This window comes from Rhineura floridana, chromosome 3 (assembly GCF_030035675.1).
Source record: "Rhineura floridana isolate rRhiFlo1 chromosome 3, rRhiFlo1.hap2, whole genome shotgun sequence".
Lineage (NCBI taxonomy): Eukaryota > Metazoa > Chordata > Lepidosauria > Squamata > Rhineuridae > Rhineura > Rhineura floridana.
The window spans coordinates 36,526,517-36,598,605 of NC_084482.1; the positions used below are offsets into that span (position 1 = coordinate 36,526,517).

General features: G+C 42.2%; 1 protein-coding gene across 4 annotated transcripts; it reads left to right on the forward strand.

Moving 5' to 3' along the window:
* The first annotated feature begins 8,723 nt into the window (after nucleotides 1–8,723).
* On the forward strand, nucleotides 8,724–38,301 carry PCTP (phosphatidylcholine transfer protein). 4 transcript variants are annotated; one of them, XM_061621762.1, is made up of 6 exons: nucleotides 8,724–9,246; nucleotides 30,852–30,969; nucleotides 35,570–35,649; nucleotides 35,959–36,130; nucleotides 37,219–37,286; nucleotides 38,069–38,301. In XM_061621762.1, the coding sequence occupies exons 1-6, from the start codon at nucleotides 8,923–8,925 to the stop codon at nucleotides 38,129–38,131; spliced, it is 825 nt and encodes a 274-aa protein (XP_061477746.1). In that variant the 5' UTR covers nucleotides 8,724–8,922; the 3' UTR covers nucleotides 38,132–38,301. The 4 variants fall into 4 exon arrangements, with proteins under 4 accessions (XP_061477746.1, XP_061477749.1, XP_061477748.1 ...); XM_061621765.1 differs by lacking the exon at nucleotides 8,724–9,246 and adding an exon at nucleotides 9,413–9,550; XM_061621764.1 differs by lacking the exon at nucleotides 8,724–9,246 and adding an exon at nucleotides 9,559–9,710.
* Nucleotides 38,302–72,089: the final 33,788 nt, after the last annotated feature.

Genomic DNA, 72,089 nt, shown 5'->3' on the forward strand with positions numbered 1-72,089 from the left:
TAACCTCTTGAGCAACACCAAAATAAATTTGATCCATCATCTATCTCTGTGGTTCCCAACCCCCCCCCGCCCCCCGGGACAACTTGAAAATGATTGAGAGTCTTGGTGGACCACTTAATGATTTTTCTGGTGGTCACAGCAAATGTAATGTGCTGTGCTAGACAATATGGTTTTAACTGTATTTTTACAGACACACTGCAGACCACCCGAATGAAGCTGGCAGATTACTGGTGGTCCACAGACCACAGTTTGAGAACCCCAATCTATGTCAGAGAGCTTCAAAATATCCAATTTTCAGCCTTTTCTCCTAGAACTTTGAGTCTCCAGCTCCTCACCATTGTTGCCCCTTCCTCTGGACACATTCTGCTTTGTCCATATCTTTCTTAAACTGCAATGCAGTTCCAACATATGTACATCAATGCACATATTATGTTAGGTTGATAACAGCCTCTGTTCCCTATCTGCAATATGAGGATTATAATAATAATGGCTTACCTTCCAGAGACTGTGGGACATACAGGTAGAAATCCATACTCAGTAATAAAGCTCACCTTGGGCCATTACGTCTCAGTCCAGGGTTGTTGTGAGGGTCATACCTGTGGCCACTTGAGCTCCTTAGAGGAAAGGTTTGATCTAAATGTAATAAATACGTAAATGAGTATGTGTGATTGTGAAGGGCCTTACACACTTGGAATGCCCTAGATAACATGACAGGTTATGCTGGAAGGAGTAAACAGATTTATTTCCCACTGCGCGGCTGGGTAGAATACCACTTGCATGTTTTCCCTTTTAACATAACTTCTTCTAATAGCAAACGCAGGTGGTGAGTGGTGGCAGAAATGGAGCTTTCAAGGAAGAGAAGGCAACCATCAGTATTATGCTTTTCTCAGTGCAGGGAGGGTACCCATGCACTGTAGTTCAATATTTTGCACATCTGCAGAATCAGAAAAATCTTTGGTGCTCTTCAGAACCCTGCAGTACAGATAAGTAGAGATGCTTGTTCAACTCAGTCCCCTTGCTGATCCTGGCTCTTCATGAATAACACCGAGTATAATTAAATACTGTAACAATATCTCAGAAGTGGATCAGCCAGGTACCAGTACTAGCTGTTGCAGGATACACAACTGGCTTACAACTTAGGAAAAGATGTCTTGTTCTTCTCTGTGCTTCTGGTAATAGACTGTCTTCTCGACAAGTGCAATGGCTCAGTTTCTATAGGGCAGAAAGCTGTGGACAAATGTGCAGGGAAATATAGGTAGTCCCATAACTTTGCTGATATACCTCAGCCTTTTGGTGGCTTCCTGGAGTTAGACTACTAGGCTACATGTTTTTAATTCTCACCCAGAGAATAAGATGTTTTACTGCTGACCAGAAATACCCCCCGCCCTCATTTCACTGTTCCATTTGCTGATTGCAAAAATGGAGAGATCCAAAATTGGTGAATGGAATGTGTGAACAAATATGGGCTTTATCAATAATGGTGCTTCTCTATGTGACTAGAGTCATTGTTTTTATTTTCCACAATCCTGCAGGAATGATGCCACATCACTGTCAGCCACACAGAGGAGTGGGGTCCTAAAAGATGATGGTCAACTTCCCCTCACTAAATTGCAAGCCAAGACTATTTTGGAGGTTCTTGGACAAGGCATTGGACCCCATTAATTTGGAAGACGTGGAGCATGCAACCCAGGGATGGCTCCTGACCTTCTTTGGTACTCTGGGCGAAAATAAGAACCATGGGGCTCTTGGGGCAATGCTTTCTTCAGGCCTGCTCCTACTATTAGGTGGAGTGAGGCCTTTTCAGGCAGTGGATTCTGTTAGCCAGACTAGCAAGGAAGTTTTGGAGGACAGAGCTGTGTGTGACACGCAGCCCGCTTTGCACCCTGTAAACTTATCTGCTTGCTCCCAGGTGCAGTGGAGGATGCTGTCCTATCATCACAAGTGTTGAAGTAAGATTCAGCAGCCCATCCAGTCAGCTTCTGTGCATGCAATAATAGGGGGGGGGGAGGTGCCATTTTATCCTTCACCTCTTAATAAAATGTCTTGGGCCAGCCCTGAGGCTCTTTACCAGGCTTGAGGCCTCTGTCAGCTGCCTAATTATGATCCTCTCTGGAGCTGACCCCACATGCTATGTGCTTTCCAGTGCAACGGCTCCAAATAAAATGTATTCAGCACCTTTGCAGCAGCTGGACTCAAGCACAGAGAAAGAGGAACCATGACTTCTGTTGGTCAAAATGGTTGGGCAAATCCTCATGGCAACATGCGTGAAAGGGAAAAGTGTTCGCTTTTCCGTAAGTAGTATAGGATGTTCAGAGTGGGAAATTCCCAGCAGGGACCAGCAGGCAGAATAAAAAGGTCTGTGTGAAAGCAAGGAGCAAGTCTTTAATTTCTCAATACGCCGTCTGCCAGATCCAATAAAGCCAGTGCCTGAGTTTAATAAACTCCCTCTTCTTATTAAGAAAACAAGGTCTCTTTTCCTGGGGTCCAAGGATAGGGTGTAACTTTTCATAATTATGATTTGTTTTGAGTAACCGTGCTTTGTGAGAATGCCAAAAGAAAAGACCCTTTGAAACCTCAAATTTCTAATTGTGCAGACATAAAGACATTGGAACCATGCAGCTGACACTGGATTTAGAAGGCAGCTTCAATTTTTTTAAAACACGTTTAATTTTTTATGAAATAAAACCTTGTAAAAGAATATCACTCCAGAGTTCACTCCACATCAGTTATACAAAATAAGCCTTGAGAGTAGGGCCAAATCAAATTGAGGCCCCTGCTGAGGTGTAATTATGTAGGTATTAGAGGGCTGCAGATGTAGCTAGTTAGTTCAAACCAGCATTCAGATCCCACTCTCAGACTTTACCTCTTTCTTTGACTTTTCCTGCTTCAGTTATTTCCTATTGTTTATGGCAGGGATGGAGAACATGTAGACATCCTTGATGGTCTACACTTCCCATAATCCCTGACCATTGACTATGATGGCTGGGGCTAATGGGAGTTAGAGTCTAGCCACATCTGGAGGGCCACAGGGTCCTCATCCCTGGTCTATGAACTCTAAAGCCACTATAGCTTCTACTTTTCTTCATTTACAACCCTACCCTGTTCCAAGCCTATGTATAAAGTCTTAAAACAACAACAACCCAGTCCTCCTTTCTTCTTATGTATTTAAGATTTATATCCCACTTTTTTATTATCAAAGTGGCCCCATGTCTCCTTCTTTCTTCAGCTCCTTGCTTTCTTCACACTTACAGTGCCTTGCAAAAGTGATCAGTCCCTGACCAATGCTCTCATATTACTGAATTACAAATGGTACATTGTAATTTTGTTCAGTATGATATTTTATTTTGAAACAAAGTGTCGGAAGGATTTTGGCCCATTCTTCTAGGCAGATTTACTCCAGGTCATTCAGGTTGGTGGGACTTCGCTTGTGGACCACAATTTTCAGAGTGCCATAGATTCTCAATGAGATTGAGATCAAGACTTTGACTGGGCCACTGTATGACATTCACCTTTTTGTTCTTGAGCCACTCCAATGTTGCTTTGGCCTTATGCTTGGGATCATGAACAGTGAATTCACTAATAGGCAAAAAACCTTGCGGTTTAAGAACGTACCTATAATCCACAGCTATTTCTATCAAACTTTAAAAAGCAGGGAAATTGGGCAGCTCTAGTGAATGCACCAGGGGAGCAGGAGACCTGACCTCCTCTGAGATATTGGACTGCCTTACAAATTTGTCAAAATGCAAACACAGTTTGAGTTGGTCTTTCACAGTCCAATCCACTTGCTGTGTAGCTTGGAAGGATTTGGTAACATGTGCCTCTGAGCATATGGTGAGTGGTGGCAACACCTGCCATCTCCAAAGATAATTGTATTTTTGTATGTTTGTTGGTGTTCTTCTTACTTTGCTTCTTTCCTTTCTTACTAATGTTTCTACAAAGAATCTCAACAAGAAAATTTTATTTCTCTCATTATTCATCCTAGAAATCTGTGTCAATTTTTTTCAATTAATTTCAAAGCCTTTTATTGGTCAATGTCATATGATGGTGACAAATTTGTAGGGCAGTACAATATCTCAGAGAGGAGATCAGGTTTCCTAAGCGATTCCTTCTGCTCAAGATGGAAAAAGACTTTAACATCCACACTCCATCTATTAGGCTTCTCTCCATCTATGATCCTGGCGTTAGGCTACTCCAAATATTGCCCAAAGAATTTTCGACATTGAGCTGCAAACTCATTTAACCCGAGCTGCAGATTCTTCCTGCTCTGGCCTTAGATATAATACGCAACCATTCGCTCCGGCCCGCTATCTGTCTACTCTGACAATTCCTAAATTTAGATTGGCGTTTACTCTCGCAAAACTTAACATACTACCCTCTGCACTTTTGGAGGGTAGATTTAAGAAAATGCCACTAGCTACACGGGTATGTCCCTGCGACAACAGCACAGTGGAGTCGGTCGAACATGTTCTACTCCAATGCCCATTTTACCGAGACTCCCGAATTGCTTTAATCGCGCCTCTTCTACTAGAAATTAGTAGTATTGCTGAGCCAAGTTTCCCATCTGTGCACTTGGTGTCTTTTTCCTAGGTGTAGAACTTTGCATTTATCCCTGTTGAATATCATTCTGTTGTTTTCAGCCCAATGCTCCAGCCTATCAAGATCCCTTTGAATTTAGTTTGTCTTCCAAGGTATTAGTTATCCCTCCCAATTTTGTATCATCTGCAAATTTGATAAGCATTCCCTGTACCTCCTCATCCAAGTCATTAATAAAAATGTTGAAGAGCACTGGGCCCAGCACCTTGCCCTGGGGTACCCAGTTTAAAAAGGAACCATTGGTTACTCTGAGTACGATTCTGTAGCCAACTGTGCATCTACCTCATATTTGTTCCATCCAGCCCACATTTAGCTAGCTTGTTAATCAGAATATCATGGGGCACTTTGTCAAAAGCTTTGCTGAAGTTGAGATATATTATGTCCATAGCATTCCCACAGTCTACCAGGAAGGTTACCCAATCAAAAAATGAGTTTAGTCTGGCAGCATTTGTTCTTGATAAATCCATGATGGCTTCTAGTAATCACTGCATTTTTTCCAAGGTGCTTACAGACTGACCGATTTATAATCTGCTTCACAATTTTCCCAGGGATCGATGCCAGGCTGACTGGTCTGTAGTTCCCAGATTCCTCCTTTTTGCCCTTTCTGAAGATTAGGACAACATGTGCCCTCCTGTAGTCATCTGGCACTTCACCCATCCTCCACAATTTTGCAAAGATAATAGACAGTGGTTCTGAAAGTTCTTAAGCCAGTTCGATCAATACTCTAGGATGCAGTTCAATGGTCCCTGGAGATTTGGACATGTTTGAATTGATTAGATATTCCTTGACCATTTCTCCATCAATCTCAAGCTGCAATCCTGCCCCTTCAATTTCACGTTTGCCAGGAGGGTCATAGCCCCTCTTTTGGGAGAAGTCTGGCCCAAAGCAGGAATTGAGCACTTCTGCCTTTTCTTTGTCATCCGTTATTTTGCCATCCTCATTGAGTAGCTGTACCATTTCTTTTCTCTGCCTTTTACTATGGATGTACCTGAAGAAAGCTTTTTTGTTGCTTTTGGCATCTCTCGCTAACCTCAGCTCATTCTCAGCTTTAGCCTTCCTGACACCATCCCTGCAGTTCCGTGCTACCTGTCTGATTCCATGCTACCTGTCTGATTACCTACACTGGGAGATGAACAGTGAGAATGTGACCCTGATTATTCTTCTGAACTTCTCAAGGGTGTTTAATTCCATCAACCATGGTTATCCTTTTGGATAACCTGGCTGTGATTACTATTACCATTATTTATATCACACCTTTCGGGGTAGAAATCCTTCCAAGGAGAGTTACATGTAACATCAATGAACATTCATTCATACTCACTCACAGACAGACAGACAGACAGACAGAGAGCGCAAGTCATGACAGCTAGCCTGGGTCGGGGGAGAAGGGAGGAGGAAGAAGCCCAGCTGAAGCAGGCTGTGGTGACTGCCCTTCCTGATCTCCTTTCCTTCTCACTGGGACTGGGAGGCACTATACTGCAGTGGCTTCAGTTATTCCTGTCAGGTCAACTTCCAGATGTTCGTGCTAGGAGACTGCAGTTCCACCTCATGGCCTTTGAACTACAGGCTGTCACAAATTTCCATCTTGTTTCCCATGCATTTTTTAACATCTGCATCAGAGATGGGGAAACTGTAGCCTTCCAGATGTTGTTGCACTCCAACTCCCGTAATCCCTGACCACTGACCATGCAGGCTGGGGCTAATGGATGAACATTACTATGTGAGGTTATCTGGGATAATGTAAGTTTTCAAACAAAGGCAACCTACACACAGCACCAATTGGGTGGCATTTGTTATGTCATGAACCCACCTCCCCCTTCCCACAACATTTTGCAACTTTTAAAAATGAGGGGTTTTTTTAAGGTGAGGAGTAATTAAATCTAAGTACGTGAAATTAAAAATGGTGAAGAGCATGCCTTGAAGCAATGAAGGAACAAGGCTAACAACCAGATTAATGTTCAAATCACCAATATGTATGTCAATTACACTTCAGAGGGGAACATTTGGTTCGCCCCATAAGAAAAAAAATCTATTGCGACTCCTGTTTGGTTTATATGCAGCTGAAAGTTTCTTTGTACGTATAATTAGTAACAACTCAGCAAAGAGTTAAGACAGCAGGATCCAAAGACTTACTGTGGCTTCTATTTCCCACTGCAGCCTGTTTCATCATTTGAAAACCCACTCTGGAAATTTGAGAGATGCTCTGTAATAATCTCCCATGCAGCTGTCAGAGAAGAAATCTGGAAGGCACTAGTGTGCTCTAGAAGCAGATGTGCATTTGGACTCTGGATCCTGGCCAAGAAGACCTGTGGTACTTTAAATAACAAATATATATGGCACTTCATGTTGCCATGCATTGTAGACTAGTGGTGGAACACCATGTGGGAGCATGCACATTTATTTAAAATATTCTAATTAGGGTAGCATAGAGAAATGCTGTGTTCTCTTTCTTTCTTTTTTTACATGTGGGCTCCTTCAGGGGTTACTGCCAAATGTCCAAGCCACAGCTACGTCCACACTATATTAGCAACATAATCATGCAGAGCATTCTCTGTAATGCCAGACAAAACTAAGCTGTCACAATCACGGCCTTTGTAGAAGCCTTTTGAAAAAGACAAGATAAGCAACTGTGCAGTTCCCATCCAACATCATTAAAAGGCAACTATCTGGTCTGACTGTGTAGTTTCAACTCCAGACTCAGAAGTGCTAGAATATCCCCCCCCCCGGTTTCTCCCTTTTCATTTACTTGCTCAGACACATTCAAGTACATATGGGCCCAGGGCAAGGCTTATGCTGACTGATTTACAAGTAGAAGGCTATCATTTCATACCACAAAGGGATGAAGAGTTATATTCATTTTGTTTTAACTTTTTTTTAATTTGTATTTACAAAACAATAAAGCAGCTGAGGATCCTTAAAATACAACGTGGCACATAATGGTCAGAGTTCAAGATGAAAACACAGAAAAAGCAACAGTCTAGGCACAGTCTGGGAACATTTGATACCTGAAATCTGTTTTTCTAGTGCAAACCAAAACAAACCCATAGTTAAGTTTTAGTGCACAACACCTTCAAACTGATAGCAACCACCAACCTCAGAACTGTTGCTGTGTGTGTTTGTGCTGCTAAATTTGTTTAAAGCAGCACAACAGCAGCAGAGACTAACAGTGGATGTTGAAATGCGAGTGTGCCAGTGTGTGTGCACGTTTACCTAAGAAAGCAGGCTTTTACCCTGCATCAGGATCACTGAGACTTGAGACTCAGTAAAATAAGAAAAGCTACTTTATTTATAGAAATACATAGTAGATAGAAAGGCATACCTAGTTCTAACTAACTAGCTAAGTTGGAGGTGTAATGCCCAGGTGTGGGAGTTAGCCTCATGCTTGGAGAGAGCAGAGACAAAGGGGGTCTCCTCTCTCCTGGACAGTCAGAGAAGAAGGAAGTGGAAAGGGCAGGAGGAGGAGGGGCAGGTAAGCTTCCCTAAAGATGTAACAGAAGGAAGTTAGTCAGAGCATCACAGGTAAAGGTAAACAAGCCTATCCATCTGAAGGATCCTAGCTCTATCTTCCTTCTGGAACATAGACAAAAGAACAAAACAGTAGTTGCTCTTGCCCCACTTCCAACAAGAAATGAATAGCATGGGGAGAAATAATCTTGACTTCAACATCCAAAGGACCAGACAGAGCTTAATAGCTATTTTAATGTGTGTGTGGTGGTGGTGGTCCTTGGAAAAGGCTGAGCTCAGGCTGGCTTTCCTATTAACAAAGAGAGCAGTAAATCCTTGTTTTGCCTACAGCATGTATGGGGAATAGGGTTGCCACATTCAGAGCCTGAGACTGATCCTGTATCTTTAGAAGAGAAAAGCCAGCTAAGTGGAGGTGTTCTTGCAACAGTGTAATGAGAAAAACCACAAGGTGGAATATGCTACTTGGCTCAAATTAAACTCAGACAAGAATGCCCCCCTAATAATAACTGGGGGGAGGGGTTGGAATAGCGGAATAGGTGAAATCTGCACATCATTCAGCAGCATCCTCTCATTTTAATTCTCCCTTTCCAAAGAGAAGGGCGGACCACAAAAAGTTCTCTCCCATACCTCCCCGCCCCCGTCGGCAGGTCAGGGTTAATAGAAATGGAGCTTGGCTGCCCCACAAGCAGCGAGTTTTCGAGGCCCGGCCAGAGATTTGAACCCAGGTCTCCTCCGCGGTCCTAGTCCGGCACTCTAACCGTTGCACCACGTTGTCTCCGCATGTTCTACGCTAGAGCGCCGCCTTTCCAAAAGAGGTGCGGGGGCACGCACAGCTTTGCCTCCCACTTCACTTAGGCTCGGGCCATGTGCCCTCCAGAGGCCCTCCGCGTCCTCCTCCGGAGGCGCCCGAAGGTTCTGCTGAGAGCGGAGGCGGAGGAAGGGGGCGCGGCGGACCGGCGAGGGTGGTCGCTTGCCCGCTTTTTCCCCTTCTTGGTTGGGATGTCCCGAGGCGCAAGCGCCGGCCCCTCCGCCGCCGCCCGCAAGCCAGAGCAGACTCGCGGACCCTTTCTCGAAGAGCAGTTTCTGGCCATTTGCCGAGAGGTGGCCAAGCCCAGGGAAGGGGCCAGCGGGTCGTGGGAGCTCATGGCCGAGGCCGTGAGCTTCAGCATCTTCCGGCTCTATGATGAGGTGCGAGGGGCAACAGCAGCCACCGCAATTGCAAAGGAAGAGACCGAGGCCTACCAAAGCGATTCTGAGGGACGCCACGTTGCCATAGAAACATGGAGTGGGGAGGGGAGGAGGAGGAAGAGGGAGGCGGGTATGAAATTGGGCCGAAGCGGGGAGGGCAACGCGTCGTTACCATAGAGACATTAGTTGTGCTCTAGGCATAAGCATTAGGCTCTTTAATCAACCAGTCCTCTGATTTTATTTTTAATCCCACCTTTCCTCCAAGCTGGCCTGCATATCTCTTCCCTCACAACAACCCTGCCAGGTAGGTTAAATTGAGAAAGCGACTGGCCCGAGATTACTCAACCAGAACTTTGTGGCTAAGAGGAGTTTGAACCTTAGCATCCCAAACCTACGTCCAATATTTAACCTATTTTCAGAGGAATAGGAGAAGCAACAGATTTGCCATCTTCTGATGAAGTGAGGTAAGGGAGTTGCAGACCCTTTGATCTGGTAGCCCCATGCTTTCTCTGTTAGCTACAGCCTGCTCCCATCTGTTGGCCATAACACTTTTTTAAAGCAACAGATGTTATTAAGAAAAAGTATTTGAGCACAAAATGTCTTACCTTCACCAATGGGCAACAGCAGCCTTTCATAATTTAAGAAGCTCTCCTGCATCAAACCAAAGATGCATCTAGACTAGCATTCCAATCTCTAATGGTGATCACCCCACTGTTCAAGTTTGGCTGAGGTATGACTCGAAGGCAATAGCCTTCCCTTGTTGTTTGGCCCCAGCATCAGGTATGTAGGGTATACTGCCTCTGAACATGAAGGTTCAGGGGAGCTGTCATGGCTAATAGCTACTAACAAGCCTATCCTCCATGATAGTCCCATGTTTATCCACAGCCACCAAGGAATAGGGCTTCATTCCAGGACAGATGATAAGACTCTCACACAGGCCTGAACTTCAGTACCTTTCTTTTTATAAATTAAGAACAATTTCCATCTCTGGTGACAGCATTCAAAACATTTTGTGAACTTTTAAGGATACACTTGTAGCACTGCAAAAACATCTGCCACGATACAGCTCCTGATTGTACAGGCTCATTGTCCTTGCTCCTGTACATGAAAAAACAAAATTAAAGATGCAGCAATAGGGGGAAATCTTACCTGTTGAGTTTCTACCTGTCATGCAGATGTTAGGGGTAGGAAGGAAAAATAGAACAGCTACCCCATATCAGTTCTAGAGTCCTGGTATGGGCTTATCAAATGGATAGAGCCAACCAACCTAAGGGAGCACAGGGGGAGTGAAGCATGGATGATGTGTTCATGAAATGAATCAAGTTGTCCCTTGAGATCTAGTGATAGATTATGGGTGGTCCAGATATGAAGCATAAAGTAGGGATTGATAACTTCCTGTAGAGTATTGAACAGCAACTGGCAGCCTGTGGGCCAAATCTGGTCCCCAGGGGGTGTCATCTGCTCACCTCCTCTCCCTCCCCCCTAAACTTCAGGCAAAAGGAATGTGTGGCAGTGACTGTGAATATGGAATTTGATTTAGGGAACAGGAGTGGCTCATTCCCCACCCCTTACTCAAAGTTATCCTCCAGTAAAGCTGCTTACGGTCTAGAGGCAGTATGGACTGATTCCTGTTCTGTTTAAAGAAGAACAAGAAAATCTACTTCTTGGGGTGCTTATAGATTTAGGTCATCAGCCATTTTGCTGCAACTGTAGTGCTTAAGGGGATACCCCATTTTTCATGGGCATTCTGCTTCTGTCTGTCATCCCATCCTTCACCCCACCCCTAGGACCCCATGATCCTGTGGTTTACTATTTTCTTTTAGTCTTCTGCTTCCCAGCCCTGAGATGAGATGAGAGAGTGAGTGCTAACAGATGGGCTTTGTGTTGGTTAATCACAGGAGTGCACAACTGTTGTCTCTTTTTCTTTCCCTTGCTCCCTTTCACTTAGGGATGTTTACTAGGACAATGTTTGAGAACCTGTGCAGAATGCCAATCTAAGCCTTGGTTCAAAGTTTGGCTTTTTTGCGGTATTCTTGAATAGGGAGGTGGGCAGGATGCCAGGAGTATAGCCAGAGGCAGAGTTTTTTTCTTTCCTTCTCTTGCTAAACAGTTTGTGTCCTTGGAAACAGCAAGTTTAAAAAATCTACAAGCTCCCCTCCCGTTTTGTCCCTTGCAGTGCCTGCTGAAAGAGTATGGGGAGCTAGTGTGGGCTTGAGAGTTAGAAAATCAAAAATATTTATTTTCTCAAAGCCAAAACCTTCTTTGAAGTAGCTTGCTTTTTGGAACAGTTCTGCTTGCTCCACATGTGTTTGAATTCCTTCTTTCCTTGACATAGGCATTAATTTTCCCAGTAAGAAAAGGACCATATGCTTATTCTGACCAGTGTGAGAGCTAAAACGATTTGGGACCTTAGAGACTACAGTAGGGCCCCACTTTACAGCGCTTCGCTTTGCAGCGCTTCGCTAATGCGGCAGTCCCAGTTAGACACAATTAGACTAAAGCCCCACTCATGCGGCGCTTGTTCCGCTTTTAAGGCAGTTTTCGGGCGTTCCACGCCATTCTATTCAATGAGTTCTGCTTTTCAGCGGTTTTCGCTTTTCAGCGGGGGTCTGGAACGTAACCCGCCATATGAGCGGGGCCCTACTGTATCTCCTTCCCTGTAACTTACAATGCTGTCCTGTACACAGAAGTACATCTAGGCAAGTGAGTACTGTATAGGATTGCAGCCTTATTAAAAATGTCTACCTTACCATGTCCCAAGGGCTCAGTGCAAGTGACGAGTTGAAAAAAAAATCTTAAAAACAAACAACCCCACCCCCCAACCAAATCTTTTTAGTGTTTTGCATCCCAGGGAAGCAAGGTAATTGTTTGCCTCAGAAATGATCTAATAGTCGGCTTGTATCCATCTCAGTATTCCAGCTCTTCCTGAGACACACCTTCTCTTTATCCTCTTGACCCTGCAGCCCAGGGATGGCCATGTATTGGCTTGGGCCAAATTTGGCTCCTGCAAAGCAACTTTTCCTGGCTCCAAGTGGTGCTACCAATTTTTAATCTCTCTCTCTCTCTCTCTCTCTCTCTCTCTGTGTGTGTGTGTATGTGTGTTTAGTTGCTTACTGTTCTATTTGTAAGGAAGGAGTACGCATTCTGTTTTTCTTTCTCATGCACATTCTGGAAAGACCAGGGAGCACTGCCAATCTGCCTATTAAGGATATTTCAGGGAACATATTTGTTTCTTAGCCCTGCCCCAGTCAGTGATCTTATACTATTCAAGTTGATGTGCTCCACACCTGTGAAGCCTTTACCATGGGATACGTTACTGTACAACCTGACTACATGAGAAGGATCGAATGTTTTGGCCCATGCACCAATATCTGGACAACAGAGTGACCCCCCAATGATACAGATGTTGTTGTTATTATTTACATTTATAAACCACCTTTCTTCCAGGGAGCTCAAAGAGGTGTACATGGTTATTCCATCTCCATTCCATCTTTACAGAAATCCTGTGAAGTAAGTTAGGCTGAGAGACAGTGACTAGCCCAGTGCGCTTCATGGCTGAGTGGAGATTTGAGCCCTGGTCTTCCAGGTCATAGTCTGACATTCTAACCATTATACCATGCTGTCTCTCAGTTGTTGGTCATCCCTGCTCTTTTGTATCATATCTCATACTCTACTTTCATGTTCTCAAGCCTTCCCCCCCCCACTTTCTCCCATTCCTAATCCTTTAACTCAGGTATATCTTCTGAGAAACTTTGTACAGCACAATTCTGTGCATGTTGTCTTCAATAGCACTTACTCTCTAAGAAGTGTATTTGGGATTGCAGTCTTGGTTTTTCTGTCTGTGTGGTGAGGGTGTGCAGAAAAATGTAGTGCCTCCACAGCTCTGGAACTCCTTTCTTTTGACTTCCCATGGTATGACCCTAAGTTCTTGTGGCATAACCTTAATTTAATAAGCATGTGAGGCAGTAAACTCTGCTTCATTGGAGTGAATAGGGCAGTGCCCCATCAATCTCAAGTCTGCCCTCTGCTAGCCCCCACCTGTCTGCCTTCTTACTTGGTTGCACCTCCTGACCTCCAGGATTGGTTGTAGCACTGCCTTTGGGCTTCCTCCTCCTTAGTGTCAGTGTTCACCTTGTAGAACTCAGCAGGAGGATGGGGACAAAACTGGAATGAGTTGGCTCCGCCTGTCATGAGCTCTGGCTCCACTTGCTATTTCGGCTTGCTGACTTCTGCCCTACCAGTCCCAATGGGCACCACTTATCACTGATGTGAGCAGCTTGTTGTTGTAGTTAATTAACTTTTATTGCTTTTAAAGTGATGTTATCTATCCAGGCCTTTGAGATAGGATGGAGAAAGGGAGCCCTGCAAAAGGCAGTTTCCCAAGTAATGGAGAGACAGATTGCTGGCCCACTAGGGAGAAACTCCAGCATTGGTCCACCACTGACTGCACTCCTCCTCCTTCTCTTAGACTGTCAGAACAATCATGGTTTACTTACCAAACTTGTATTTAAGCACTCACTTGGTAGCCATAGGTGATAAGGAGGAACTGCATGAAGGCAAGTAAGAGGGCTGGCAGAGGAAGGAGCGGTCACTCCATTCTTCCTCTGTGCCCAATATAGAAATCCAGTGGACTGCCAGAAGAGGAAATTCCCCCACTCCCTGCACCCAGCATAGAAATGCATGGGCTGCTGCAGGAGAACTGAGCTCTCTGTCCCTCCTCCGTCAGCCCTCATGAGGTTCATAAAATATTTTGCAGGTAAGCAACATTCAGGTGTTATTTACAAGGCTGATTTATAGGTACAAACACACATGCAAAACATATCCTGAAATCAAAAGCATATTTAATTCACCCTTTCTTCTGTCACTTACTGCTTTGAATTACTTAGTAAAGAATTCATTGCTTCTCTGTGTCCCTTTTGAAAACATTCATTTTTATCAAACTTGTGAGCAAGAGCCATTTTATCCACTGGCTTGCCTCTTCCCTTATTATCAAATCAAGATTATACAGCCACAAGAGTGGCTGTATACTATAGCCAGCGGGGATTTTTCACATTCCGCAGTGTTAAATTGAAAATACCCCCTCATGCCATTCTGATGCTTCCCATAAGCTCATTTCAAAACAAACCCTTACATAACTTATAGTCCTGAACTCAGAAACGCTTGCTTAACAACCCTGTCAATTTTCATGGCGATACACAAAACATTCAGAGAGAATCGAGAGTTCAAAGTGTAAAAAGAGAGAGAAAAACCTCAGAGCCCTTTTGGACTTTTTTCTCTGAGAGTTCTCATAATCTGTTGAAATTCATTAAAAATCAGCTATGTTCACAGAGTACCTGTAATCCTAATACTGACATTGCCCCATACTCTGACCTTCATCTGCTGCAGTTTAAAAGTTTAAAAAAAGCCTGGCTGATTTTTAATTAATTTAATAAATTTTGGCTGGGACCCAATGATAACGCGGAGCATGCTCAGTAAGAACCAACTGTCATAGTTCTAAAAGCCTCACAGCTGCTGGGCTTGCCTAATCAGGGGGCCACACCCACACCAGACTTTGATTTCATGTGAGATAGTAATGGCTTCCCTCAAAGAATCCTGGCAAGTGTAGTTTGTGAGGGGTGCTAAGAGACTCCTATTCCCCTGAGAGAATGGTTAACAGTCAGCCACTCTGATTGAAGGTCTGTGAGGGGAACAGGGCATCTCCTAGCAACTCTCAGCACCCTTCACTAACTACACTTCCCAGGATTCTTTGAGAGAAGCCATGACTGTCCAAAGTGAAATAAAGGCCTAGTGTGGATGTGGCCAGGGAAAGCTTTGGTTTAAATTTGGGTGGGAGGCTACATGTGTCTGCTGTAGAATGAAAAGGTGGGGGAAAGGATGAAAAAGAATGATTCTGTTTACAATGTTTTCCTTTTGGAAAGGAAAGGGGCTTCCCTTCTGCCCAGTGCCCACCCACCCAATCTCCTCCCCTCCCACTCCCTGCCCCTTCCCTGGGTCAGTGTTGGACTACGACCTGGGAGACCAGGGTTCGAATCCCCACACAGCCATGAAGCTGACTGGGGGACCTTGGGCCAGTCACTGCCTCTTAGACTCAGAGGAAGGCAATGGTGAAATCACCTCTGAATACCGTTTACCATGAAAACCCTATTCAAAGGGTCGCAATAGGTGGGGATTGACTTGAAGGCAGTCCATTTTCATTTTCAAACATGATTGCATAGAAATAAATCCCACTGAACTAAAAAAATATGCAAATGATCAAACCCACCCTCCTTTCTCCTTTCTCCTTCCTCCTATCCCCTCTTCTTGCCCCTTCCCTCCCCCTTCCTTTGCCCCTCACTCCCCATCCCCTTCCAATTCCCTCTTTCCCCTTCCCCCTTCCCATGGTGAGTTTTACCTATCTTAAGCATGATTGCACGAGAGTAAATACCATTGAACTCTATAAGCATGCAAATGATCAAACCTGCCCTCCCCTCCACCTTCCTTTGCCCCCTCCAATATGCTCCTTCCCACTCCCCCTCCTCCTCCCCCATGGTCAGTGTTTCCTATCCTAACCAAGATTGCATAGGAGTAAATCCCACTGAAAATACGCATGCAAATGATCAGACCTGCTTTTCCCCTCTCCTCCCCTCTCCCTCCTCCCCTGCCCACTCCAGCCCTCCCTCCCCCCGCATCAGTTTTACCTATCCTAAGCATGATTGCACGGGAGTAAATCGCACTGAATTTAATAAACATGCAAATGATCGAACCTGTCCTTCTCCTCCCATCTGCATTTCCCCCCCTCCCTCTTCCTCCTCCTCCTCCCCTCCCCATCCTCTGTGGTCAGTTTCACCTATCCTAAGCATGATTGCAGGGGAGCAAATCCCATTGAACTCAATAAGCATGCAAATGATCCATCCATTCTCAGCAAACTTGCACAGGATCCCATTTCTTACCTCCTGGATTAAAAAGCAGGGAAATTCACTAACAGGCAAAAAACCTTGCGGTTTAAGAACATACCTATAGCCCACAGCTATTCTATCAAACTTTAAAAAGCAGGGAAATTGGGCAGCTATAGTGAATGCACCAGGGGAGCAGGAGACCTGACCTCCTCTCTGAGATATTGGACTGCCCTACAAACTGGTCAAAATGCAAACACCATTTGGGTTGGTCTTTCACAGTCCAATCCACTTGCTGTGTAGCTTGGAAGAATTTGGTAACGTGCCTCTGAGCATATGGTGAGTGGTGGCAACACCTGCAATCAGCCCAAATAATAGAAAGAATACATGTGCTGTGCTGATCTTGTTTTAGCAGGGAGGAAGCAACATTATTAAGACAGTTGATATAGTTCAGATGGTCACTTTGAATGTGTCTGATTTCCTTTGCAATTTTAGTGAAGTTTCCTATAGGAAATCATTTTCTTTTGTTTCTATTTCTGTGAATATGTGAAGTACAGCAACTCTTTGCAAAATTTATACTAAAAAAACTCCAAACATAATTGTGGAATAATGGCACTGACTTCTGCAGAATAGTCTCCAGTGGACCTCAGGAGTATCTCAATTTGCACAAGATAAAACAGTGGTAGGTGAAATATATTCTAGCAAAATGCTAGGTGTGCTCTATGTTTTTAATTGACTGTGCCCACCTTGCCTTATATGAAGTGGTTTAAACAGCAGGCTGAAAATATGCATCCTCTTTTTTCCAACAGCTAGAGTCATTGCTGAAGTAGCAACATATTGGAATCAGTCTGATTTTTCATCAAACTGCAGGTCCAAATTCAACTGTTAATGCACCCAAAATAGAAATAGAACATAACCTCCAATTTGAAACACAAAAGGCTGTCTTCACCATCATATGACACTGACCAATAAAAAGGCTTTGAAATTAATAAAAATAAATTTGACACAGATTTCTGGGATGAATAATGAGGGACATAAAATTTTCTAGTTTAGATTCTCTGTAGAAACATTAATAACATAGGAAAGAAGCAGAGTAAGAAGAACACCCACAAACATACAAAAATATAATTCTCTATCTTGGGAGATGGCAAGTGTTGCCACCACTCACCATATGCTCAGAGGCACATTTTACCAAATTCTTCCAAGCTACACAGGAAGTGGATTGGACTGTGAAAGACCAACCCACATGACCAATTTGTAGGGCAGTCCAATATCTCAGAGAGGAGCTCAGGTCTCCTGCTCCCCTGGTGCATTCACTATAGCTGCCCAATTTCCCTGCTTTTTAAAGTTTGATAGAATGGCTGTGGGCTATAGGTATGTTCTTAAACTGCAAGGTTTTTTGCCTGTTAGTGAATAGTCATTGTGTTATGAATGGGCTTCAGCTGAATGTAAAACGATAGACAGAACATCTACAGCAAACAGGACTATATGGTTTGGATGATTAAAAATGTAATCATAAGTCTTATGAGTGTTATACCATGTGAACAAAGAAATCCTGACTATTATTGCCATATTTGAGAGGTAGTTGAAGGTCTCATTTACAAATTAACCTGCAGATTTTGACATAATCCGGCAATCTGCTGTGTTTCCGGATCACAAATTGGCACGAAAATCCTCTCCAAATTTTACTTCGTTGTCTTCATAATTGGCTTTCCTCTAAGCTGATGCATTCTTAACTGCTGCCTAAGTCATAATGATTGCCATTTACATCCATTAACCTCCCTCCAATTTTCTCTTTGTTTTGTTAATTCTCAGAAATGGCCAACATAAGAACATAAGAAGAGCCTGCTGGATCAGGCCAGTGGCCCATCTAGTCCAGCATCCTGTTCTCACAGTGGCCTACCAGGTGCCTGGGGGAAGCCCGCAAGCAGGACCCGAGTGCAAGAACACTCTCCCCTCCTGAGGCTTCCGGCAACTGGTTTTCAGAAGCATGCTGCCTCTGACTAGGGTGGCAGAGCACAGCCATCATGGCTAGTAGCCATTGATAGCCCTGTCCTCCATGAATTTGTCTAATCTTCTTTTAAAGCCATCCAAGCTGGTGGCCATTACTGCATCTTGTGGGAGCAAATTCCATAGTTTAACTATGTGCTGAGTAAAGAAGTACTTCCTTTTGTCTGTCCTGAATCTTCCAACATTCAGCTTCTTTGAATGTCCACGAGTTCTAGTATTATGAGAGAGGGAGAAGAACTTTTCTCTATCCACTTTCTCAATGCCATGCATAATTTTATACACTTCTATCATGTCTCCTCTGACCCGCCTTTTCTCTAAACTAAAAAGCCCCAAATGCTGCAACCTTTCCTTGTAAGGGAGTCGCTCCATCCCCTTGATCATTCTGGTTGCCCTCTTCTGAACCTTTTCCAACTCTATAATATCCTTTCTGAGATGAGGCGACCAGAACTGTACACAGTATTCCAAATGCGGCCGCACCATAGATTTATACAATGGCATTATGATATCGGCTGTTTTATTTTCAATACCTTTCCTAATTATCGCTAGCATGGAATTTGCCTTTTTCACAGCTGCCGCACACTGGGTCGACATTTTCATCGTGCTGTCCACTACAACCCCGAGGTCTCTCTCCTGGTCGGTCACCGCCAGTTCAGACCCCATGAGCGTATATGTGAAATTAAGATTGTTTGCTCCAATATGCATAATTTTACACTTGTTTATATTGAATTGCATTTGCCATTTTTCCGCCCATTCACTCAGTTTGGAGAGGTCTTTTTGGAGCTCTTCGCAATCCCTTTTTGTTTTAACAACCCTGAACAATTTAGTGCCGTCAGCAAACTTGGCCACTTCACTGCTCACTCCTAATTCTAGGTCATTAATGAACAAGTTGAAAAGTACAGGTCCCAATACCGAACCTTGAGGGACTCCACTTTCTACAGCCCTCCATTGGGAGAACTGTCCGTTTATTCCTACTCTCTGCTTTCTGCTTCTTAACCAATTCCTTATCCACAAGAGGACCTCTCCTCTTATTCCATGACTGCTAAGCTTCCTCAGAAGCCTTTGGTGAGGTACCTTGTCAAACGCTTTTTGAAAGTCTAAGTACACTATGTCCACTGGATCACCTCTATCTATATGCTTGTTGACACTCTCAAAGAATTCTAATAGGTTACTGAGACAGGACTTTCCCTTGCAGAAGCCATGCTGGCTCTGCTTCAGCAAGGCTTGTTCTTCTATGTGCTTGGTTAATCTAGCTTTAATAATACTTTCTACCAGTTTTCCAAGGACAGAAGTTAAGCTAACTGGCCTGTAATTTCCGGGATCCCCTCTGGATCCCTTTTTGAAGATTGGCGTTACATTTGCCACTTTCCAGTCCTCAGGCACGGAGGAGGACCCAAGGGACAAGTTACATATTTTAGTTAGCAGATCAGCAATTTCACCTTTGAGTTCTTTGAGAACTCTCGGGTGGATGCCATCCGGGCCCGGTGATTTGTCAGTTTTTATATTGTCCATTAAGCTTAGAACTTCCTCTCTCGTTACCACTATTTGTCTTAGTTCCTCAGAATCCCTTCTTGCAAATGTTAGTTCAGGTTCAGGGATCTGCCCTATATCTTCCACTGTGAAGACAGATGCAAAGAATTCATTTAGCTTCTCTGCAATCTCCTTATCGTTCTTTAGTACACCTTTGACTCCCTTATCATCCAAGGGTCCAATTGTCTCCCTAGATGGTCTCCTGCTTTGAATGTATTTATAGAATTTTTTGTTGTTGGTTTTTATGTTCTTAGCAATGTGCTCCTCAAATTCTTTTTTAGCATCCCTTATTGTCTTCTTGCATTTCTTTTGCCAGAGTTTGTGTTCTTTTTTATTTTCTTCATTTGGACAAGACTTCCATTTTCTGAAGGAAGACTTTTTGCCTCTAAGAGCTTCCTTGACTTTGCTCGTTAACCATGTTGGCATCTTCTTGGCCCTGGCGGTACCTTTTCTGATCTGCGGTATGCACTCCAGTTGAGCTTCTAATATAGTGTTTTTAAACAACTTTCAAGCATTTTCGAGTGATGTGACCCTCTGGACTTTGTTTTTCAGCTTTCTTTTTACCAATCCCCTCATTTTTGTGAAGTTTCCTCTTTTGAAGTCAAATGTGACCGTGTTGGATTTTCTTGGCAATTGGCCATTTACATGTATGTTTAATTTAATAGCACTGTGGTCACTGCTCCCAATCGGTTCAACAACACTTACATCTCGCACCAGGTCCCGGTCCCCACTGAGGATTAAGTCCAGGGTTGCCGTCCCTCTGGTCGGTTCCATGACCAACTGATCTAGGGAATAGTCATTTAGAATATCTAGAAACTTTGCTTCTTTGTCATGACTGGAACACATATGCAGCCAGTCTATGTCCGGGTAGTTGAAGTCACCCATTACTACCACATTTCCTAGTTTGGATGCTTCCTCAATTTCATATCTCAAGGTCTCCCTGAGCATTTTGATCAGGGGGACGATAGATCGTTCCCAGTATTAAGTCCCTCCTGGGGCACGGTATCACCACCCACAACGATTCTGTGGAGGAGTCTGCCTCTTTTGGGGTTTCGAGCTTGCTGGATTCAATGCCTTCTTTCACGTATAGAGCGACTCCGCCACCAATACGTCCTTCCCTGTCCTTCCGATATAGCTTATATCCAGGGATAACCGTATCCCACTGGTTTTCTCCATTCCACCAGGTCTCAGTTATGCTCACTATATCAATGCTCTTCTCTAAGACCAAGCACTCCAGTTCTCCCATCTTGGTTCGGAGGCTCCTAGCATTAGCGTACAGGCACTTGTAAGCAGTGTCTCTCTTCAAGTGTCTTTGGCACTTGTGGTTAGGCCTGTGGTAATTTTGCTCTTCTGAATTTATATCCTGTGCCCCTGCTCTCACAATGCCTACTTCTAGGCCTACCCCTTTTAAAATTTCATCATTTCTTTGGTTTTTATCCCAGGGGGGAGGTTTATTCCGAACCGGACCTTTCTCAGCTCCTGTCGGGTTTCCCCCCTCAGTCAGTTTAAAAGCTGCTCTGCTACCTTTTTAATTTTAAGTGCCAGCAGTCTGGTTCCATTCTGGTTCAAGTGGAGCCCGTCCCTTTTGTACAGGCCCGGCTTGTCCCAAAATGTTCCCCAGTGCCTAACAAATCCGAACCCTTCCACCCTACACCATCGTCTCATCCACACATTGAGACTGCGAAGCTGGGCCTGTCTGGCTGGTCCTGCACGTGGAACTGGTAGCATTTCAGAGAAAACCACCTTGGAGGTCCTGGCTTTCAGCATCCTACCTAGCAACCTAAATTTTGCTTCCAGGACCTCACGGCTGCATTTCCCCATGTCGTTGGTGCCAACGTGCACCACGACCACTGACTCCTTCCCAGCACTGTCTACCAACAATCTCCCACCCATTAAATTGTAGTACAGAGCATACTTGGACAAGATTCCCATCCACACACACCCCAGCTTTTGAATTGCTGCTGCTGCTGCGCTCTCTCTCTCTCTCTTGTTGTGTGTGTGAGTGAATGACTTAGTTTTACATTCCCTAAAAAAGAAGTTAAAATAAGTGATGGTGGTTGACTTTTCAACAGTAAAAATAAAAAGTACCATAAAACAACAACAACAGCGAAATTGGGAGGGGGAGTCCTCTTTAAGTAGCACATCAGTTAGCCTGAGGCAAGAGACAGACTCAATTATTTGCCTAATTGACATGTTAATAGGAAAAACGGTGCAAAAGCACCTACAGCATAACCATTTTCATAAGTATTTTCGTCAGAAATTATGTTATTTTTTCGCTTTGAAAAACCAACAGATCAGCAATTGCAAAAACAAATTGGAACAAAAAAATGGCAGATTGGCACCGAAAGCCAGACTGTCAGGATTAAAATGGAAGGGGAACCAGCTGGTGAACCCCTTCCCTAACACACCCACGCTATGTTGGAGGAAGTAGTGGATATATTACTAGGAGTGTTCTGACAAGTGCTTTGGGATAGCAGCAACCATGCTGCTGTGGGTAACATTAATGAAGCCAAAATGCTAGTCCTTGCCATAATGTTCATAGATTGGACTGGCCCAAATCTGTCTGTTTTAAATTAATTTCACTGTCATGTAAGTTTAAGGACAAATCTCGGCCCCCTCAGTACAGATTTCAGACTACTTCCGCTTCAGGATAGACAGCTGGCCAACTCAGTAGGGCATTCTGCCTTGAAATACTGAAGTCCTGCTGGTTTATCAGCCAAGAGAAAATCCTTGTGGGCTGCCCGTGGTCAGAGACTGCATGAATCAAGCAACTGGCAGAGAAGCCTGGAAATGGAGTCTAGTGCAGGCAGGAAGCCCAATTCTCCACCAACTGAAATGCTATCAAAATTGGGACGTGTGCTGGAGGAATGCTTAAAGCCTCAGCTATTTTGGTGTGTGTTGTGTGACCCTACTGAATTAGATACAATAGGAATTTGGATAACTGGGATTTGGAAGTAATGTATTTTAAATGCTAACTTAGTTTGGTGGTGTGAAAATGCATCCAGGTCAGCAAATGCTGACACTGTTTTAGAATAATTTCACACGTGGTTTATAACATTTTTTGTTTGCTTGTTTGTTTAAGTTATGTTGTAATGTGAATGCAAAAGCTACATTGGCCAGAATGCTTATTCAAATAATAAATTCATTTCTTCTGGTTTCTCTTCCACACTAAGACCAATCACACAATCATCCCAGAGAGGCTCAAAGGTGATTTAAGCATGTGTGGTTGACAACATGATTGTTAGCAGACTGGAATACAGTTTCATCCCTCAAGAAGAAAGTGTATAGATGCCATACTTGGCTCAGTTTTAAATAAAGTGATTGTGTTTGTGCTGCTAAGGCTCATCTGAGTTGAAGGTAGCATAAGATAAATGGGGGAATTCATCCAGTAATTTGGAGGTACGCTAAAAAATTAGGGGAGGGATGTTAGATTATATAACTTTTCTTTGCAAATTTGCACTTTATTTTAAGTAGGATTAGTTTGTTAATTCTTTGTCGGACAGCTGCTTTTCACTGTTGTGGTATGTTGAAGTATACTACTGTGGTAATCCATGGTCACATACTTTGCATGGGCATATCTCTGAGCATAAGAAGAGTCCTGTTGGATCATGCCAAGGACCCATCTAATCCAGCATCCTGTTCTCACTGTGGCCAACCAGTTGCCTCTGGGAAACCCACAAGCAGAACCTGAGTGCAACAGCACTCTACTCTCATTTGTGATTCCCAACTACTGATGTTCAGAGGCATAGAGGCATTGTGAAAAGTAGCACAAAGAGAGAAAAATACTGTCTACCGTGTTCTATGTGCACTACAAAGCTACTCCGAGAAACTGAGAAGATGTCTAGCATCATCACTATATAAGTAATACTTGGTGTCATCGTGTTCAGGGCTGAAAAGCAGGGCTTTTGCAGGATTGGTGAGAATATCAAGAGGAGAGATTCTTCTACCCTTGCTAATAAACATTGGGGTATTAGAACATCCCCTGGCCTTTCCCCCAAACCATCCCTAATGAGGGAGAGTATCAAACACGGGGGTTCACAGAAACATGCAGCTAATGAACAGATAGGGCCAGACCATAAATCTGCCAGGCAGAAGGAACCAGGGGGTCAGCCAGTGTGTTTTACCATTTGGGAAACGCCAAAAGATGAGACAGAGAAGGTAGTCCAAATGTCCAGAAGCCAAGAGATCCAATCAGGCAGGGCAGGATTCAAGGCACACGTTTAACAGGAGAGCTGGAGTAACGTCTGCAGCAAGGCTTGACATTGACTCTAGTAAGGAGTCTCCCTTTCCTTCCAGCCCTTTTGTACTTTGCATGCTGGCCCAGGTGCTTCCAATCAGCCTGTGTTCTTATGAGCTCTCCTGCACCTTAATTGTGCTGATTGCCTTTGTTGCAGCACCTGTTGGTGTCTTCTCTCTGCTGGAGAAGGGGCAGCTCCTGGTCACTTCCTGATTCTGGCAGGCAGGCTCCCTCAGGGCATTGTCTCTGGTCTGGTGAAGGATCCTGGGCTGTCTCCCGGCTTGTCCCCTCTCCTGGGTCTGCGGTCTACCATTCCTCTTCCTCCCCAGATGAGTCCTCTGAGGGGGGCATGACAGAGAGTTTTTCTCATGCTGCTCAGGAATATCCCTGGCAGCAAAGGCCAACACTCGGGCACTAGCCCTGGAACAGTGGCTCCTTGCACACATCATGGTATGTACATCATATACCACAGCTTATTGTGATTGGGGAGTGTGGTAGTGAACACTGCTGAATTACTTCTATTTCACTCTATCCTTCTTAGAGTAAGAAGGAACAAACCACAAGCCTTGACTTACCATGACATGTGACAGTATTCATGGTTTCCTTCTTGGCTTACCCTTGTGGTTTGAAGAGAAACAACCACAAGTGCTGGTTCACAAGTCATGGTAGATCAAGCCTTGTGGTTTATTGCTTCCAGTTCCAGGAAGGCTGGTGAGAAATGGGAGTGATTCAGTATGCAGTGTGCCGGCCTGGGCTCCTTTGGGAGCAGTGGTGGCTGGTGGCTCTGTATCAGAGGGGCAGTGAAATCCACTCTGGGTTTCAGTCCAAATTTACAGCTCCTTGAAAGTTTGGACTAAAACTCAGAGCAGATTTCACTGCACTACTGACGTGGAACCACCAGCCACCACTATTTGGGATTAAGTGCAGGATATAAATTTAATCAAATAAATAAATAACCTATGTTTAATGGCTTACCATGATATCTGAGTACTGTCAGTGTGTGAATTGTGTTAGGAGAAGTGAGTGCAACTTGCTTTACTTATGTTAATACAAGAGTCATTGCTTGGAAAGATTCTGAGAAGGCTATCTCTGCACCCCAAGAGCTCCAGAGATTCCTCAGGGTATGCTTGCTTTCCAATTCTTTGAAGTCATTGGGCAACAGAACTCCTTCTGATGGTGAAGTGGGGCTGTCCCTTTGTTGCTGAAATGATCTCAAGGGGTGGGAAAATTGGGCATAGAGAACAAGCTTAATATTCCACTCCCTGCCCAGTGCATTGCTAGGTACTTAAAAGATGTGGGGCAGAGACCCTGACACAAATCTGCAAAAAAGTTGTATGTAATTTGATTATGTAAAATAAGATGGGGGTCTCACCAGTATTACTCTTCATAGGATGCCCAGTTGTGCTGTAAGCAAAGAGAACAACAATTTGAATTTAAAAGTATGTCTCTGTGTGTGTCTCTGTGTGTGTGTGTGTATGAGAGAGAGTGTGAGTGAGTGAAGTAGTTCCAGGGCCTAGCATTAAAGACCTGGGGCTTAGGCCCCCTGGAATACCCATAACAATGGCCCTGCTCCTTCTCTTTCCTCTGAATTTTCATGGCCCCCCCTTGTAGAGTGTTAAAGTCACCAATTCTCCCCCTCCAGCATATAATAGCTAGAAACAAAGATAATACATTGAGACCCTTATGCTATTCAAAGCCGAAAGAAATGTGCTTCACCATTATCCTCCCATGTGTTATTATTTAATGTAAATGCAGACCAGCAATTTAAATAGAAGGAAATCTTCTCTTCTACATTATGTTTGAATATGCAGACAGTTATTTCAGAGATAAGAAAATTCGCTTGTCTGGCCAGCAAGACTGAATAATGGGACTCTTTTTTGTTGATATTAGCAGATTTGGGAATGTATCCCAATATGAAATGTAATATATTAAACTTTTTATATTGGGGTACATTCCAAAATCTGCTTCTGTAAGTATATGTTTATAAATATTGCATTATACTTGCTAAGAAGGCATATTTGTCATAAATCATTGTATTTGTTGTTGTTGTACCATTTATAGGAAGCAGAGGGAGAAATGGCCTGGCTACAATTTTAAGGAAGGATGAGCATGTTATGTTGCCTTAAGGGTCATCTTGGAGTTGTAGTATGCATCTGATGGTCATGCTTAGTGATGCTGATGAAGTTTGCTAACAACAGGTTCATAATGCACATTTTTATTATGAGCCGTGCTCCTGAAACTCATACTCAATTTATAATTAATACTAAATCAATTTATAATTAATACTAAATAATAAATGTATTTCAAGCTGATGTTTGAATTGTCAGCATTCATCAGAGCAGGCCAGTGAGGCTGGTAGCAATCACTGACACACACTCAGAACTTGGTTATTTTATCCCCTTATTCAGCCTCAGTGACACTTTCCATCCTCCCTGATAACTACATTTCAGTCAGTCCAGTTTTAATGCCCCTTATTTTAGGGGGGGTGAGTTAACAGCTTCCTAGCCGCAATCTTCACATCCACAAGCCCTGCTGCCCACCCTCATGATTCCCACTTCTACTGGGAACCTATATTGTCACTGGCATTGTGCTTCACTTTCACATTGGGAGAGGAGTGTACACCACTGGAATGGGCTGGTGGGCGAGGCTGCTGCCAGAGCTGTCAACACTTCCTCTTTGTTCTGACCATTCAGGGGCCAGGATATTGAGACAATATACTACTTAAGAACCACACTGTTTCCTTCCCACCTTTGCAATACAGTTCTCAAGCAGCATTGCAAGACTTTGCATGGGCCAAGAGTCACATAACTAAACCTCGAGCCAATTTGGAACTCTCACAGAAGCAATAGTATTTTTTCCTGATAGGTCTCTGAGAAAGGCGGATTTGCACATTGCCAGTTATATTTAACATATTTTCATTGCACAACATTACAAATGTTATTCCCATCAACATGGTAGTTGCCACTTGTGGATGTGTGACATTTGTACTGTGAAATTTTTCAATCGGTAATTGCTCATGTGTATCAACATAGTGTCCTGTAACATATGGAATGGGTCTGCAACATCATTAGATTTGAAAAATGATCAGTTTTAAGCAGTTTTCAAACATACCTCTGGAACAAAGGGCTTATCCACACAGGAGCCTAACTTCATACTAAAGAAGCTGCTTTTACCATCACAATAGCTTTTCAAGGTCCACACTTCTTGCTCAACAGTAGCTTCCAATCTGCTGTTTTTTTCCGACACAAGTAGGCGTTTCTCTGGAAAGGTTTAGTATCGCTGTTTCCTTGTGGCCCTGCCCCCAATTTTACATGTTTATTTCCTCCGGAGTATGATATTGCTAATGGAGGAGGGGGTTTTTTTGGTCAGTTTCATTGTTTCTTGTCAATTGCATGCCTCTCAGGTTCAGCAGGGGAGAGCATTGGGCTGCAATTGACACAAAACTATATGAAAGTGATTATAGGAGGAAGTGAGTGAAAGGCAAAGTAGGCAGCAGCTGTGGCAGTTTTTGCGGGTGGCAGAGAGGGAGTGGGTGATGGAGCATAAGAGAGCCCGCCAACTAAAAAAAAAAATTAAAGCAAAGTACCTACACAGAGGAGCGCAGCGAAGCTGAAATGGTTTTTCCTTTCCTTTTCACATTATCAGTGGATTGGGTTGATACGGATTTAAAGGGGAAAACTGTGTTATAGCTTCTCCTTGCCTGCAATGTCATGTGAACCATGCAAATTACAAGGGAATGCAAGTAGCACCAGACACACACTAAATCGTCATGTGGATGAGCCCAAAGAGGATTAGAAATGAAATTGGGAATGTTTAAGATGGTTAATAAGTGTCTCTAGATTGTTTCTTTTAAAAAGCTCTGCTTGTTGACTATAGCCAGCTTTACAGCAGACTATGACTAAAGAAATCTGTAGGAATAAAGCAAACAGAAAAACTTCTCAAAGTGGCTAAAATATTTTATTCTCCCCCCTCTTAAGTACAGGAAATTCTTTTTGTGGTGGAAAGAAACTCACACTGCTGGATCAGTGGGATCATACTAAAACCTAGGCCAGTTGTAGGTGGTATTTTTTGTTTTTTAAATTCCTTGTTTGAAAAATGCAGACTAGTGCTCAATAATTTTGTTTTGTTTTTTTAAGCTGTGGAATAGTTTACTCTGATGACCTACTCTGAGAATACTGTATGGTACTGTGTGTCTTGCAACCTTCTAAACAAATATCTCGTGTAACCTTCAGGCACATCACAACCTCATTTTGGTTTGATATTCTTGTTCTTGTTATGCTGGAAAATAGATATATTTGCTTACCTTTTGAGACAATGGATTGTCTGATACAGAGCTATTGCAAGTCCTGTAAAATAAAACCTTGAGAGTGTCCGTTGATGGCAGTCTAGATTCTTCCTGTGATGTTCTGCAGTAAGGGATAGTCCTTTAAATAAGGGGAGATAGGGAGATTTTACAAAGAGTATAAAATTTAATGATACACTCTTGAATAATTGCAGGCTTGAAGTGTTTTTGGAATATAGAACTCAGGAGGGCGTAGGCTTGGGCGGAGGTCTACCTCACATTGCCAGAATTAATTTGTGAAGCAGTTTTGTAAAAAAGGGGAAACATTTAATGCCTTATTACAAGATGCTGCGTGAGTCATGCCCTATCTTTATTTTAAATATTTCCTTTCTTGAAATGTTGGGTTCATAAACACTGACAGCACTGAAGGATGAAGTGATGTTTATCGAATAAGAAAATTCACAATAGTAGAGGTCTATTAAAAATTCTAGTACAGAATACAAGATTGATTTAAATCACAGTTGCTCCTTAGAAGCAAAGGGTAACTCTAGTTATATGTTAGTTTAAATTCTATTCACATACGCTATTCTAGGGCATTTTTTCATCTCCTCAATGAGAATGCTTGATTTTAGTAATGCACTGAATTAGACTTGAGATAATGTTGTTTCTGCAGTTGGTAATACTAACAATATTTATTTATTTATTTATTTATTTAATTACGCTTTTAAACCGCCCTATAGCAACGAGCTCTCAGGGCGGTGTACAGCAAGATAAAACCACATTTAAAAACGAACAAGTGTGGATTACAGCATACAATATAAAACATATTTAAAAACAAAATTAGAATACAAATTAAAATAAAAATACAATTACAGTTAAATTTAAAATAAAATTAAATTTAAACTTAAAATGCCTGGGCGAAGAGGTAGGTTTTTACCTGGCGCCAAAAAGATAACAAAGAAGGCGCCAGGCGTATCTCATCTGGGAGGGCATTCCATAATTCGGGGGCCGCCACTGAAAAGGCCCTAGATCTAATTGTTGTTCTCCGGGCCTCCCTATGAGTTGGGACCCGGAGAAGGGCCTTAGATGTCGAGCGCAGTGAACGGGTAGGTACATAGCGAGAGAGGCGTTCCATCAGATATTGCGGTCCGATGCCGTTAAGGGCTTTATAGGTAAGAACCAACACTTTGAATCTGGCCCGGAAACATATAGGTAGCCAGTGCAGTTGGGCCAGAATAGGTGTTATATGGTCGAATTTCTTCGTCCCAGTAAGAACTCTGGCCGCAGCATTCTGCACTAGCTGAAGTTTCCGAATCGTCTTCAAAGGTAACCCTACATAGAGTGCATTACAGTAATCCAATCTAGAGGTTACCAGAGCGTGAATAACTGAGGCGAGGTTCTCCCTGTCCAGATAGGGTCGTAGTTGGGCTACCAGCCGAAGCTGGTAGAACGCATTCCGTGCCACCGAGGCTACCTGAGCCTCAAGTGACAGGAGCGGATCTAATAAGACCCCCAAACTACAGACCTGCTCCTTTAGGGGGAGTGTAACCCCATCCAGAGCAGGTCTGACATCAACCACCTGGGCAGAGTACCCCCCCACCAACAGCATCTCAGTTTTGTCAGGATTGAGTTTCAGTTTATTAGCTCTCATCCAGTCCATTATCGTGGCCAGGCAGCGGTTCAGTACATTGACAGCCTCACCTGAGGAAGATGAAAAGGAGAAGTAGAGTTGCATATCATCAGCATATTGCTGAAAACGCACTCCAAAACTCCTGATGACCTCACCCAGCGGCTTCATATAGATATTAAAGAACATGGGGGACAGAACTGAACCCTGCGGGACCCCATATTGGAGTACCCAGGGACTCAAGTAATGCTCCCCCAGCATCACCTTCTGGAGGCGATTCCCAAGATAGGAGTGCAGCCACTGCCAAGCAGTGCCTCCAATTCCTAAGTCCGTGAGTCGCCCCAAATTCTCTGAACAAAGAATTACTTGACTCTTAGTGTAAAGGTTATTCTCTTTGCACAGAGAGCTCCAGTGCGTCAGATAAAACAAAATAATTAACATAGGTTTTCTGGACTGATCAGGCTGGGGATGCGGGTGGTTTGCAGGATTCTAAAAAAGGAAAAAGAAAATACACTCAAGGCTGCTAAAATATATATTTATAATTTCAGTTGACTATCACAGTAGAAGCATGACTCTTGTTGCAGTTTATAGTTAAAAGGATCAGGGATTATATATTGAATTCTGATAAGACCGTCATTTGACTATTGTCTCTGATTTTTAACATCAGTAACCTGGTTATCTTTTTAACACCCAGTTATAGATAAGAAGAATTTTCTTTCACCTACTGGGTTGATATGAGAAAGCATTGTTATGTTTTGAGTAACACATTTATTCAGAAAAAAAAATCTGTGGCCTAGCTGATAGATTAGTATATATTTAAGATACGTCTGTCAGAGCAGTTCTTTAGGTAAATAGACCATCTTACTTTTTCTTCAAGACAAAGATCTTTTTTGCATTTGAGCTGTTGATGCAAATTTCTTTAATTCATTGTGTAAGCAGAATCGTATAAGAGTAATTTTAGACATTGCTAGTGCTACAAAGCAAATATCTGAAGTACAGGATGCTTGATTCTTCCCCACTTTCTCCCTCTTATTTCTCTTGTTTTTTCAGAAATCTGGACTGTACGAGTATAAAGTCTATGGTATTCTTGCTGATTGTGCCCCAGAGCTATGTGCCGAAGTTTACATGGATTTAACTTACAGAACAAAATGGGACCGGTATCTTAGAGGTCAGTAAAAAATTTAAGAGAGCCATTAGAAAGAGCAAACTTTCATTTTCATTGCTTGCTGTGGTTGGTTTCTCGTCTCCTCCCCTTGACCACCACAGTTCCTAAGATGCTTTCACTTCGTTATTTCAGGTGCTTGGTACAATTTTTCACTATGATCAATACACCAAGTGGACTTTTCTTTCCCAAAGCTTCAGTGCTGTTTGAAAATAACTTGCATTGTTTATGGAGTTCTCCTGAAAGTCATTTGTGATGCCTTGTGTGAGTTTCTTACCAGCTACTTCTTGTGTTAAAACCAACTTTCTTTGATCTATCAACACTATTCTCATGTCGATATATGAGTAAACAGGCTATATCACTTGAAGTACTAGTTTCTTCTGTCTTTATCGTTATGTGAGAAGGAGGTGCCAGAGTGCCAGATCTGGTGTTATGAATCCTCAGAATCTCCGGTTTTATCAGATTGTTACATAGTAGTGGCCTGATGCAACTGGTCATCCTACTGTTAGACCATATTTAGCTTTGAACTGTATTCTAGATGGAATCCCCCCTTATTTTTTGTCTGTTTGATTTTTTAAAGTTAATTAGAATAATTTTTAATACACAAAGTTAAGTTCTTTCAAATTAGGGATGTGTGGATGCCCCTATGAAATTTCACCAGTGTTACTAAATTCTTCTAATTTACCTCAGAATTTCTCACGTGTTTTGCTTGATCAGGAGCCTCCAAATTTAACTCTAATATCACTTTACATGATATTTTGGCAACTTGAGGATGTATGAAATTGAGAAATACCATGAGTCCTATTGGAACTAATACCTCAAAAATTCCTTTGCTGTTTTGCCTGAGCAAGGACTTCCACGTTTGTCTCAAATGTTGCTTTAAGTGAAAATAAATGGCAAATCCTGTACAAACCTGTCAGAGGCAAAACAACAGTTCACCTGCATCATGTCACACCCTATGTGTGCTTTTTTGCTTTAAAGGAATAAAATCAGTACTTGACCATCTTTATCCTAAACGTGTCAGAATTGATCTATTCCCCACTTTCAGTTTAAACAACTGTTTGTCTCTCCACATAAATAACAATGCATGAAATCCATATCCATTTCTGCAACATATATTGTGATCCAGCTGTAGCACCTAAGGTTACTCTCTGCTGAAAGTCGTACTCTTGGAGTTTCTTCTGCTGAAAGTCATACTCTTGGAGTTTCTTCATGTAAAGCTAGTACCAATGACATGTTTCTGCTGACACCAGCCAGGGTATAGCTGGCAATGACTTCTCTGGATGCATAACAGGAGAGTGTTTCTCAAGACATTAGGCCATCCTATTGAATTTAGTGATATCAAATATGATTGGGAAGCCATTCATTCAAAGTACCACCCATGACAAAGTATTTTAGACGTATCCTTCCAAAGAAATAGTGTTTTCCCTTTCTTGAGTTGGTGGAAACTGCTTTCCACCTGTCACATTCACCCTCCTCTCTCTTCTAAGTGATTTAGGACACCGCCTACACTGCACTGTCTCTCCATGAATGAAGTTATAATAGGTTTAATTTTAATTATATCTTGAGTGGCAGTGGTTCACACTACTGAGAGCACATTCAAGTTGCATCGCTGCCCTTTCCTATCATGTAAAGTAGATTTTCCCCTTAGGTCCGCATGTGTTGGTTATATTCTTAAGTTTACTTGGTTATCCCTTGAAATACATAGGAAAGGCTTGCTTCTCTGTCATCTCCCTTGACTAACCTTTAATTGTTGTGAGAGATTACACTATCTTCCCTTTGGATGATACTATGTCATTGTAGTCATGACACAGACACAAAGGGTGGGGAAGGAAACCCATGATCTTGAAATGCAGGGTTAATTGGATGTGAAGGTCTCCTTCTGCAAGTGACTCACAATGTCTGATTTGCAGGACGTCACACACATTTTGGCATATGATAAGATCAAGCAGAGAATGTTTCAAATTCTTTCAGCTGTCTGTACTGTGATGCCATACTCGCATCTCTATTATCCAATGTGTCAGTGCACATTAGGTGTCTGTTGTCATCCAGACAAGACGCTTTTAAAAGGTTAATACTGATAAATTTCTAATGTATGTCTTAACTCAAGAGGGTGGAACTTTCACAAAGAAAAAAAATATTTAATATAGCTTACACTTTCCAGGGCTGAGAGTGAGTGGGTGGGTATAGCATTATTAAACAATGAAATGGAAATGGATTGCCTTTAAGTCGATCCTGACTTATGGCTACCCTATGAATAGGGTTTTCATGGTAAGCGGTATTCAGAGGGGGTTCACCATTGCCTCCCTCTGAGGCTAGTCCTCCCCAGCTGGCTAGGGCCTGCTCAGCTTGCCACAGCTGCACAAGCCGGCCCCTTCCTTGTCCGCAACTGCCAGCTGGGGGGCAGCTGGGCTCCTTGGGACTATGCAGCTTGCCCACGACTGCACAGGTGGCAGGGCACATAACCCCTGAGCCACTCACTGTGGGGGTGATCTTTAGCTGACCCTTGACACCCAGGAGACACAAGCGGGAATTTTAACTCACAGACTCTGGACTTCCAGCCAGGCTCTCCTCCCCACTGTGCTATACCAGCTGTACCAGAGACAAAATTCGTGACAATATTACATGCTTTTATTAATCCATTATTTTTGTATAACACTCTAGTAGAAATAGTTCAATAATTTTCATTATTATAAATTGAAGAGGCAGATCATTCTAGCAACTTTAGTAATGATTGAGAAGATTTCAGTCTCTGTGGGCAGGATCCATCTGGGTGCCCCATGCAGCAAGCCTTCAGATTAGACTGCTTGTATACAGGGGGAGAGGTGAAATGTCCTTTCAGTGACAGCCCCACATGTCTCATTGGTGCTGTTCCCCAGGGTCCCCCAGTATGGGAGGGAGGGTTTTTTGGAGCAGCAGGAGGCTACCTCTGGAAGTGAGGAGATTTTTTAAAAAAATGAGTAATGAGAACCCATGCATATCAGTAGAGACACTGTAGCTCACTGTTCCATATTTCCCCCAGTTTTGAACCCGGATAGATACCATGTTTCTGATACTGAATTTGGAAAGGTTGTATTGGAAAGCCAGTAAAAGGTGATTAAACGTAATAGACATACTGATAAACATATACAGAATGAAAACCTTGAAGATACCAGAGATGTATTAACTAGCAAGCCACCCTTACAGTTCTTGATTCCTTCCCAGTCTTCAGGTAGTATCGAAAAAGGCTCAGCCTTTTTCAATACTACCGTGATGGCCTTGAAAAAGGCCTTCATAAGATGACCTTAGATATAATATGTCTTCTCAAATAGGCTGTACTTATGTGAGAAAGGAAATACCCATTTGAAATATAAGATGAAGCTCCCTTAAAAGGTACCTCTGTATTGCCCATTAAATTGAACAGGTAAAACATGACTCTTTTTCTCACAGCTTTGCTTTTGAGTTTGAATTCTCTCCGTGCTGCTTAAGATGCAGAAAACTAAATAGGTTCTTAAATGGCACCAAGTTAATACTCCAGTGACCTCTGGTGGAAAATGTGATATCCTTTGGCATCTTATTGCATTGTGGGAACTACACTAGCCATCAAACAGCTGGCATTACATATTAATTCAAAGGGAAAAAAGATGTTTCAAGATAACAACTTTTTGTTAGGCCTTGTCATATATTTGCGAGGAATATTGGCATTCTGACATGTGCGCCAGCAGCAAAATAGTTCCTTATGCAGCCATTCCCACATTCCTTGAAAGGTAGCATCTGAAGTGGCTTTTATGTCTGTCTGCCATAATTACTCAGGAAGGGTAGAAAGAAGATCCCTTAGGGAATACCTCCTCCTGCCCCATTTGATCTTTCCCAACTTTTGTACATGAAGTCTATTTGAGAAGGATCATTAGTGTAGGGCCTTTTCAGCTGCAGCACTGCAGTTTTAGGACTGTCTCCTTGATTAGGCCTGACATCAACCTTTTTTCTATAATACTTGGCAGCAAATGTTTCTGTCCTCTCAAGGCTTAGTAGGCCTGATTTCTTCAAACTGGTTGAATGGACATTAAAATGGAAAATGTGATTCAGTATACACAAGTGTAAAGTGATGCACATTGGGGCACAAAATCTTAATTTCACCTATACACTTCATGGGTCGGTGGTGGCTGACCAGGAAAGAGATCTTGATCAGTAAAGAGGGACATGATAGAGATGAATAAGATTTTACTTAATGTCGAGAAAATAGAAATCTTTTTCTCTCATAATACTAGAACGTAGGGTCATCTAGATGGGCCTTTGGTCTGATCCAGCAGGCACTTCTTATGTTCTTATATTTTAAAAAAGAACCAATTGTATTTTTGTTTCATTTTTGTTGCCTTTGATTTTGATCCCTGTCTAATTTTGACAGTGCACCAGCCTCTGGCCAACTTGGACTGACAGCCAGCTCCCTTGGGTCCTGGCATATGACTGCCTGGAGCCTGACCCTTGCTGAGGCCTGACACATACGCAGTTATGATTTGTGTCTGGCTCCTGTCACATTTTTAATTAACCAAGTGCATTACAGACCTTATGTTCGATATGTAAGTCTACTTCAGTAAAACATACTCTGCATTTCCCTTCCAATTTGTAGAGCTTTGTGAGAAAACCCATGATGGCAGAACAGTCATCTACTGGGAAGTGAAGTTCCCTTTCCCCATGGCAAATAGAGATGTATCCTTTCAAGTCTTAGATTGGAGTTTTACTTTTAACATTGGAAGCTGCAAATACTGACATGATTCTTAGTTCTTCACAGCTTCACCAGAAGTTTAGATGATGTACAAATTAACTGTTATGGGAAAAGAAGAAGTAAGACTTTGATGCACATTCTTGTGAACCATATTTGCTTATACCCTTTGAAAAGCAAAACAACACATTTCAGTCTAAAAATACAGACTTTTTGAAATAAGGTTGTATTTGCATCATATGTGTATATGTATGTATATATATAAAAATCCTATTATTTCTTAAACTTCAGCATAGTATGTTTTCATTCGTGAGCGCCAAGATATGGAAGTTGATGGGAAGAAGATCTATGTTATATTGGCTAAAAGTGTGAATACTGCTAAATTCCCAGAAAAGCCTGGGATTGTTAGAGTAAAGAATTATAAACAAAGTGTGGCCTTTCAAAGCGATGGCAAGAAAGGGTCTAAAGGTAAGAAACCAAAAAATAACCTGAGCAGAAATGCTAAATCTCCATGTCAGGGGTGGGTAATTTCGTTCAGGACTCTGGTGGGTAAGGGGGAGAGTTAACACTTTGTTATACCCTGCTGTGGTTTCCTCCTCCCCTGTAGCTGCTATTTGCAGAGGGAAGAAAGCTGCCATTGGCACCAGTGGACACTTTCCTCCTGATGAAAATAGCAGCCAACAGAGGTGTGCAGATTTGACAGAAATGGAAACAAATGGTTAAATCTCCTCTTTATCCCCACCCTATTTCTAGCTGTGTGATTATTGTTATGCCTGGTTTGATTCTAAAACTAGGAACACTTGCAGTTCCAAATAGGGATGCCCCAATAAAGTTCCAAGTTTGACTCTGATGGTGGGTTCAAGTATCCTGGTCCCTCATTATATCAGATTGTTTCTAATTGAATTTCTATTTGTAAAAGCAGTTATTCATTTTGGATGCACACAGAAGTTGTAAAGTGTGGTGAAACTCAGAAACTTTCCCTCCAATTGGGCAATAGGCATCTATAACTCCTTCACTCTGGAAATGAAATTGAGAGGGATTCTCAAAGACCTTGTCAATTTAACCTCCACAGTTGAAGGAAGACCTCTGAATTTTCTGCAGAGTTGGAAGGAAAAGAAAGCTTTTCAGTTTCACTGTTGCTTTTTGCAGCTTTTGCCCTGGAACCAGACAATGTACAATTAGTTCTGCACTTACAGGAACAGCAGCTGGATGTGCAAACCACTGCCACAATTGAAGCTAATGGAGGGAAAGTGCTTTTTTGGAAGGGAAAAAACTCTCACATACATGCAGACGTTGTTCAGAAACTGGTGTGGGGTTTCAGTATATATATCTGATAACATGGGATGGAACAGTGGGGAACTCCACAGAAATAAAGGAACAAATTCCGTGCATCTGTGGTTCTAAATAACAGCATTAAAAGCATATTAGATAGAAGCTTAGTCAGAATTTAAATGTACGGGTGGGGTAACCACTAAATGGATGTACTTGCAGAGCTGCTGTTACATAAAAAAATTAAAATTTTGACTGCATTTTGTTTTCTCTTTTTTCTTGTAAAGTTTTCCTGTCCTACTTTGATGATCCTGGTGGCAAGGTTCCTTCATGGCTTGTTAACTGGGTAACCAAGGTAAGCAGGGTACTGGAATTTCATATGCTCATGGCTTCTTTAGCCCAATTCCCCATTGCCAATGTTTTAGGCAGAACTCGGTATTGGAAGGGGAAGAGTAGAGCTCAGAGCAACAATCCAGCCTGGTTCATGTTAATTCCCTATTGCCAGTTGCTAGTCTTAGTCCCATTCATGCATCACTCGCCTGAAGGTGACATGATGCGAGTGCTGGGGAGTGGGAACTGCTCCTTGCCTCAGCCATAGCATCAAGCACACTACCTTGCCCTACTTCTAGACCTCCACATGTTAGCATGTTCATCTGAAAAAACAAAACACCTATGTGGTGAGTAACACGTGAAGGGGGGGGAATGATTCCAATACCTTTTTATCACAGAAATCCATCAGGGAATGATACTGTTTTAAGATTTGCTTGCACATTACTTGCCCTTTTAACTTTTGTTTCTCCTCTTTCCCCTCCCAGTTAGGTAACTAGTTCAGAGCCTGTAACTCTCACTGATAATATAAAGCAAAAACTCTTTTATCTAAGCTTTCATGTTTCATTGCTTCCTCCTATAAATCTATATAGTTTGAAAGATGTGAATGATGGTGGCTGGTTACTACTGCATAGAAGAGTCACCAGGTTTAAAACTTTTTAAGAAACAGTTATGACTCTGCCCCGTCTCCCGCCTATGGTGCTTGTTTAAGCCATAGAGCCCAAGGGTAGCAAAAATAATGAAATCAGTGGTTGCCTAGCAGGCAACACTGAGTGTAGAAGAACATGTGTTTTGCCATTCTTTTTACAGACTGGAGTGCCTAACTTCTTGAATGACATGGAGAAAGCGTGCCTCAGTTATCGCAAAAGATAAAACTGCTCCTTGAATTTTATCCAAGTGGATGGTTTAAAGGTGTGTTTTGCATGGATAATCAGCCATGACACATCACTGAATAACATCTGCCTTTTGGGATGGTAATCATGAGCCATGTAAGTTCCCAGGCATATGACAATGGAACCTATTAAACTTTTTTTTTCATTTTCCATCTGTTTGATGTACTGCCATTTTATTATTCGACAGCTTTCAAATATCACTTAACATATGAAGCATGCTGCTTGTGGTTACCACCCTTGTCTAATGATCTCCTTTGAATATAGGGGTTCTGATACACATGCGCACACACACTCCTGCCTTGCCCTCAGAGGATTCTGGAATCACTTCAGTAGAAGGAACAACTCTGGGTAGTATTCAACATAGCGCTAAGTGTCTTGTTCCACTAGCGCAAGGATTTCTCTTTGCGCAACAGAACATTCCTCCCTCTACCCCCCTACCCTGCACACCCCCTAAATATGTTCTGGGTTTTCCCCCAACCACAGCAGATTTGGGGAGAAGGCAGGGCATGCATGGGGTAAAGGAGAGAGAAGGAAGTCCTGTTGTACTAGCTGTTACCTTGCATGGATGGAACACGGTAATTGAATACTGCTCTCTATGTCCAAAGAGAGTTTTATGTTCAGAGGTGCTCTCTTCACTGAAACTAACAGAGAAACCCATATTACAGTGCACATTGAGTTCTGCATCAAGATACTCAAGATACTCCCAGCACCATCTGCACTTTGGTGGTCCGTGCTAGGAAGAACTGTTGGATGCCTTTTAGTTGACCTCTTCAATAGGAATCCAATCTTATTTGGATCTCCTAGTGTCTTCTAAGAAACATTACTTCAACAATTCCTTGAAAGTTAAAGCTGACGGTTTTCATTGAGCAAATGAGATGCTATCTTTTATTGGAATAATTAGTCATAAAAATATTGGCCTACAACAAAAGTTATATAAGATCTGTTGAAATCAGTGGGATGTTAGTTGTGACTAAGGGCTATTAATTTCAGTGGAGCATAAACACAGGTAACCTCTTTTGGGTTGGGCTCATTATGTAAAAGATTTCAAATGTCATGTTAATAAAAATAACTAGCAATAACTGCTAAAAACATTTGAAGGCACACTAGATAATACTGTGTAATTGATTTTTTACCATGTAGTGTGCTTTCCAAATTTGATGCCCAGCTTTGCAAATATAATTACAACGTATTCTCTGCCATTGAGACTGGAACAAATGGCATTAGAGTTGAAAAATGGCCTTATTTTCAGATTTTTATATTTGTTTGCATCTTTACTGTTAAGGGGACTTGGTTTACCCAAGCCCAGATCAAATCAGCATAATAAAGGTTTGTCACATCCTTCTGCTTTTTTGGTTCTTAAGAATTGCAGACTTATCCAGGTAAGCAGTACCCTGAGTATATATCATTTTAATTTTTTTGCTCTGCACACTTCTCTCCCTCTGAAGATGAATGCATGCATCAGAAGTGTGCGTACAACACCCATTAAATTGCATGGGTGCATTCACACATGTAATAATAGGGCTTCTCTCCCCCTCAAGTATTCAAATTATGTCGGGGGGGATGACGGAGGCCTCATAGAAGGCTACAGGGACACTGGGTTGGCTAAAATTAGGATGAGTCAGAGGCAGGTCATACAGATTTCGTTAAGGACTGTTTACCCACTCTGCCCTTTCCCCATTTGATAGCTGCTTTCCCCCCAATATCATCTTGATCAGCAGGTTACTTTTGGAAAAAGAGTAGTGAAAAGCTGTTTTGCACATATGTTCATAGGGATTCACTGAATCATAACCTTTATGTTTAATCAGCTCAGATAAGTGTATGATCTCATTTGTTCCATTTGTCATGTTGTGTGTGACAGACATTAAAATTACTATTTCCTGTAGGGGTTACTTGAAGAAAGCTAGTCTACTTGCACAGATTGTTACATGAACAGATCTCTCTTTCTCTCTCTGCACTGTCTTAAAAATAGAAGAAGCATATTCCATTAATCTCCTTTTCCAGTAATGTTTGTTATATGTATAATTTTATTTTAGTAAAACATTTTAACCCATGGCTTGCTTGGGAGATTTGTTATTTCTTTTCTAATTATCCTTCTGTGAACCACAAAGACTGATAACAATAAATTAGCTTCTAAAAGAACCATTTCTTTACCAGCTCTGCAGAGATTTGTTTCATATTAATCTTGTGGCTAGGTGTTGTATGCATCATTAATCCTTCCACTGGAAGCTCAAAAATATGGGTGGTATTTAATGCTAGTACTTCTCAGAGTAGACCAATTGAAGTTAATAGACATGACTAACTTAGGTTCATTAATTTCAGTGGGTTTACTCAGAATAGGACTTTGTTGAATACAACCCTACGACCACATGCTAAAGTTTGGAAGCAAATCCCTAGAAAATCAGCCAGCAAGAAGACATTTCCTAATACATCTTTCCATTCTGTAGCTGTCTGCTAGACTGTGTTATATTGGAGGGCTATACCTCTGTCTTCCCACACTTTTCTGTTCCATCAGCTCAGAAAATGGCCAGTGACCTGCTTGAGAATTAAAAGTTTAGCCAGATGTTTCCTGAGCACAAGGCAGTTTTGTGTTTCCCTTTGTACATAATCTTGCAAGAGGCAAAGCTATGATGAGTGCAGATCTGACATCATTTCAGAAAGCTGATGGCTGAGATAAGTAAGTCTTTATCAAAAGTTTTGGATCAAACAAATATGAAAATTTTGACATAAAAAGTTACCTTGAAAATCAGAGATATACTGTGACTGTATGAAGAGATTCTATTTAGCTATCATTCCTAAACTGATATTTTGATAGTTTTTTCCCTCCATGGATCTTCTTAATATTTTTTTCAAAGCCATCTAAGCAGATGGTCAGTATCATATATTTCAGTAGTAAGTTCTCTTTAAGTTAATTATTTGTTTTTTAAAGAAGCACTAGGTTCTGTCAGCTTCATTTGGTGAAGCTGGAAACTAACAACTTTTATGAGAGAACAGAGAAAAAATTCCCTTTCTCCATGTCATACTGTATTTCTTATTTACAATTTTTTTGAATAAGTTTGTAAGTTTTATAACAACTCTCACAATTCTTCCTACAATGAATACACCAATAATAATACACAAATAAGAGGGGAAAGGAGGGTGGGTGAAGAAAGAGTTCCTTTCTCTCTCTGCACTTTTAATAAGTTGATAGCCTTTTCTCATAGGGAAGGTGCTTTAAACCCTTCATCATTTTACTTGAAATTACATAGGCCTAGAATAGGTGCCAATAAATGCTGATTTAGAAACAAAAACACCATCATGTGCTTTCAGACTTCTGGCAGCAGCTTTAGCCAAACCAAGAGTCCAGCCAACTTATACGCACAGACAAAGCTTGTTGCATCCTTTGCACAGACTGGTGGTACTATAGAGCCTTTGATACATCTGATCTAAGTACAAAGGGAAGCAAAAGTGTTCAAAGGCATTTTCCACCTTTCAAGCTTAGGGAAAGGTTAACTTCTTTTAAAAAATGTGAAATCTGATATACCGCAATAGATTATCCCAGGAATATGTTGTGCATAGATGGTGTCTGTATGTGTATATATATACATGCACTTTTCAGTCTGGCAGTCAACAGTTTCAGCTACATCTCCTGGTCAAACAGGCTTGGGGAGCTATTGGTTTATTTCAGTTCCTTCTTGGCTTGTGGGTGTGTAGTACAAGGAATATTTATGTGAAGAGTTCCCCACAGTTTTTGAGTTAGGTTGCAGGATGAGTCAGAGTGGAATTAATAATATTAATAATAAATAAATAAATAATAAATTACACATTGAAACAATATCATTTGCCGCATTCATATGGTTTATAATTTTGTCTGTCCCATGCTGTGATCTGGAAAACCTGCCAGAGACCAACACCATTTTGTTTTATGAGGATGTAGGACTGATTTTAGTTTCCTCATGATCTGTTTTCTGGTGCCTGCTAATACATCGTTTGGCACCTGCCAAAGATCTGAGTAGATTTCAGTGCAAAAGTCTACAATGCGTGAAAGACCCTTTGGCCTTCCTGTTCAGTTCACGGTTGCGCCAGCTCAGCTTCTTCTACGTTGAACATGCCCGCCTTAAGCATGCTGATGCTTCACTGAATGCCAGGATTGGGTGGCCACCCTCCTATTTGTTCTGAACAGAGGAGAAATGCCAAAAGCTGCTCTTTATGAGGAAGTTCAGCCGTGGCTGATGTATGTGCCTTTCCCCTTATTAATGTCACGGCTGATGGGGGATGGGGTCACGAAGTAACATTTTGTGGTTCTGTCTCTGTTTGTTCTTTTTAGATATGGCAGCCATTTTGCAACTAGCACCCACTGCACTTTCTCAAAATTTCATATGTGTCCACTGGCCCAAAAAGGTTGGTGACCCCTGCTCTACAATGTCACTGTGTAAGAACATTTAGCCCAAGCTTCTAAAAAGAAAAGACAGGTGCCTACTATCTTCCTGTTGAACTTCTGGTGCTTGGTGAAGACTTCTTAAAAATTTCAACAGGCATTTTAAGTGAGCTTTCTGATTTTATGCTGTATCCTAATTGTACGCCACTTGGAAACGATGGTATTAAGCAGTATAGAAATTATTAAAAATAAATAATACCTAGATTGCGAGAAGGACTAAACCACAGACTCCTTTCTTTCGGCAGTCATAAACAGCTGGTAATGGCTACATTCACACTATACATTTATTCCACTTGAAACAATCAAGGCTTCCCCAAAGAATCCTGGGAAGGGTAGTTTGTGAAGAGTGTTGACAATAGTTAGGAGACAGCTATTCTCCTCAGACAGCAGCAATTCCCCGAGGGGTTTAACAATCAACCCCTCTCCCCCAGGAACTCTGAGAATTGTAGCTTTGTGAGGGGAATAGGGGGTCTCCTAACAACTCTCAGCATATTTCACAAACTACCTTTCCCAGGATTCTTTGGGGGAAGCCATGACTATTACAAATGGAATAATGGTTGAATAAATATACAGTGTGAATGCAGCCAATGAAAGGAGAAGCTGCAGTTTTCAGTAAGATATTGGGAATGGTTTAGGGTGAACTCTACCTGGCCCAGTTCAGAATAGGCCTGACTCAAATAAATTACAGTAGGGCCCTGCTTTTCGGCATTCCGCTTCTCAGCGTTCTGCTAATACAGCGGTTTTCGTCGGGGGAAGGGGGGGTGAAGGTGTGCGTCTGGACCGAGGGAGAGATGGCTGCCGACTGGGTGGGCCAACATGAGCAACACACTCGTTTCCAGAAAGAGTGACTCCCTCCTCACACGGAGAGGTAAGCAATTTTAAGGTAAGCAATGTGTGTGCACCAGCCTGCCCTGGCACCCGCACGCACACCCCACCTAGCTACCTACCTATCTACCTACCTACCAGGCAGGTGGGGGTGGAGGTTGGGGGGCAAATGAGAGATTGAGCAGGGGGAGAGTGAGTGGGCACAGGCAGGCAGGCTGTTGTGGCTGCCGGGAGCTTGCTGAGGCGGCTCTTCTTGCCGATGCGGTGCGCGTGGGGAACTGCAGGTGGCAGAGCTTGTTTTGGTGGGTGTCAGGAGTCCATGGAGGCAACTTCCTTTGCCCTTCCTCTCCCATCTTGAGGCTCGCAGCTGCGGCCCAAAGTCCTTTACTGGAACTCGCAGCTGCGGCTCTGGTTGGCTGTGTGGGAGGGGGAGGCTTTGTCCTTATTCGGCTGCCTTGGGGTTTGCTACTGTGGTCCTAGGATCCTTACTGGAGCTTGCGGCTGCAGCTCCGTTTGCTGTGGGGGGGGGAGGTGGCTGTCCGCTTCCTTCCTATGGTTCAGGTGGGGCTTGTGGTGCTTGTGACAGCCTCTGGAGCCTACCACAGAAGGGGAGCACTACTGCCACACCATAACGAGGGTGAATGAGCAAGTGGGTGGGGGTAGGGCGAGTGAGTGGGGTAGAGGGCAAGCAAGCAGGCAAGGGGGAGGGGGAGTGAATGAGTGGGAGGGGGAGTGAGCAGGGGCAGGTGGGCTGGTGAGTGAATGGACAGCTCCCTCCTTGCAATCCGTGGCAGGGAGCCTGCTGTGGAAGGGGAGCACTACTCCCCCACCATAACGAGGGCGAGTGAGCAAGTGGGGGGCAGGGGGAGGGTGAGTGAGTGAGGGGAGAGGGCAAGCAGGCAAGGGGGAGGACAAGTGAGGGAGCCAGCAGAGGGTGAGCGAGCGGGCCAGCTAGTGGGTGGGCAGCTCCCTCCCTGTGATCCGCGAAGGGGAGCACTACTCCCCCACCATAATGAAGGCGAGTGAGCGAGCGGGGGTGGGGGTGGGAGTGGGGGGAGAGGGCAAGTGAGGGAGGGGGACGATGAGCGAGGGAGTTGGCGGAGGCCTTTATATGCATTAATGCTATTTTCCACTTTTCTGCAATTTTCACTTTTCGGCAGGGGTCTGGAACCTAACCCACTGTATGAGTGGGGCCCTACTGTAATTTGTTCACAATTGAAATTGAGCCCCCATTACCCTTTGTCAGCCTCCTTTGCCCAACACAGTTTTCCAAGGTAAAGGTAGGCAGTGAGATCTGGAAGAAGTGGAGGCTTTGAGTTTAAAGCTTAGATGATCTAGGGAACATGCACAAGGGTTTCCCTGCCAGAGGGAAGTATTGAAAACGTAGTATCCAGTCAATTCCTGGTGTCAATAGACACTGGTGCATCTACTGATACCAGGAAGTATTGGAAACTACTTGCTCATGTTTCCCTGCACCAAAGAATGTTTCTACACATTCTTGTGGGTATGTCCTGTTCTTAAACCTAAGGCCTCTGCTGCCACACAGAGCAATTTTGGAAAAGGAGGACTGGCAAAGAGACAGGTGGTGATGGAGAACCAAGCCCATTTCACATTGGACCCAAACTTTATGGGGCCTTTTAGAGGACAAGACACAGAGTTCTTGAACTAACAGAATCTGTTTTTGAGCCTGCCCACCTCTCTATTCAGACATTTGGTGCCATCACTTGTTTGAAATGTATCTTGGGGAAGAAGTCCATTAACCTGAATACAGTGGCTGTAAGTAACTGGTGGAAAGCAACACCTGGGACAGAGCCCCTGCAGTGAGGAAAGACTAAAGGAAGTTGCTTGATACTGGAATATAGTAAGCCAGGAAAGAAGATCAAAGCATTAGGAAAGAGACGCAGGTAGAGAGTAGGATCCAAGAGCAGCAGCATCTGCTCACCGCTTACAGAGCCCTGCAGACTGGAATGGCAAACAGTTTGGGAAATGAAAGCAGCAACACATTGCTTTTATCTGAAAGTCACATCAGCATTTGGTTTCCTTTTTCCTGATATTATACAAGGATTGGAAGAAGCCCAGAAAAAAGGGAGGCCAATGATTTGTCTAAAAACTGAGTTGCAACATTTCTGCTAAATCATCCTGTTGGTAGAGAAAATGACAATTGGGAAAAGGAAATGTAAGATTATCACTGAAATGAATAAGTTGATCCTCCAGTTTACCAAGCAGGCTGAGATGCATGATGAGGAAAGAAGATCAGGAATAGAGAAGAACGCTGCTCATATTTCAGATAATGATGGGATGGGAACTAGCGTATTTGTGCTGTAGCCTCATGGAAAGTTAGGAAAAGCAATAATAAATAATAAAATAAATAAACCATGCAGCCAGTTTTGTCTGAATAGTAGTTAGCTTTTCATTGACAATCAGTTCAAGAGGACTCATTTACATGCATGGAGCTCTACTGATTTTAATATTGGGGAGTACACTATGCACAAAATGAGACTTTGTGTATGTGTTCAGGGGGTGAGGACTGTCAGTGCAGAATCAAGACAGATACTGCTGCCTAGATGGAAAAAGAATATACATTGCACTGGACTGTTCACAATTTGCTGGAAAGAAATTACATTTACTTATATAATTCTACCTGTAAGTGTGAAAAGTTCTCATATTAAAAATTGGAATATACTTCAAAATATGCAAACTCTCTTTTACACACACACACACACACACACACTTCATCACAGTAAAGGAAATGAAATTTAGAATGATGTTTCCTGCTCCTTGGGTACCGAGAGACAGCAACTGCAACCATATCACAGGAGTCCGGTCGGCAGGATTAATGTTTCAGAAACATCTTTAGACTACCATGTGTGCTGGTTGCAGTTGGCAAAACTGATGTCATAGAGAATGCTCTGTTACTTTGATTTTTTGCTAGAGAGACTTGGCCAGCTGCTGAAGGCGTTTTCTAAAGTGCAACAATATGGTATGGATTTTGAGAAACTTGAATGTCATCTGCTTGACATTTTGGAGTGGCCTCAAGAATACTTTGTGGTGGGTGGGGGACGAATTGCAAAAGTTATAGTTCCCCAAGGTACAATCAAAACCAGCGCTACTAGTGGCTTGTTTTCAAAGCTCATTGTTTTCCATTGTTAGAAAGTAAAGAACAGGAATGTCTAAAGTCTGCTCAAAGTCAAAGAAATTGCCCTGCCAACTAGTTACAGACAAAGGGCTCTATTTAACTAATTCCAATCTCACTAGTGTTGCAAAAATTCCCCCCCTCCGTGCATGCACCCTCTCCAAATCTGGTCCAGAGGGTCAGGAGAGCCCCCAGAACAATGCATGGGCAGACAAGAGGGGACATTATTCGGTTAGGCAAACAGAAATGCTGATAGAACAATCTCCTTAGCGCTACATTGAATACAAACCAAAAGGGTTTATTATTAAATAAGGACTTATGTGCTTTATAAAGTTATATAAAAGTGGGTTCCCCCCCATCATCTTAATTGTCCTTGCATCCCCCCCATGCCAAATATTGAGAATTTGATAAGGGTTCTGAGAGTTTTCAGTTTAATGAAATTTAGCCCCCTCACAGAAGTAGGGGTAGGTGAGAGAAATTTGATTCAGTTCACATTTTAAGCTGATCTATCAAATTCATACTTTGCAAAACAATATGAGAACTGAAACACAGCCATCCTTTGAAATTTGCAAATATCTGAATTTTGCAATGCAGTTTGCTAACCATTGTTATCATACAAAAATGCATATGTTAAAAGAAAAATGTGCATAAAAATGAAAATGAGTGAAAATAACATACAAAAATGCATTGTATGATGAAAAATTGCTTGCAAAAATGTGTTTATTAGCCCTACAATTTTCATGAGAATTTTAAAAATGTGCTGATCACTGCAGAAATGTGGAGAACTGGATTTATGATGAAAAATGGGGAAAACCAAAACTGACATCTTTCCATCCCTAGTCCTTGGTGACATGAAATGACTGTTAAACCAGTGGCATACTGTGGGATGGGTATGCACAGAATATAGGTACATACATACAACAGAACATACACCAAATCCTTAAAGGGAGTCATGCTGTTACAAAATGCGGTGGTGTGACTGCTCACTGGAGCAGGGTATTGCCAACATGTCACCCCGCTGCTGAAAGAATTGCACTGGCTGTTCTGGTTTTGGTGTACAAAGACCTATACAGCTTGGGATCAGGATACCTGAAAGATTGTCTTACCCCCTATATAACCAGTTGATCACTGTGCTCTGCAGGCGAGGGCCTCCTGCAGATACCATCTTAGCAGGAGGTCCGTTCCACACAACATAGGAACCGGACCTTTAGTGTAGTGGCATCTACCCTTTGGAATTCCCTCCCCTTAAATATTAGACACGCACCATCTCTGTTGTCTTTTCAGTGCCTACAGAAGACGTTCCTCTTTCAACAAGCCTTTTAAGTAGGGACCTTATCCCAGTCTGCATCTGTGTTAGAATTGCTTTTTAAGGTGTTTTTAAAACTTTTTTTAAAAGATGTTTTTAAAGATATTTTGTTTTAATATATTTTAAAGCCTGTTTTTAAGATGTTTTAGAGTGTTTTTAGTCTTTTGTTTGCCTTCTGGAAGGGCAGTAAAATAAATAAATAAGCAAGCAAGCAATAAAAGCACTGGTGCACTTTAAAGATGGAAAGTGCTTCATGAAGGAGATTTTCATAGAATCATAGAATAGTAGAGTTGGAAGGGGCCTACAAGGCCATTGAGTCCAACCCCCTGCTCAATGCAGGAATCCAAATCAAAGCATTCCCGACAGATGGCTGTCCAGCTGCCTCTTGAATGCCTCCAGTGTCGGAGAGCCCACTACCTCTCTAGGTAATTGATTCCATTGTCGTATGGCTCTAAAAGTTAGAAAGTTTTTCCTGATGTCCAGTCGAAATCTGGCTTCCTGCAACTTGAGTCCATTATTCTGTGTCCTGCACTCTGGGACGATCAAGAAGAGATACCGGCCCTCCTCTATGTGACAACCTTTCATGTACTGGAAGAGTGCTGTCATATCTCCCCTCAGTCTTCTCTTCTCCAGGCTAAACATGCCCAGTTCTTTCAGTCTCTCCTCATAGCGCTTGGTTTCCAGTCCCCTGATCATCGTTGTTGCCCTCCTCTGAACCCGTTCCAGTTTGTCTGCATCCTTCTTGAAGTGTGGAGACCAGAACTGGACACAGTATTCAAGATGAGGCCTAACCAGTGCTGAATAGAGGGGAACTAGTACTTCACACGATTTGGAAACTATACTTCTGTTAATGCAGCCTAATATAGCATTTGCCTTTTTTGCAGCCACATCACGCTGTTGGCTCATATTCAGCTTGTGATCAACGACAATTCCAAGATCTTCTCACATGTCGTACTGCTGAGCCAAGTATCCCCATCTTATAACTGTGCATTTGGTTTCTTTTTCCTATGTGTAGAACTTTGCATTTATCCCTGTTGAATATCATTCTGTTGTTTTCAGCCCAATGCTCCAGCCTATCAAGGTCCCTTTGAATTTTGTTTCTGTCTTCCACGGTATTAGCTATGCCCCCCAATTTTGTATCATCTGCAACTTTGATAAGCATGCTTTGTACCTCCTCATCCAAGTCGTTAATAAAAATGTTAAAGAGCACTGGGCCCAGGACCGAGCCCTGTGGTACCCCACTTGTTACTTCCACCCAGTTTGAGAAGGAACCATTGATAAGCACTCTTTGAGTACAATTCTGGAGCCAATTGTGGATCCATCTAATAGTTGTTCCATCCAGCCCACATTTAGCTAGCTTGCTAATCAGAAGATCATGGGGCACTTTGTCAAAAGCTTTGCTGAATTCGAGATATATTATGTCCACAGCATTCCCACAGTCTACAAGGGAGGTTACCCAATCAAAAAATGAGATGAGATTAGTTTGGCAGGATTTGTTCTTCATAAATCTATGTTGGCTCCTAGTAATCACTGCATTGCTTTCAAGGTGCTTACAGATTGACTGCTTTATAATCTGCTCCAGAGTTTTCCAGGGATTGATGTTAGGCTGACTGGTCTGTAGTTCCCCGGTTCCTCCTTCTTGCCCTTTTTGAAGATAGGGACAACATTAGCTCTCCTCCAGTCATCCGGCACTTCACCGGTCCTCCATGATTTCGCAAAGATAATAGACAGCTGTTCTGAGAGTTCTTCAGCCAGTTCCTTCAATACTCTAGGATGCAGTTTATCGGGCCCTGCTGATTTGAACTCATTCAAAGTGATTAGGTATTCCTTGACCATTTGTCTATCAATCTCAAGGTCCAATCCTGCCCCTTCTATTTCATGTTTCTCGGGAGGGTCATAGGCCCTCTTTTGGGAGAAGACTGAGCTAAAGTAGGAATTGAGCACTTCTGCCTTTTCTTCATCATCTGTTATCATTTTGCCTTCCTCGTTGAGTAGCTGTGCCACCATTTTTTTTCTCTTTCTTTTACTATGGATGTACCTGAAGAAAGCTTTTTTGTTGCTTTTAGCATGTCTTGCTAGCCTCTGCTCATTCTCAGCTTTGGCTTTCTTGATGCCATCCCTGCAATTCTGTGATACCTGCCTGTACTCTTCCTTTGTGGCCTGGCCTTCCTTCCACTTCCTGTATGTGTCCTTTTTTGTTTTCAGGTCATCTCTAAGCATGGAACCTTATTTATCTTTCTCCTGGGTTTAAAATCGGCTTTCCTGAAGTCCAGTATGTGTATGACTACGTTCAGCTTTTGCTTCCTCTAAAATAAAGAATGCAAGTATAGTGTGGTCACTTTTCCCCAGAGTTCCAGTAACTGCCACTTCATCCACCAAATCATCTCTGTTGGTTAGAATCAAGTCCAGGATAGCTGATCCTCTGGTTGCTTCCTCCACTTTCTGTAGGAGGAAGTTATCTGCAACACAAGTCAGAAATTTCTTGGAGGGGCCATGTTTGGCAGAATTTACCTCCCAACAGATATTGGGATAATTGAAATCCCCCATTACGACTACATCATGCCTCCTCGAAACATTGGCAATTTGGTTTTCAAAAGTTACATTTTCATCTTCTCCTTGATTGGGTGGTCGGTAGTAGACTGCAAGCACCACATTCCTTTTGTTACTTGCCCCATTAATTTTAATCCAGATACTCTTGGTGGAGCTACCAAGCTCATCTTCCTGTATTTCTGTGCAGGGATATATATTTTTAATATTTAGCGCAACTCCACCTCCCTTTTTATTCCTTCTGTTCTTCTTGAACAAGTTGTATCCTTCAATTGCTGTATTCCAGTCATGGGAGTCATCCCACCAAGTTTCAGTTATACCTATCAAGTCATAATTGCCCTCCTGTATTAAGAGTTCAAGCTCGTCCTGCTTGTTTCCCATGCTCTGCGCATTTGTATACAGATATCGAAGACCATGTGATTTATGGCTTAGCTTCCCTACTACATTTTTCTGAGGGCTGTTTCTGGGCCCTATTAGAGCTGATCTTTTTGGTCCCACTACTGTGCATAAGCCTTCATCAGTCATTACCACCAAGTTATGTCTCCTTCCCCTTTAGGATTCAGTTTAAAGCCCTCCTGATGAACTTCTCCATGCTGTGGCCAAACACATTCTTCCCAGTCCTTGTGAGATGCAACCCATCACTTGCCAGCAGTCCATTTTCTCAATTCATTTTTAATTACATACTTGCACTGTCCCAAAATAGGGCAGCCAAAGTAGTTCACAAAAGTATTTAAAGCAATAAATACATTAAAGGTAAAATATCAATACACACCAATAGCAATATGTTATCAAATCATGAGAGTTAAAAGTCAGGTGTAAGGAGTAAATATATTATCATTATTTTTATAGGGGCAAGTTTTTCCTGATTGTTAGTTTGCATGTTCAGATTCTAACTCAAGTGCAATAAACTGACCAGCTTTCTCTTGTGCATACTGCCAATATTTCCCAAAAAATCTCCCCCACCCCTGCCACACTCAAGTAGGGATGGACGGATCAGTCAATTTCCAGTCCATGCCATTTTCACGTGTGCATTCATAAGTCTATTCTAGTCCATTTCTAGATTAATCTTCTTTTTTGAAAAATGCATTTTAATATATATTTTGAGTGTTCTGTTGAAATTGAATTTAAAACTCAATACATATTTAAATGTAATTTAAATGCATTTTCTATCCAAATATGTGAATCTAAATTATTTTATCTAAAAATAGTATTTTGACAGTGTGTGTGCATGCATGTGTGCGTGCGTGTGGGGGGGGTTGAGCCAAGAACATCATCACAAAATTCAGAGAAGTGCAACATTCTCTCCCCCCACTCCTGTGGAGTCCATCTGGCATCTTCATTGACATCTTTTCAGTGCTAATTAAAGGAAAAATTGTCAGTATTTTAGTGTGAATTTCTCTTAATAGACACATTTTTCTATGCAATTTTGACTAATACTCCCCTAATAATTTTTGTACACAATGTTTGGTTGGAAAATTCAATAACAAAATTCAGAGAGGTGAGAATTTCAAAGCATAATTATGTTTTGGTTCACAAATTGGTTCAAAATGTATGAATTAGGTAGTTTCTCATTAAAGTGCAAACAAAATTGAATTTCTCCCCCATCCCTATTGGAGGTACGGCCACAGCCCAGTCAAACTGTGGGCAGGAGACAGTATGCTTCTGAATACTAGTTGCTGGAACCCGCAGGATGGGAGACTGCTCTTGCACTCAGGCCTTGTTTGTGGTCTCCCATGGGCACTTGGTTGGCCACTGTGAGAACAAGATGCTGGACTAGATGGGCCACTGGCCTGATCCAGCAGGGCAATTCTTATGTTCTTAAGCCAGTTTTTTTCCACTGGCTAGGCAGGCTGGGAAAGGTAAAGCAAGGCAGACAGACAGACAGATAGGTAAGCTGGTGACCTGGCTGGCAAGCAAGTTTGGGCAGTCTTGATAGCTTGCTTTTAACACTAAAGGGAAGTTCTTTGACAAACTAAGGAGCTAGGCCAGAGTTTGGGGCTTCATAGGGCTAGCTGACCACTTGTGCCACTTAACACTGAGTTGACAAGCTCAAGTACTTCCTTCTGGCCAGTTGCATTGGTGACATCCATGAGCAGCAGAAAGCAGGTCAACAGCTCCCCCTACTGAGAAGCTGTCACAATGCCACTGATAGGAAAGTACGTGTGGGCTGGATCTCTGCTGTTTTAGGCTGCAATCCAATACACACTTACTTGGGAGTAAGTCCCATTGAACCCAATGGAGCTTACTTCTGAGTAAACATGCAGTGGATCGCAGACTTAGTCCCTGCTTTGGATCCTGGTGCTTTACAGTGGATATATCACTTCTTGTTTGGCACAATCATCAGCCAGTTGCTGGGGACAAGCATCATATAGATAACAAATGATCTAAGAGAAGCACTTGGGAGATTTGAAGTGTGCTATACCAACAATACTGTGATTAATTTTATAACAGCCTTCTAGGTGGCTGAAAGCAGGCTCTCTTGAGTGACAGCCATGCTTCTTTAGTATGTATGACACCTGCAGGCCAGATGGATCCTGTGATGATCCTTGTACTAGTTGGTGCCTCTTTCTTGTAGCACATTTTCCCTCCGCGAGCATCGAGCTTTGCACACAACAGTCATTCTGATGGACTCTGCCAGCTGCTCTGATCCTTCTAGTCTGTCTCTAGCCTGCTATTGAGATACACAGAGATCTGCAACAATGAGGCTGTTTCTCATATCTGGAGGATATCCCAACAAAGACCTGCTGCACTCAAGCCTGTCATTCTGATGTCTAAATATCAAGGCAACACATGACTTTGAATGACAGTACAAAACAACTAGTTGCTCAGGCAAGATTCATAAACTGTGAAATGTTCAGAAAAGCAGTTCTGCCATTGAGAAAAAACTGGTACTGGAAACTAATTGAATTTAGACAATGTATGGTAACTTAAGTTCTCAGACATGAATGATGTAACGCTCCTGTATCCTGTAATCATAACATGAGAATAACGTTCCTGCATTTTTGCAAGGGGCGAGTTTGCCGCCACCCTACTTCTGGGAAGACTCGGGAAGGTTCGAGAAAAAATGGTAATTGGTCAGGTGGTGCACCTTGACCAATTGGGAAAGGGTTTGAGCAGCTATATATAGCCTGCTCCTTCCTATGAATGCGCCTTTTTTGCCTTGCGGCACGCTTGCGATTTAGCTCCCTCCTTGGCTTGCTGCTTCTTCTTGGCTTTCTCGTTCCTGCTTCGCTTTCTCCGTTTGGACGCAGCTCGACTGTTGCAGTGATGGTGCTGGTTTGTGGCGGTTTCCCGCCTTCCTCGCCTCGTGTTCCGCTCCCATTCGCCATCTCCGGAGTGTTAGGGAGTGTGCGTGGGGGGAGGAGGGTTTGTCTTTCTCCCCCATCCCCACGCATCTGCTCTGCAGAGGGGAATTGTCTTGCGGTATAATAGCAGGCGGGCGTTTTAAACGTGCCGTTTGCTTGTTTTCCTGTGAGTTATAGAGAGTGGGGGGGCGGTTTCCTCTCTCTTTTTATCCCCGTGCGTCAGCTGTTCAGCGGGTGGATAGTTTCATAGTATAACACGCAGGCGTTTTAAACATGCCGCTTGCTTTGTTTCTCCTTTTGCCTGCCGGCTTAGGAGAATTGTTGAGAGTTGAGGTGGTGGTTTTCTTTCCTTTTCATTCCTGCGTGTCAGCTGTTTAGCGGGTGCATAGCACGTCTGTATTTACTTGCACGCAGGCGTTTGGTTTGTTCCCTGCCTTTGCCCCTGCTTTCGATGCTTTTGAAGCTACTGCCTGAAGGGAGTGTAGGTAGAGCTATGCATCTTTGAGCGGCCTCGCCAGCCTGCTATAGAGCGGAAGCAGTAATCTCCTGCCTTGCCTGAGCTTTACTTTCTAAGTACTTAATAGGATTATCTTCCTGCAGATGGGTAGGTTATGCAATTGGCTTTAGAGGGGTGCCCTCAGCCTGCTCTAGAGCGGCGTCTGTAGCCTTGTGCCTCGTGTGCACTTTAATTGTATATGTAAATAATTTGATTACGTCATGCAGACTTGGCGTGCGCATTGCATTTAGTCGCCACAGCAGTACAATACAGGGGGTTAAGTGGTGCTGGTCCTTTGGGTACCTTGTTTGTTTGGTTGGTTGGTTTTGCAGCATGCCTGCAGCCCTATGCTCATATTTCTCTGTTACCCCCCTTCCTTTTTTCTCCCAGGCTGAGTTCAAGTTAATTTTTTATGTGCAACTTCATTCATTAGGGGTTTGGGGTATTTCATTGTGGGGTACAATTAATTGATTTCTCCCCTGGGCATATTTTGCCAATATAAATAAATATATGAATATATAAATAAATAATTTATTGGTTGATTGATTTGATTGATCAATTAATTAATTAAGTGCCATTTATATGGTTTGTGTTTCATTTGGATTAGCTTGAACTCAATACAGTTATATTTGGTTGTTTTGCAATCACTTCATTGTTGTTCCTTGGTGAGTTCAAGGTTTGACTTATAATGCTGTTTTAGATTATTTAGCTTCTTAATTCTGCTCTATGTATCATACAAAATAATAAATAAATTAAAATAAAATAACAATAAAATGATATGCCTATGCAATATCATCTTTGGAGGGCATAATAGATGTTTTAATCTGGGTAAATAAAAATCCTGCCTCCTAGAATTCCTATGAGGCTTTAAGAAGAGCCATAAGAACATAAGAAGAGCCTGCTGGATCAGGCTGGTGGCCCATCTAGTCCAGCATCCTGTTCTCACAGTGGCCAACCAGGTGCCTGGGGGAAGCTCGCAAGCAGGACCCGAGTGCAAGAACACTCTTTAAAATACGTCAATATAGTGAGATTCAGTGAAAGGTAATATATGCCATGTAAGTTTAAAGGAAATTCTCCTAGCCAGTTAAAATTCATCATTGTGGCTATCATTATGAGCCAAGATTTATGCTAATGATTAAATTGAAAAGATTATAAATTCGCTGAATCAGAAGTATGGCTTTTTGTAGGATTAAGTTTAATTGTAATTTTCTTTAAGGATCTCTAGTAGCTGATTAGCTGATAAAACTTAGTTATTTACTCAGCAGGAGTATGGCAGGAATGTTTTGATATATTTGGTTGCATAAGGCATTCTATTGACTGTAGTTTCAAATGTTTTATTCTCATCACTGAAATATCTAAATGAAATATGTTCATTTTAAAATGACAGTTTACTGGTCCTTGCTTCAAGTGCTGCTAGCATTTGGTAAATCTATAATATGAAGCTTTTGCAGGGCTTGTTTAAGTCGAGTTAACTTATTCCAAAAATGTCAATTCTATATTACATGTTTAACAATATATAGACACCCTTTAAGTCATGACCATTTCACGGCAGTCTTGTACATAAGAAGCGATTGCTACCTGTCGTATTCACATTCAGTTGTACTTCAGGCTGGCAGTTCTTGTTTTTTATCATCTCAGGCGAACCTTCCGTGGAAAAACTGCATAGGTTGTGTGGGCATTTGCTTCTTGACCAGGCCGACACGTCTCTGGGATTGTACAGGTGCTGTTGGCCAGATGTGAGAGTAATTGAACACTGGCCCATTTGTCATATCCAAGTAAATTTTTTTTTAGAGCCAGAGCTGTCCTGGCAACCGGTGACTGGTTTAAACCATTGTGCACAATCACTCTCTCAGACAGTAATGCCTTTTTTGATGATACTTCAAGTTCACATTTAGAGGATTTTGTATTGCCATCCTAAAAAGGTGGATCCTATGCATCATGTCTTTGGTCCTATGCTTAGACTCCTTTTATTGTAGGAGTTGCTTGGTCACTTGTACTTACCTTTTAGGTCATTTCCTCTGACAGAGGATTAATTCAGTGCCTTTGTGAGAACACGGAAGTGGTGTGCTCATGTTTTCTATTTCAGTGGTGTCTCAGAGAGGAGGTGTGTGGATATTCCCTGTGGCTTACTTTTTGAAGGACCTCAGCGGCTGTTCTTTGTTTGGGAGAAGCGGACTTGTCCTGGAGGATGCACTGCAGGTAAGCTTTGATGCAGTTGGTGGCTGGAATTTTGGTGTTAATTTCAGGTCCTTTGGTGTGCTGAGAAATGGCTGGCTTCCATGAGGGGCATGGGGTTTTCCCTGGATTTTATTTTCTTGGGCTATTTTTCCCTTCGGAATTAAACGGTACATTTTCAGTCCAGCCTGGCTATTGGTTCTTTGGTAAATTCCCAGACCCCTAGCTCTACTTGTGCCATGTGCCTTGTGCATGCATTTGCTCTGCAATGTACATTCTTATATTTTGCTCATGGCTCGGCATGTTCCAGGTTTGCAGACTGATGCGACTGTGCCATCTTGGCATCCGCCACTTCGGGCGTGGCCGTTATCAGTTTTACACCTTCATAGTTCATCTTCTCCTAAAAGGGGCAGGGTGTTATCATAAGGAATATATCCGCCCACCTTTCTGCCTGGCCTTTAATTTCCATGCCAAGCGCATTCTGAAACCCACTTCATGAAATTCAAAGGTGATTATGGTGCTCCACCCTAAGGCCGCCCGGTTCTATGTGGCCATTTACCCCTGATGTACTCATGATGCTCCTGCCTTCCATCAGCACTTTGTGTTTCCCTCTTTACGAGGGAAAGTTATTCCTGGAAGTGGCCTTAATGGTTTGTAGGGAGCCTTTTGCCCTGGTAATATATGAGCCTCCAAGGCAAGTCACGTCATATGGAGCCCTGCGCTTACATTTCTGTGATGTTTTCAGTGCATATACTCACTACGGACCGGGGGGTAGTAGCTGGGTGTTGTAGCTGAGGTGCTACCCATGGCCCACCTGGTGTCTGGTTTTGCTCTAAAGGAGCTTACTTTCTGTCAGGCCAGCGGGCCAGCGCTATCTTTTTATATGCATCAATGGCTATGCATTGGCTCAATTTTAATTTTGGTATATTCCCAGGGCCATGAGGGCCTGTGGGTGTGATACCCGAGGGGAAGGGTTATATTTCTTCCATACAGGAGCGGCTGTTGCCGCTGCCCTCATAGACCTGCTTTCTGGCAGCTTTCTGGTCATACAAGCCGGCGTTACCTGTTCAGACATCTGGATGGATTCGCACTAATGTATTTCTTTTCAAAGTGGACCGGCAGCGGCCATTGCCCTCGTGGGCATGTGTCCAGATAGTATTCAGGCTATACGAGCCAGCGTTACCTCCTTTCCTGTGGAGCTTTTGGAATTAGAGGTGGGGGCCGCCATAGCTTCTGCTCTTGCTCCCAGCACTCAAGAGACCATATCAGCGTGCCTTTGGAAAATTCCAGTCATTTCGAGCCCACAATGCTCTGCCTTTTGTTTGGTCAATTCCTATATCTCATTTGCTGCAGTTTATGTTATATTTAAAAGGGCAAAATACTTCTTTTTATTTATTTATTTATTTATTTATTTATTTATTTATTTATTTATTTATTTATTTATTTATTTCCATTTCTATACCGCCCTTAGCCTATGGCTCTCTGGGCGGTTCACAGCAAGGAATAAAATACAATACAGTAAAATAAAAATCAGGTAAAATCACTAAAAACATACAGCTTGAGCATGCACAATTGGAAAGAAGCATCCAAAAGCGTGCAACTCCAGAGGCACGCGCGAAATAGGCGGGGTACTATTATTTCTTCTTTTCCTCTTTCCCCTCCTCTTTTAGGGGCAGTGGAGCACACGCTATAGGTGCAAGAAGGCACACGTCTCATCTCCGCCCCCCACCCCCGTACGGTCATGCACGTGCTGGGAAGGGCCCAGCCCATGCGCAATAAGCCCGATTGCGCAACAGCCCGCCGCAGGGCCCTTCCCGGGCGGGAGATGAATGGCAGGTTAGAAGAGCCTCCGACGGCTAATTCAAAACCACGCACGCTCCGGCGTTTTTCCTCTCTCTTTTCATTTGCCCTGCCTTGCCGACGGCACCAGCCCTTTAAGGAGCCGCATGGCCACACCCGCCCACCTGCCCGCTGTCGCTGCTCTGGGCCCTTCCCGCTCATTAATATGAAGGCAGAGGCGCTGCTGACTAATGGGCAATGAAGCTGTCACTCCGGCACCTACTTGTTGGGTGTTCGCGCGGCAGAGGCACACAGAGGAGCGAGCGGAGTTCCAAGGCGGAGCTGCTCGCGGACCGGTTCGTTCCTCTTGCCGGTGCTGCCATCGGGAGAGTGCTCCAGTCCGGGCGGATCTGCTCTGCCTCCACCAGCCCGGGGCTTCTGGGATAAGGAAGCGTCGGCGATTCCAGGTTCCGGCGAGAGCTTTCTACCTTGTGCGCGGCGCAAGCCCTCCTGCCCTTCCCGCCGCCGATGCTCCGAGCAGCGGCCAGTCAATGGCTTGTCTTCCCTGATCAACGGCGTTCAGCTCGGAGCAGCAGGCATGCTGGATTCTGGCAGGCGGGACTGGGTTCTTCTTGCTGCGGCGCTTAGGCTGTGGCTGCTCCTAACTTTAGGGGTGCAGGTAAAAAAAAAAGCGACGGGATTTTTTGTGGGTTTTTTTTTTCTGCAATAGCATTTTTGTTATTTTGCAAGGAGGAGGACCGAGGAAGGGGTCCCGGTGGTGGTGAGCTTGGAGGAGTTTTTGCAATGCCCGCCTTACCTTTCCGCTTAAGCCAGCTATGGTGTAGTAGAGGGGATACCTTTTGGGTCTATTTTGTTTTTTTTTAGAGGGTGGTAGTCGAGTGCTTCCTTTTGTGAAACTTAAAAAAATAAAAACCCGATCTGGCTTTGGGGAAGAGGAGAGATTGTTGCGGCTCCTCGGATGCTTCTCTCTGAACAGCCGCCCTTTCCACCATCGCCGGACACCTCTCTGCGCTAGCCTTTATTTCTAAGGCATGAGGATTGCAGGATCATTCTGTAGATCTTAGGGTCAGAAAGGTCCTTCAGGGTTGGTCGCGTTCCGCCCACAGGCCCGCTGACCGAAGGAGGCCAATCACGCCCGATGTTCTCCTTCAGATCCTGCCTTTATTTAGGTCTATGTTCTCATCACTGTATGAGTTGCACCTGTTCACCGCAGTAACTCTGATGATGTTCTATGGTGCTCTTCGCCCTAGTGAAGTATTGGCTTCCTCGAAGCGTGATGTGTCCTACCGAGCCTTCTGCTTTGGCGATTGCACATTAGGTGCTGATATAGTTAGGCTTTCCCTAAGAGTCTCTAAGACTGATCAAAAGGGCTGTGGCAGTATTATTTCATTGAATGTTTGCCAGGTTCCTGAATTATGCCCAGTTGCTGCAGTGCGTCTATTTCTGTCTATCAGGCCAGGGGGCCAGCGTTACCTCTTTATACATGAGGATGGTTCGGCCGTGACTCAATTTCAATTTTGGGCCGTTGTTCGGCAGGCCTTGTTGGCCAGTGGTCGCAATGCTGGAGTCTATGGGCTGCATTCCTTTTGGATTGGGGCGGCTATGGCCGCTGCCCTCGTGGGCATGAGCGTTGAGGATATTCAGGCGATAGGAAGGTGGCGTTCTTCCACTTCTAAGTCTTATATCAGGTACTGATTCTAATGTGTTGTTCTTTCTTTTCTTAGCTGTGCTGAGCCTTCCAGTGCCTGCGAGGGTCGTCCTGTGTGGCCACTCGATTTTATTTTGGGCCCATCAGAGGGCCTTCTCTACTCTTGCCGGGACACAGCTGCAGCTTTCTGCTAGAGCAACGGTGGGCTGGGAGGCTCAGAGGGGCATGCTTTGGGATGCGCTCATGCCTTTGGTGTGTCGTATTATGTCATTAACTAACCGGCCCCATGTGCTGGTGGTTCATTTGGGTGAAAACGACTTGGTGCAGCGGCCAGGTATGGATCTGCTGCTCAAGATCACGCGGGATTTTGGGACTTCCCGGAAGGAGTGCTGGCTGGTGGTTGTCTCTGAGGGAGCTCTGTCTCAGAGGAAGCTTTTTTCAGTTAAAAGCCAGTCAAGAGGAATCTTTGACTGGCGTAAATGTTCTCCAAGATAAAGGGGAACCGAAGAGTTTATCCACGAAACTTCGTTGAGCTGTAGATGGCTGGATTTGATCAGGAATCCCCTGAGATAAGAAGGCATATCTAGCAGCGGAAGACGGAGTCCAGATTTCCAACAAGCTGTGCTGAAAATAAGCGAGACTTTTTTTTCCTTTCCAAAAACATTTTTAACGAGCGAGCCTCCTTCTGTCTAAATCTTATCATTTGACTTAAATTACTACCATAAAAGAGACTTGTTTACGAATCAGCAATTCAGAAACTTGGGTGAGTCACACTTTTTTATTTTATATAAAGTTAAGGAAGAAGGGAGCAATTCAAAGAACTTGTTTTATTTTTTTATGACAAAAAGCTGGCTTAAATTTGGAATTACAAAGATTAAAATGGATGAGAGGCAACTTATTAGATAAGATGATTTGATTATTTGAAGGAAATATATCTGAGACTATTTTTTTATTCCTTTTTTTTTGGATTATTTTTTTTGAACGAATCTGCTGTTCGTGTATGTTACTAACTGCTGGATGCTGAGAACTGGATTTGTTTTACATTCCTGAATGTGCTGGAGATAAGAACCGTGCTGGTTAGATCATATTAACAGGCCTGGAATATTAACTCTTTTGTTGTTGGGGGAAAAAAAGAAACAGTTTGCCTCTAAGTTTGGGAACATTGGCTAATAATAGAAAAGTTTTTTTTTTTCAAGAATGACAACCAGGAAAGCAGCCAAAGTTTTGGAGCGAAGAGGTTCAACTGATACACAGGAAGGGATAGACATGTTCCAGAAAATTATGGAGGGGATTAATGATCTTAAACAAGAGATGAAACAAGAGATGAAACAGGACAGACAAGAATTTAAAGATGAATTTCGCAATATGAAAAAGGATTTCAAAGATTTAAAATATCATATCAAAACAGAAGTGGATGAGATTAAAAATACAATGGGGCAACTAACACAGGATATAAAAAATGTTAAAGACAAGGTGCAAACCTTAGAGAATAGAACAGATATTTTAAATGTGGAATTGGAAAAAAATTTGGACTATATTGCTGTCATGGAACTTAGAGATAAAGAATATTGCTTGAGATTCCGTGCAATTCCTGAGGAAACAGGTGAAGATATCAGAGAGAAAATTGTTAATGCCTTGGTAAAATCCTTGGACTGGGATGAAGATCGGATGGAATTTGAAATAGATAAAGTTTATAGAATTAATTCCAGATACGCAACAATGAAAAAAATCCCAAGAGATGTGCTTGTTTACTTTCTAAAAAAGAGGACCAGAGATATGGTTTTGCAACATCATTTTAACAATGTCTTCAAAATTGACAGTAAAGAAATACTGGTGATGAAGGAAATTCCTATTAGACTTCTACGTAAGAGAAAAGAATACGCTTTCTTCACAGAAAAACTCGAACAATGTAAAATTCAATTTAGATGGCATGTTCCAGAGGGAGTGATTTTTACATTTAGACAACAGAAGTATCGATTGAATACTGTTCAAAAAGCAAGGGATTTCTTGAGAAAAGCTTCAAAAGACATGGAAGAAGATAAAATTAAAGATATGGATATAACTCATGGGAAACAAAGTCAACAGAAACAGGTAGAGGAAGAAAAGGATGATGATGAATTAAAGGGGGCAACAGGTACAGACTTTTCTAAAATACATGCTTAAAAATGGATTACAAATATCTAACTTGGAATATAAATGGAGCTAATACGTCGCAGAAGAGAAAGAAAGTATTTCATTATTTGAAAAAATTAAAATTGGATATAATTTGTTTACAAGAAACTCATATTAAGAAGAAAGATTCTAAATATTTGATCTGTAAAAATTTGGGTGAAGAATTCATTTCGGCAGGATCCAAAAAAAAAATGGTGTTGTTCTTTATATTAACTCACAATTGTCTCCTAAATTGATATTATTGGATGATAGTGGCAGATTTGTGGGAGTTGAAATTACCATACAGGGTACAAAAATTTTGATAGTGGGCATTTATGCCCCCAATGAAGATAAAACAAGGTTTTATACAGGACTTATGGAAAAATTATCAGAGTTTGCATATGATCATCGGTGTGTCATGGGTGATTGGAATGGGGTAATTTCACCAAAAATGGATAGACTTTCTGAGAAAAATATTAAAGAGACACAGGGCAAATTGCCGAAGATCTGCTTCGAATTGATGGAAAATTTAGAATTGGTGGATGCTTGGAGATATATAAATGACAATGCAAAGGAATTTACTTACTTTTCAGAAAGACATAAAACATTTTCGAGGATTGATATGATTTGGATGTCTAAAAATTTAGTGAAAGACATTTCCAAGATGGATGTATTACCAAAAACTTTTTCAGATCATAACCCTGTGATATTGACTTTAAAAAAAAAAATCTTGGATTTAGATGGAGACTAAATGAATCTTTATTACAGAATGATAAAGTAGTGCAAGAATGTAAGAAGAAATTAAAAGAGTTTTTTGAACATAATTTATACAAAGGAACAGATGAAAATATTGTTTGGGATACAAGTAAAGCTTTTATGAGGGGATATTTTATTAAATGTAATTCTGAACTAAAAAAGAAGAAACAACAGAAAATGCAATTAATTTTGGAAGAAATAAAACAGAAAGGAATAATTGAAAAAGAATCCAAATAAAGTTTTCATTATAAATCAAATTAAAATGTTACAGAAACAAGTGTCAATGTTGACAGTTAGAGAAATTGAAAGGAAATTAAATTTTGCTAAACAAAGGACTTTTGAATTTGCAAATAAACCTGGGAAATGGTTAGCATATAAATTAAGAAAAGAACGACAAAAAAATCTCATTTTAAAGATACAAGAAGGAGAAGAGATGTTGACAGACAATGTAAAAATCCAAAAAGCTTTTCATCAATATTATTCAATGTTGTACAAATGTCAGGAAATTCCTTCTGAAAAAATAGAAGAGTATATATCTAAACAGAATTTGCCTAAAATCACAGATTTTCAGAGACAAGCTATTAATGGTCCTATTACGTTAAGAGAAATATCTGATGCAATAAGTAAAATTAAACTAGGAAAGGCACCAGGACCGGATGGATTATCGGCAGCGTATTACAAATGTTTGGAGGAGGAACTCTTGTTACCTTTACAATGTACAATGAATTTAATTTTGCAAGAGGGGAAGATACCGGATAGTTGGAAAAATGCTAATATAACATTAATACCGAAAGAGGAGCAGGACCTAACTAAAACAAAAAATTATCGGCCAATATCTTTATTGAATAATGACTATAAAATTTTTACAATGATTTTGGCAGAAAGAATGAAAATAATATTGCAACAATTTATTCAGGAAGATCAAGCGGGGTTTTTACCTAAAAGACAACTACGTGATAACGTCAGGAATGTTTTGAATGTGTTGGAATATCTAGACCAACGAAATGACATACAAGCAGCTTTGATTTTCTTGGATGCTGAGAAAGCATTTGATAATTTGAATTGGAAATTTATGTTTAAGGTTCTAGAGCAAATGGATTTTGGAGATAATTTTATAAAATGGATCAGATCGATTTATACATCACAGAAGGCACAGATAATTGTCAATGGGGATTTAACGGATTCATGTGAAATACAAAAGGGTACAAGACAGGGATGTCCACTGTCCCCTCTTTTATTTATTTTGGTTCTAGAAGTGCTGCCTAGAGACATAAGGCAAGACAAAAGGATTTCGGGAATAAAGATAAAAAAAGAGGAATATAAACTGAGAGCATTTGCTGACGACTTGATAATTGTATTAGAAAATCCCTTGGAAGGAATTAAAGTATTGATGGATAAACTAAAAGAATTTGGACCATTAGCAGGATTTAAGATCAACAACCAAAAAACAAAGATGTTGGTGAAAAAATTATCTTTAAGGGATCAAAAAGAGTTAATGGAGAAGACAGATTTTAAAATAGAAGAAAAGGTGAAATATTTAGGTATTATGACAAATAAAAATTCAAAGTTGTTTCATAATAATTATGAAAAATTACGGACAGAGATTAAGAAAGATTTGTTAAGATGAGATAAATTACAGTTGTCATTAATGGGTAGAATATCTGTAATAAAAATGAATGTATTGCCGAGAATGATGTTTCTATTTCAAACAATACCTGTAATATCCTCTGATTTACCTTTTAAACAATGGCAAAAAGATATTTCTAAATTTGTTTGGCAGGGGAAAAAACCAAGAGTTAAATTTAAATTATTACAAGACGCCAAAGAAAGAGGAGGACTGGGATTACCAAATTTGAGACTTTATTTTGCTGCTTGTTGTTTAGTCTGGATAAAGGAATGGATTTTATTGAGGAACAAAAGATTATTGGATTTGGAGGGTCACAACCTGAAGTGGGGATGGCATGGATATCTATGGTATGATAAAGTAAAAGTTAATGTGGATTTTAATAATCATTTTATAAGACGTCCTTTGTTGAAAATATGGAATAAATACAAAACAAGGTTTTTTTTTAAAATACCACTATGTGTTTCAAGTCAAGAAGCATTTTATAGAAGAGAAATGGCTGGAAAAGAGAAATGGTTAACGTACCAAGAACTATTAGAAAATGTGCATGGAGAATATATAATGAAAGAGAGAGAACAACTAATAAAGGAAGGATATAGTTCTCAATGGTTTGCCTATTTACAATTGTTAGAAAGATACAAAATGGATAAGAAAATGTATGGGTTTGAAATAAATAAATCTGATTTTGAAATAGGTTTGTGTACAAATGATGAATGTATAATTGCAAAAATGTATAAATTTTTATTGAAAATGGACATGGAAGAAGAACAAGTAAAAGAGTGTATGGTCAAATGGGCAAAATTTTTTGGTTATAATATACAAATGGATCAATGGGAAAATATGTGGAAAAAAGGTTTGAAATTTACATTATGCTATAATCTTAAAGAAAATTTTTATAAAATGATGTATCGTTGGTACATGACTCCAGAAAAGTTGTCAAAAATGTATAGTAATGTTTCTAATGTATGTTGGAAATGTAAACAACAAGAAGGATCTTTTTATCATATGTGGTGGTCGTGTAAACAGGCAAAATTATTTTGGGCACAGATAGGTAGGATGATGCAAAAAATTTTAAAGATAAATATTCAGTCAAAGGCAGAATTTTTTTTATTGGGTTTTATGGATAAACAAAAGGAAAAGAAATATGGAAGAATAATATTATATATGATTACGGCAGCAAGATTATTATATGCACAAAAGTGGAAAATGGAATCAATACCAACAACGGAAGAATGGCTATTGAAATTAATGGACTTAGTAGAGATGGACAAATTGACATGCCTTCTCAGAGAAAAAATGACAGATACATTTCTTAAGGAATGGAAGCCTCTTTTGGACTTTTTGTTGAAAGAAAAAAATGAAATGATGATAATGGGATTTGACGATTAATTAAGATAGACTATGGAAAAAAGTGAATTTCGTATGTTTTAGGAGACAGGTTTGATATATATTACATACTTATAGCTGATCTGAGACAAATCAGAAGTCAAGTTTTTATTTTTATTTTTGTTGTATTGTTTTTGTTTGATTTGTTTTATGAAAATTTGAATAATAAAAATTATTACAAAAAAAAAAAGATCACGCGGGATTTCAATGCACTCATCCAGTCATACCCGGACCTTGTTATAGTGTGGTCTGATATGCTGGTGAGGCGTGTTTGGAGGGGTGCACAGCACCCTAACAGAATCGATAGATCCAGAAAGTGGGTGAATAAGAAGGTTAGGAATTTGGTTTTGTCATTAGGTGGGGCTTACATCCCGCATGACAGGATCCGTTTTCATTCTCCGCATTTGTTTCGGGATGATGGTGTCCATCTCTCGGAGAGTGGGTGTGATTTACTATTGGAGGATTATAGGTTGGGTTTGGGGGCTCTGTTTTCTTTGGGTTGAGGGGACCAAGCTTCAGCTGATCCCCTCTTGTGGCGTCGAATTCGGGCAGGTGAGGTAATTGGGGTTAAAACTGAGGTGGATGAGGCATTTTGGTAAAGGGCACCCCCTGGTGAAACATCAAGGCGTAATGTCTGGTGTGGATCTGGGGAGTGTCCACATGGGACCGGCTTGCGCATCATGGTGAACGCCTGTACGGTGGGGCCAGGATGCGGAGGTTGGAACCACATACCTGACTCCAATTGCAAGGAGGGAGAAGTTTTCCCACATCCTTGACTGGGGAGTTGCAGTACGATGTGACTGACTTGCCTCCTGGTTTAGAGGGTCTATACCCTCATAGATAGGTTGAGCCTCACCTGCCCGAAGTATTTGATATTCATTAATTGGCTGATTTGAATTTGATTGATTATGTGTTATATTTTAATAAATATAATATTTCACCATATATGTGTCATGAGTCTTCTTTGGTGTGGTGGCAATAACGTTCCTGCATTTTTGCTTCTGGGAAGACTCGGGAAGGTTCGAGAAAAATTTGTAGTTGGTCAGGTGGTGCACCTTGACCAATTGGGAAAGGGTTTGAGCAGCTATATATAGCCTGCTCCTCCCTAAGAACGCACCTTTTTTGCCTTGCAGCACCCACCCACCCCTCCCTTGTCAGTATGGGCTCTGCTAGTCGCCTGAGGGGGCTGAGTAGGAATTTTTTTTTGGAGATTCTGATTTCAGAATGTCTTTGGTTTTGCCTACTCCATACTGCTTGGGTTTGATTCAATTGGCTTGTCTGGGGGGGTCGTGGTGATTCCGGTTTGGCTGGCGTCGAATTCGGGCAGGTGAGGTAATTGGGGTTAAAATTGAGGTGGATGAGGCATTTTGGTAAAGGGCACCCCCTGGTGAAACATCAAGGCGTAATGTCTGGTGTGGATCTGGGGAGTGTCCACGTGGGACCGGCTTGCGCATCATGGTGAACGCCTGTACGGCGGGGCCAGGATGCGGAGGTTGGAACCACATACCTGACTCCAATTGCAAGGAGGGAGAAGTTTTCCCACATCCTTGACTGGGGAGTTGCAGTACGATGTGACTGACTTGCCTCCTGGTTTAGAGGGTCTATACCCTCATAGATAGGTTGAGCCTCACCTGCCCGAAGTATTTGATATTCATTAATTGGCTGATTTGAATTTGATTGATTATGTGTTATATTTTAATAAATATAACATTTCACCATACATGTGTCACGAGTCTTCTTTGGTGTGGTGGCAAATGGCATTTATAAGAAGTTCATTCTGCCTTACACATTCTACCCTTGGATGTGCAAGATAAATGAAATAAGGTTAAAACATTTTTGTTTAGTTGGGCTTTGCACCCTCCTAATTATTTAGACTACTGTGAGTTTTACTGTTTTCTGTCTTTTTAAAATATTGTATAGTGTTCCTTAGGAAGAAAGAGGGGGATATACATTTTAAATAAACAGACAAAGTTGAAGGGAAAGAAAATAATCTTGATCCCTGAAGGCACAATGTATCTCTGCCCTGTTGCAAGCACTGATCTTAGTGGGATCTACAGTTGAATCAAATTGTTGGTTTTGTGCCAATTAATACGCTTCCCAAATATATGATGATGATAGCCTGGGTAGATTCAAAATGGATAGAGCTCTGCTTACTTCCCCCCCCATTTGCCACCTTAACATGGCAGCAAGTGCAATTACCTTAGCCAAGGTATAAAGAATCTGTTCATCTTTTCATTGCCATCGAAAAGGTAGAATGAAACAAGAAAGATAGCTTATTATAGCCAATTTAAATCAGCTGCAGTTGAAATAAAGGCACTTTATCTTTTCAAAACATCTGCCACTATTTTGCAGTTGACATGCCTTTTATCACACATCTGTTAGAGATGAGATGAATTTTACTGAGAAGGGGGTGGGGAATCTAATATGTTAGTGCCATCTAGTGCTCAGTCTAGAACTTTAACAGGCTGAGAAAATGAAGCCATTGCGGCACTTTTATGTAATACTGTGGATTTATCCTGCACCAGGAAAATATTTTCTACTACACATCCAGTAATTAATCAAATACCTGTAATAAAACACCACTTTCTAGGGGGAAAAAATAAAGAAAAATGTGCTGACTTGTGATCTTTTGAGAGATCTCAAGAAAAAGAGTTGCCATCACATGTGTAATCTTGCCATCCGTTATGTGGCTCATCGTGTAGGTGGTCTAATTAACTAGGATCATCATCTGGCCCATCTTCCCACAGCCCCTGCAATCGTAGGCATGTATCGGGTGCCGCAGGGAGGCCGCTAAACCAGCTAGCTAGGATACTGTGTGGTTGGCTAGATCATCAGTCCTTGGACTTGAGAGGAAGTTGGTAAGCCCAAAGACAAAGGACAAGGATGGGGGAGGGAAATGCCATGCTCAGGCAAAATTGGGAAGAAATTCCATGACTGGGCCTGGTACCTCTGCCTTAAGTTACGTATCTCTTGTGGGACCTTAAACACAGAATACTGCTATTCTGTAGCCATCCCTGCTTCCCTAAGGCTAGGGAGTAGCAGTAGCTAGTGATAAGGGTTCACAACTAAGACCAGTGGGAAGGACCTAGATGCTGGAGGCCTCAATAGTGGAAGGAGTGGCAGCTCATGTGTGTTTAGGCTGAATGTTTTGGGGGAGGGTGGTGGCGGAGCAACCACAAGTGTTCCTGGATGACACTGATTATCTGGATCCATTTCTGTCTGGCTTTAGGCCTGGTTTCAGGACTGAATCAGTCTTGGTTCGCCTGGTGGATTACCTGTATCGGGATAGGGACTTGAGGTGCAACCGTGTTACTTTTATTCAGTCTCTCAGCAGCTTTTGAAACCATTGACCATAGTATCCTCCTGGATAAACTGTGTGGGATGGGATTTGGAGGCACCGCTCTGCAGTGGTTCCGTTCCGCCCTGTATGGTCAAGTTCAGAGAGTAGCACTGGGGGAGTGCAGCATGCTTATTTTTCCCTTTAATGCTGTTTAACGTCTATATAAAGCCATTGGGAGTGGTCCTGAGGAGTTTTATTTTATTTATTTTATTTGTTTCATTTATAAACCGCCCATAGCGAGTGGCTCTCTGGGCGGTGTACAAAAAGGTTAAAATACAGAATATCACAATAAAATCAACTACCAACAGTAAACATGAGCAGCAAACAAAAAAAATAAAAGATTTAAAGTTATAACATTAAACGCTTAAAATGCCTGGGAGCATAGCCAGGTCTTAACCTGGTGCCGAAAAGATAGAAGCGTCGGCGCCAGGCGTACTTCTTCGGGGAGGCTGTTCCACAGTTCGGGGGCCACTACAGAAAAGGCCCTAGATCGAGTAACTGTCCTCTGGGCTTCCCGATGGGTTTTCAGTACACTGATGGCGCACAGCTCTACTCTACAACATCTGAACCAGGAGACGCTGTGCAAGCTCTGGAACAGGGCCTTAATATAGTGGTGGACTGAATGAGGGGCAATAAACTGAGTTTGAATCCTGGAAAGACAGAGGCTCTGTAAGTACTGTAGGTGGTTCTTGTGTCCAGAAAATAGGCTAGTTGCCAGCTCTGGAGGAGTTGCACTCCCTCTAAAGGAGCAGGTGCATAGCTTGGGAGTACTCCTGGATACATTTTTGCTGTTAGAGGTGCAAGTGACCTCAGTGGCTTGTTGTTGTTGTTGTTATGTGTCTTCAAGTCAACTACGATTTATGGCGACCCTATGAATCAGCGACCTCCAACAGCATCTGTTGTGAACCACCCTGTTCAGATCTTGTAAGTTCGGGTCTGTGGCTTCCTTTATGGAGTCAATCCATCTCTAATTTGGCCTTCCTCTTTTTCTACTCCCTTCTGATTTTCCCAGCGTTATTGTCTTTTCTAGGGAATCATGTCTTCTCATTATGTGTCCAAGGTATGATAACCTCACTTTCATCATTTTAGCTTCTAATGATAGTTCTGGTTTAATTTGTTCTAACACCCGATTATTTGTCCTTTTCACAGTCCATGGTATCCACAAAGCTCTCCTCCAGCACCACATTTCAAATGAGTTGATTTTTCTCTTATCTGCTTTTTTCACCGTCCAACTTTCACATCCATACATAGAGATTGGGAATACCATGGTCTGAATGATCCTGACTTTAGTATTCAATGATACATCTTTGCATTTGAGGACCTTTTCTAGTTCTCCCACAGCTGCCCTCCCCAGTCCTAGCCTTCTTCTGGTTTCTTGATTATTGTCTCCATTTTGGTTAATGACTGTACCGAGGTATTGATAATCCTTGACAAGTTCAATGTCCTCACTGTCAACTGTAAAGTCACATAAATCTTCTGTTGTCATTACTTTAGTCTTTTTGACATTCAGCTGTAGTCCTGCTTTTGTGCTTTCCTCTTTAACTTTCATCAGCATTCATATTAAATCATTACTGGTTTCTGCTAGTAGTTTGGTGGCTGGGAGTGCCTTTTACTAACTTTGTCTAGTCCTTCAGCTATGGCTGTATATGGATTGGGATAACTTGGCCACTGTAGTTCATGCATCAGTAACCGTGAGGTTTGACTACTGGAATGTGCTCTATGTGGGACTGCGCTTGGGCCTGGTCTGGAAGCTCTAGCAGGTGCAAAAAGCAGTGGCTAAACTGCTGATGGGGGAAGACAGCCAACATTGTGTAACACCCCTGCTAAAACATCTGCATATGTTTTATGCAAACATGTGGCTACTCATGTGCTACTGGCCAGGTTCAAGGTTCTTGGGTTGATATACAAGGCCTGAACAACTGGGTCTAGAATACCTCACAGACCTCCTGAGCCATTACATCCCAGCCTGATCACTGAGATCATCTGGAGAAGTGCTGGCAGTTGCCCCCCATGTTACAGAGGCCCATCTGCCCTCAACCAAAAGTCAGGCATTTAGTGTCGCCGGTCCCATACTGGGGAGTGCTGTTCCAGTAGAGATTCATCAGGCATCTTCGCTTTTGACTTTAAGGCTCCTCTTGAAGATGTTTTTATACCAACAGGCAGTGCTTTTTTCTTTCTCTTTCTTTCTTTTTGGTAAAAATGAGGTGCCAGTATTCATATCTTGATAAGAGTGCCTTAGACGCCAGCACAAAATGGTTGCCATGGGCAGCGAAAAATGTGGTGATGGTACTCTGTGCTGGTGAGTACTGTTACAAAAAAAAAAAAAAAGGCCATGCCAATAGGCCTGTGCAGTTGTTTAAAATGTTATGGTCATGATGAGTAGCCAACCATTCACTGATTGTTCTGTACTGCTTTTGTTTTTTTATGCTGCACCTCATCCTGATGTTTTGAGAAAGGGCAGTGTGTAAATACTTTAATAAATAAATAAATAAATGTTGTACATAGCTGCAGCTAAGCAGTGACCAAGGGACCCTTGCCATGCCTTTATTGGTAGATGGCAGTAAAGCCTAAAGAGATTAGGGTGGGGGCAGAGGTGAGTGGCTGGTGAATAGCCAGTAGTGTCTATAGTAGTCACAGGCTGATGAATTATCTGAGGTGCACTGACTACTGCTGGCCATGCAACAGCCAGAAACATCCACAGCATAGCCTTGACCAGCCAATTCTGACTCCACTGTCACCACGCAACGCCTGCTGGCAAGGGCATAGGACTATTCTCCTCAGGCAGAGGCCATGTACTATATTCAGTCCTCACTGGCATGGACTGAAAGTGTTCTGGTGCATGCTTTCTTTGTAAACATCTTGGGATTTGATGGGGCAAGTCTCATCCTGTATGAAGGTTCCCTTGTCTTTTTCTCTTCTTGTCTGCTAAAGTGTCCTTTTATCCTCCCTGCTTTGCAGGTCCAGCTGAGCAAGGGCATTCCACATGATTCCCATACATGCACCCTCTCCTTGGTCATGATAAGCAGACTCCT

Coding starts and splice junctions, on each gene's coding strand:
- PCTP (XM_061621762.1), top strand. CDS start 8,923: ATGTGCCCTCCAGAGGCCCTCCGCGTCCTCCTCCGGAGGCGCCCGAAG. Junction 36,131..37,218: donor TGGCAAGAAAGGGTCTAAAG/GTAAGAAACCAA, acceptor TTTCTTGTAAAG/TTTTCCTGTCCTACTTTGAT. Junction 37,287..38,068: donor TTGTTAACTGGGTAACCAAG/GTAAGCAGGGTA, acceptor TTCTTTTTACAG/ACTGGAGTGCCTAACTTCTT.